The 71,897-nt window shown below is 40.0% G+C and overlaps 4 protein-coding genes, 1 long non-coding RNA gene and 5 other non-coding genes across 11 annotated transcripts; 7 read left to right on the forward strand and 3 right to left on the reverse strand.

Moving 5' to 3' along the window:
- The first annotated feature begins 8,434 nt into the window (after positions 1 to 8,434).
- Positions 8,435 to 14,100, forward strand: LOC104444804 (pentatricopeptide repeat-containing protein At1g11710, mitochondrial). 2 transcript variants are annotated; one of them, XM_010058549.3, is made up of 4 exons: positions 8,435 to 8,608; positions 9,467 to 11,721; positions 11,848 to 12,595; positions 13,729 to 14,100. In XM_010058549.3, exon 2 carries the CDS (start codon positions 9,505 to 9,507, stop codon positions 11,473 to 11,475), a length of 1,971 nt encoding a protein of 656 aa, XP_010056851.2. In that variant the 5' UTR covers positions 8,435 to 8,608; positions 9,467 to 9,504; the 3' UTR covers positions 11,476 to 11,721; positions 11,848 to 12,595; positions 13,729 to 14,100. The 2 variants fall into 2 exon arrangements, with proteins under 2 accessions (XP_010056851.2, XP_018729767.2); XM_018874222.2 differs by having other exon boundaries at positions 11,848 to 12,549.
- A 974-nt stretch (positions 14,101 to 15,074) lies between these two features.
- Positions 15,075 to 16,679, reverse strand: LOC120293211. The gene is made up of 2 exons (XR_005550944.1): positions 16,210 to 16,679; positions 15,075 to 15,258 (listed from the first exon to the last, which is right to left on the reverse strand). It is a non-coding gene; the product is annotated as an uncharacterized LOC120293211 (long non-coding RNA).
- A 1,157-nt stretch (positions 16,680 to 17,836) lies between these two features.
- LOC104444803 (CTD small phosphatase-like protein 2) lies at positions 17,837 to 25,307 on the reverse strand. Its single transcript, XM_039313153.1, is given in 9 exon segments — positions 17,837 to 18,018; positions 18,556 to 18,641; positions 18,644 to 18,892; positions 20,417 to 20,962; positions 21,539 to 21,632; positions 22,479 to 22,609; positions 23,217 to 23,249; positions 23,422 to 23,508; positions 25,152 to 25,307. Coding segments are annotated over 8 exon segments (1,308 nt in total). The 5' UTR covers positions 23,432 to 23,508; positions 25,152 to 25,307; the 3' UTR covers positions 17,837 to 17,859.
- Positions 25,308 to 44,836: 19,529 nt separating this feature from the next.
- LOC104445142 (60S ribosomal protein L32-1) lies at positions 44,837 to 47,612 on the forward strand. Its single transcript, XM_010058965.3, is given in 5 exon segments — positions 44,837 to 44,988; positions 45,214 to 45,317; positions 47,131 to 47,312; positions 47,414 to 47,517; positions 47,520 to 47,612. Coding segments are annotated over 4 exon segments (399 nt in total). The 5' UTR covers positions 44,837 to 44,988; positions 45,214 to 45,227; the 3' UTR covers positions 47,543 to 47,612.
- Positions 45,558 to 45,639, forward strand: LOC120294208. The gene has a single exon (XR_005551699.1). It is a non-coding gene; the product is annotated as a small nucleolar RNA U31b (small nucleolar RNA).
- On the forward strand, positions 45,810 to 45,890 carry LOC120294213. Its single transcript, XR_005551703.1, has one exon. It is a non-coding gene; the product is annotated as a small nucleolar RNA U31b (small nucleolar RNA).
- Positions 46,050 to 46,132, forward strand: LOC120294210. Its single transcript, XR_005551701.1, has one exon. It is a non-coding gene; the product is annotated as a small nucleolar RNA U31b (small nucleolar RNA).
- LOC120294194 lies at positions 46,424 to 46,500 on the forward strand. The gene has a single exon (XR_005551685.1). It is a non-coding gene; the product is annotated as a small nucleolar RNA Z195/SNORD33/SNORD32 family (small nucleolar RNA).
- Positions 46,626 to 46,711, forward strand: LOC120294195. The gene has a single exon (XR_005551686.1). It is a non-coding gene; the product is annotated as a small nucleolar RNA Z196/R39/R59 family (small nucleolar RNA).
- Positions 47,613 to 52,879: 5,267 nt separating the features above from the next.
- LOC104447026 (receptor kinase-like protein Xa21) lies at positions 52,880 to 55,872 on the reverse strand. Its single transcript, XM_010060813.1, has 4 exons — positions 55,551 to 55,872; positions 54,425 to 54,862; positions 53,363 to 54,337; positions 52,880 to 53,223 (listed from the first exon to the last, which is right to left on the reverse strand). The coding sequence occupies exons 1-4, from the start codon at positions 55,870 to 55,872 to the stop codon at positions 52,880 to 52,882; spliced, it is 2,079 nt and encodes a 692-aa protein (XP_010059115.1).
- Positions 55,873 to 71,897: the final 16,025 nt, after the last annotated feature.

The following is a 71,897-nucleotide window of genomic DNA, read 5'->3' on the forward strand; positions in this document are numbered from 1 at the left end:
CGACCGGTGGCTTCGCGCTGCCGTACGGGACGACCGGAGAATCGTTCCAACGAACGGCGAAGTGCTCCAGTACAGGTTGGGAGTGCTCGTCACGGTGGTGGGTGGAGCATTGGCTGATTCTCATAGGAAGACAACTTTTAACTCGATTTTTTGACGAAAAGTCAGCTGGAGCAGAAATTGGAACGGGGGGAAAACATAGGAGGAAAACGGCCAACGATGGCCTTCCGGGCGTGCGACAGTGGAGGGGCTGGTGAGCTCGGTTTTTTGTGTTTCTCTCAAGGTATCTCAAGGCCACAACAATGGAGAAAGCCTCAATTCAAGGAGGAAGAAGAGCTGCTGAACAAAGGGGACCCCAAAGGCTCCTTAGCCTTCAACACTTGTCTCTCTCTCCCGTGGCTTGCCTCCACCATCCATGGCCCTCACCCTCTACCCTTTGAAGCCACCAATCTTCCCCAACAAGCTTGCCAATGGGTCCAAAGTGTGGTGTGCCATGGGAGCTACGAATTTTGAACATTTGTACTCTTAATTCAATCAATTCTCAATCAATTCCATCCAATTGAAACTCAATTAAATTAACCCATGTGTCATCAACCTTCTTATGACTTTTTCCCATCAAATGATCCAACTTGCTTCCCAAATATTCGATCAAAAACGGCCCTCTAACAATCTCAAACAAAAACGGCGTTACTTTGCTTTTCCGCCAAAAATATCGGTTTGTAGAAAAAATCTTCTGAAGATGAGTCGACGTTCCTAAAATGAATTATGACATGCTAGAACTTTCAATTTCTGAATTCGGGTTTAAAATCACGGTTAATTTCAATCCGACGCGATTTGAGTGCATCCTAATATACCGGGTAGCTTTTAAGAATTTTCAGTGTAATTGACCATGGTTGATAATTTTCAAGCCACTACATAATCTTCGACACATTGGCGACTCTCAGTTGTCGTAAAAATCTCGAGATTTTAAATACGGACATAGGGTACCCAGAAAGACAGAATAATTGGTTTAGTGCCGATAGACGAGGATATTGAAATCAGGTGGAATCACCCACGCTCTAATCACATATCTCATTTGAATCAACCTACTACTGATCTCTATTTGATTCTGACAGTGTCGTAATGATTCTTGCAGATTAATATGGTCGAGCAGCCGATTCATGATCAGATTCTCAAGCCTATTGCATTTAAATTCCTCAATGGCTTTACCTGATAGACTAGTTATCTTATGAGTGATCAGCTCGAAAAATTGAACTATAAGCGCATTGATGAAAAGTCTGTCTCATTTAATTGAAAATAAAATCAGAAATTTGGGATGTCACAGTTTCTCACCTAGTTTCTTGCCATTTCCCATCGCGATCGCCACAAGTCACCTAGAACCCGACGACACGTTGTTCGTTTCCAATGTCAACGAACTGGAGTTGTAGCTCATCAACCGCCTTCTCATAGGACTCAAGATGTGACATCCTGAATTTTCAGTCATGTTTTCAATTAAATAAAGCAGGCCTTTCATCGACGTGCCTATAGTGTTATTCTCAGAGCCAATCACTCGTGAGATAACTAGACTATCTAGGGAAGTCATTAAGAGATTTTAATGCAATGGACATGAGAATTTGACTAGAAATCGACTATTCGACCGTGCTAGTCTGCAAGAATCATTACGGCATTGTCAAAATCGATTAGAGATCAGGGATAGGTCGATTCGACTAAGATATGTGATCAAAGTGTGGGTGATTCCACCTGATTACAAAATTTTCGTCGATCAGCACTAAACCGATTTTCTATCATTTTTGGTACCCTATGCCTATAAGTGAAATCTAGAGATTTTCACAACCACCGAGAGTTGCCGACATGTCGAGTGATACATTGTGGCTCGAAGTAAATTGACCATGAGTCATTTACACTAAAAGTTTCTGAAAACTACTTTGTAGCCCGAGTCATGCTAAAAACGCACCAGATTGAAATTAACCACGAATTTGAACCTGATTTCAGAAATTGAAGATTCTATCATGTCACAATAAATTCTAGAAACGTCGACTCACTCTCAGAAGATTTTTTTGTAACCCAAGACTTTTTGGAAAAAAGTCGGCATAGGACCGTTTTTGTCTAGAAAAAGCCGGGGATTGTTTTTTATCGTGCAATTGGGGTGCAAGATCGTTTAAGTGGTGAGAAAAAAAAAATACTAATTTGAGTATTGACTCAACAACGGAATTTATTGAAGCCAAATGAGAATGAATTGAGCAAGAAATTAAGCCAATTGAGAGAGAAACCTAGGAAGTTCGTATGCCCCCACCACCCTCAACATTTGGACCAATTCAATCTTCTAGAATGAAGCATTAGTGGCTCATTGAGGGCCCAGGAATCCTAGCTTGGTGGACAAGTTAGAAGGGGACAAACTTGTGGAAAATAAGCTTGGTAGGCCCCCTCCAACCCCATCTCTTCCCTCTCTCTCCCTCATTGTCGTCTAAGCCATCTCTCTCTCTCCCCTCCAAGCTACTATGCGAAGACCAGAGGTGCAGGAGAGAAGCCGGAGCAGCTACATCACTGTCAAACAGCAAGCCGCTCGCCACCATAGTTGTTTTCACCTCGCGCGAGCACCGCCGCTGCCCTGCTGCACCACCGCCCAACTCGACATCCCTCGCCATTCTAACAGCCTTGCCTCGCCCTGTCCGATGCCTAGCAAGCATCGGAGTCGCTGTGAGCAACCGTCGGAGGTTCATCGAGTCCCCGTTTGAACCCAAAACCACTCCTCGTGGCTCTTACCGATCCTTGCCGCCCCAACCAGCTTTATTTCCTTTGTTTTCCAACCAAGATCAGAACAAAAAGTTGTGGGTTTCAGAGGTGCTATTTGGCCCGCTTTAAGGTGGTTCCGAGCCTCGAAGGTTTGGCCCGCTTTGGGAGGAGTCCGTCCCCGTCATGTTCCCATCGAATTGAACCGAACGGTTCGATTAACAAGTGAATTTGCTCACTAAACTTTACTTAGTATGTTAATTATGCTTAAGGATTATTTAGGTTAGCTTAAGTATGGATTAGTGATAAACTAGGATGGTTATATTAGCTTTAGAATGGATTAGTGTAAGCTAATTATTACACCATTGATGGATTAGTCGAATCCAGTGAAATTCTTGCAGTTCTGGTTTCTGGACCCTCGTCGTTTGCCATTTTTATGGATCGAAATGAGTTATGAATTTAAGATTGATGTCTTCTTCATAAATGTTTTAGATATCCTCAGCTACAACATATATTTTTCTCAATATGTTTAGGGACTTAAAAAAAGGAGATATCAATTTTGTCATTTTCAAATAGAACCTCAGTTTTTACTGGAATTTGAGACCTTTTAGGATTCTAGGGGTTTTTATCAACTCTTAGAATTTGAATTTCAGAATGGTTTATTCACAAAAGTTGTTTTTTACATCTTATAATTTAACATACTCAAATTTCAAATCAAACGAACATATTTTGAATCTCGAACCAAACTGATTTCAGAAAATGGACTTTCTGGAAAACGAATACAGTTTTTGTATTGGATTGGACGATCTACTGGGCTGAATCTAGAAGGATATGGGTTAAAGTGTCTCATAAAAAATGTTCGTTTATGTGTCTTCTACAACATATTCAAATTTGGGAATTTTCTAAACTCGTTCAATTAGGTTTCTGGATTTAAACTTAGAGACGTGCGAGTGGGTCTATTCAACCAGTTAGGGCCAGTTATGACTTGGTGATGGTTCTTGGGGCTTTGATTGCTGGAAATTGCACATTTGATGATATATGGTTGGGTTGTGATATGCCTAAGAGTATTATGCTTGACGATCGTGTGATAGTTAAGAGAAACCATCCTCAGCGTGTGTTGGTGGACGTTATTAGTTAAGAGAAACCGTCCACAGCGTGTGTTGGTGGACGTTATTAGTTAAGAGGAACCATCCCTAGCATGTGTTAGTGAACGTCAATAATTAAGAGATCCTGTCCCCAGCGTGTGTTGATGAACGTTAGTAATTATTATCTTTTCCCGGCGTGTATCGGTAGTCATTAGTCGTTCTCGGCGTGTGTCGGTAGTCATTAGTCGTTCCCAACGTGTGTCAGTAATTATTTTCTTCCTTGGCGTGTGTCGGATAAAACTACTTGTATGGGTAGTAATAGTTGATTAATTAAAACGCATGTTAAGTTGAATTGATAGATCGGTGTGTGTCAATAATTCTTGCTTTGACGTGTATCAGTAGTTCTTGCTCATGCGAGTAGTGATTTAATTGTGATTCTTACTCGTGTGAGTAATGATTGGTTTGGATGTTCCAAATTGATGTGTGAATTTGCTATATACACATGGTTGTGATATGAATTGTGCTGACCTACATGGAGGAACTAAGGCCAAGGTAAGCCTCTATGATTGTATGATTGTGTGATTGACACGTCTTAGGTGTATTACCCTCCTAATCGGGGTTTAGAGGGTGGACTTGTTAAGACATCGTCTCACTAGTTATTGAATAACAATTTTCAAGTCCTTAGGTGGTAGTCATGGAAGACCGAAGCCCCGGAGTCTGTGAAGGTGGAGTTCGAAGGATCAGCGCATGGGTTCAACTAGTATGTCGTAGGACAGCTCCTTTTGAGAACTGATCTTTTGTAGACTTTTGACCAGACTCGTTTTGTACCTAAACCCCATTGTTTTATAAGAGTCTGTTGTTGTGAAATGTTGCATTACTTTCCTATCCCATGCCGTTTATTGTCAGGAGTATTTGTTTCGCTTCCGCATGTGTAATATAATGAAAGGATCGGCGACTCGTCCTGGGAAGTCGCAAATTTTTATCGACCAGTGAGGGATGGACGCGCTCGAAGATCGGAGGGTGACACAAGAGCTACTCAACTTGGGTGCGAGAGTTTCAACAAGCCCTTGTTACAAAGGATAAACACGGTTTCATCAATGAAACTATTTTGATTCCGATTGATTAGAGAATGGCACATCAATGGAAAAAATGCAACTAGTTAGTAAGAACTTGTATACGGAATTGCACAAGCCCAGAAATTGCCGTTGGTTTATCCCTCACAGAAGACTCAAAAACCATGTGGGACAACATGAAAGAGATGTATGGGAAATTGGATCGGACAAAAATTTTCTTGCTTCAAAGCTCTTAAAGAGTTGAAGTAAAGAAACATGACTATCACAACATGTTTCAACATGCTATTAGTGCTTTAGAATGAGCTAGAAGTGGCCGAAAAAAAAAACTCGAAGGGCTAGAGATGACCCTACAACAGTATAAGGTGATGAAAGATAGGGAGAAAGCTACATGCTTCTTCTTGATTTTAAGCGACTCCTACTCGACCTTCAGGTCATAGATCTTGGCTATGGAAACCGCAGCTCCGCTCGATCATATCTTTCAACTGGTGGTGCAAGAAGAGTGTGACATCCTGATTTTCGACTATGTTTCAATTAAATAAAACGGGTTTTTCATCAATGCGCCTATAGTCTTTTTCTCTAAGTTGATCACTCATGAGATAACCAATCTATCTAATGAAGCCGTTAAGGAATATAAACGCTACAGGCTTGAGAATTCGATCAGAAATCGACTACTCAACCGTGCTAATCTGCAAAAGTCAATACGGTACCGGTAAAATTGATTAGAGAGTGGAGATAGGTCGATTCGATAGAGGCATGTAATTAAATGGTGGGTGATTCCACCTAATTGCAAAATTCGCGTCGAACAGGACTAAACTGATTTTTCTGTCGATTCTGTACCCCGTGCTTGTAATTGAAACTTTGAGATTTTTACGACAACCGAGAGTCGTCTATGAGTCGAAGATGCACATTGTGGATAAAAAATAATCAACCATGGGTCAAATGCGTTAAAAATTCCTAAAAATTACCCGGTAGGTTAGGTCACACTAAAATCGAGTCCGAGTAAAATCAACCACGAAATTAACCTGATTCCAGGAATCGAAAGTTCTAGCATGTTACAATTTATTTTAGGAATGTCGACTCATCCTTTAAAGAAATTTCGGCAAACCAGGGATTTTGAAAAATTAAAATTGGGCGATTTAAAACCGGGAAATTCGAAGGGGCCTCTTTCATTGGATTTTTTTACCTTCAAGTTGGATTGTTTGGTGGTGGAAATGGTGGAAATTTGTTTTAGCTTCCTCCTTGACAATTTGACCATTGAATTGAGGTCAATTGGAGTGAAATTGAGTTGCTTTGGTGAGGGAATTGCATGAAATTCGTAGGCCATGGGGGCTACAACATTTGGGCATCAATCCTTGGCTTATTGGAGACGATTGGGAGGGGAAATGGTTGTGGATCAAGGCTGAAGACTTTGGGGGCTTCTATTTGAGTGTTTTAGATCTTTTGGCTTGATTTGGAGGCCTTTGTCCCCCCTTCTAGCAACAACAACAACTTCTTCTTCTTCTTCATTAGTCCCTCACTCTCCATTGTTGCTAAAAACAAAACCAGAGAACTAGCAAAACAGCCACTAGCCCTCATTGAAACAGCCAGCTCTCCTCCACCGCCAGTCCACCCAAGCTGCCCACACGCCTGTTGGTCGCCTACGAGGCTAGCCCCGAGCCGCTTGCCTCTACCCGCACCCCGTCCCACGCGTCCACCATCTAGCTCGTCAGCCACTTGTTGAGCCAACTCCGCCCATTGTTCCGCTGCTCCAGCTCGTCCCCGTTGTCACCTGGCCCGTCCCGCCACTCGTCTAGCCTATTCCAGCCCTTGGTTCCCTTCGGTCCAGCCCAAAACAGAACCAAACTCACGGCTTGGGCTGTGAGTCTCATGGACCGTTTTCAGGCCCTTTTGAACCTCCTTGGGTGTCGTTGTAGACCCAAGTTGTGGTCATCGTCGCGCCACCATTGCCGTGAATTAGTTTTGGTGCTAAACCGGTGAGTTAACCTCCTAAACCTTAATTATGGGGTTAATTACTCTTAGAGGGGGTTAATTATGCTTAGGGAAGAGTTAGATTAGGCTAAGTGAGATTAGTGTAATTAGTTAGCTTGTTTAGTTAAATTAGAATAATTTGTTAGGCCAATTATGTGATTAGATTAGTGTACATAGCTTAATTAGTGATGAATTTAATTATTTTACAATTTAATTAATTAATTGTAATTTATTTAATTATTTATTAATTAGCGGAAATTATACCAGGATAGTCCTTTTACACGGCCAAAAGTTGTGAGAGATGAAAGGTATTAACCATGGTTAAAGTCATAATAGGTTTGGAATTAAAATGCCTAGTGTTCCAATGAAAGAGCTTCAAGTGGCCCATGAGAACAGCTAGGGCAATGGCCCACTCAAAATTTGCTACAAGAAGATACTTTGACAGAGATGAAGATGAGCCTCTCTCATTGGCCAAGTGTATGCAAGAATCATCAAGGTATTAATGACCTATAGGCATGTAGGCATGAGTTAATAAAATATTAAAGATTATAGAAATGAGTCACCCAAAGCATTAAATGAATCATAGGGACGAGTCACCCAAAACATTAATGAACAATAGTTGAAATTTTTTTTTGTCGGGCGGTCTACTCTATTCCTACTTTACACTCACTCTCAGACTTTTGCCACTACTCTATTCCTACTTTACACTCACTCTCAGACTTTTGCCACTACTCTATTCCTACTTTACACTCACTCTCAGACTTTTGCCCTACCTCTTGCAAAGTGTGAGAGTCGAAACCCACTCCTGAAACTTACGCGTCCCCACCCCATCCCCTCCTGAAAATATGGGGATTTGAACCCCTCACCTCCCCCTTCTATGTTGGAAGGGTGGCCACTGGGGCGAATCCCAGTGGTTAACAATAGTTGAAATTGGATGATGTTAAAACTACCAAATTCATTGTCTCAAACCAAAGCATAGGTTTAAAAATTTTGGTAGAGAAAAGATAAGTGGCGTGCCAATTGAAGAGAAATAGAGATTTGGAAAATCAATATTCATTATAAACATTCGCGAGTCTAAAAATATTTTGAATCTACTAAAATCATAAATGAAAGTATAAAAAACTAGGAAAATCTCAATTCAATAAATTAGAACTTGAATTTCATAATATATGAAACTCATAATATGGCAGCCATTCTCTACAACTATTATGGCGCTAATTTAATTACTTTATTCTACTTACCAATGTAGTGGTGATATTTATCCATTTAATCACAAAGCATCGTATTCTATGCGATTACAATCACAAAAATCACGTTAAATACTATTGTCGAGTGTAGGAAATTCAAATTATTACAGTAGGGCTCGATACACATATCGTCCAATGAATGGACTCGAATTTTGACTCAATAGAATCAAAAGGGTACTTCATATTTTCTCGGGATTTGAAAAGGAGAGACAGAGTAATTGTAGGAAATTGAAGAAACAAGGAAGAGAAGGGATTTAGAAAATTCCGAAGTGGGCCCCCCCTGTACACGTGGCAAGCCACGGTGGACGCTCAATAACGACCTGCTCGGTGCCCAAGTGCTTGAGCACTCGAAGCAAAAAACGCTTCACAACACGCATCGTTTGTTGTTGTCGGCGTGTCCTCCTCGAATCCTTCTGTCTCTCCTGATCATCTGCAAGGCTGTCGCCGCAAGCTGCCCCCACCCCGCGGGTTCGGAACCTCGTCGGCGCCGGCTCTTAACTAGAGAGAGGTCCAGGAGTCCCTTTCTTTCATCTCTTCTTCTGCACGCATGGTGTTTGTCAATTTGCCACTTCATCTTGAGTTGCGCGTTATGTTCAGTATGTGTTTGTTGAAATGTCTCGTTAGAACTCAATTTGGGTTCTCCTGCTTTCCGATGTAAATGGCACGACTGGGCAGGCACTGTGGTTTGAATATATTCCTAAGCTTCAACATGGGCAAACTAGTTCACGAGTATTCTAAAAGAGAAGTGACTGCTCCAAGCAACACAAGGACTTATGTCGTGATGCATGTAATGTATTCCTTTCATATTGAAAATATTCAATTGTTGTGGCTTCTCGCGTGTACTTGGTTTGTTAAAAGAGATGCATATAAGCAAGTACAGTGAATGAGCGACAACTATTATAACTATATCAACTAAATAAACCTGTTAAGAAAATTGAGTTGTGGCAATGAGAGTGAATGCTCTATTGTGGGTGCACCCTTTGGAGCAACGGCATCAGTGCAATACCCACTTTTTTAATATAATACATATATTCAGTAGTAAAGAGTCTCCGTTTGATAGATTGATTCGACTGTAGGAACAGTGTAAAATCAATACTAAATATATAAGACCATTACTGTTTAAATTACACTTGTCAGTGCACTCCTTTGGAGATCTTGCTGTGTCAATCTACCTTTCTAGTTTCAATGAGCGTGTTTTAACTAATTAAATTGGCGCTCATACAGTGTTTATTTCTACTCTATTTAATGAGTATTTTCCATTTGGGTACGTATTCAATGCAAGTAATCTTGCATAAAGTTTACTCTTACCCCAGTATACGTAGAGGTAAAGCAATACTTATATGAAAACTGTTTGTCTATATTGCAGAATCATGACTATATTATGATTTGAGCATTGAGTTTGCTATGCGTTCGTGCTTTAATGCGTGCAAGAGAAGTTGTAACTTAATGAGAGGATTTCATGTGGGCAAGCAATTCTCCAACTTCAATTCTGAGGATGTTGTCTTAAAAACAGTTTGTGCTCAGTTGAGGCAAAGGAAGTGGAAACATGCGGAGCACATTTTGCCAAATCTAAGTAGTTCGTTGGTAAGTCGTGTTATTTGTGAACTTCAAAACTCCCCCCAATTAGCATGGGAATTTTACAAATGGGTTGCAGGCAAGGAGAACTATGCACATTCATTAGCTTCTTCTTGTTCTATGATTCATGTCTTGGTACGTGGGAAGAGGTTTGATGATGCATTATTACTAATGAATGATTTGCTCTGTGCAAAAGGCATGTTGCCGTTGGAGATTTTGCAAGCATTGATTAGTAACTGCAAAGTGTATGATTCAAATCCAGCTGTGTTTGACGCATTGGTTAGGGCATGTACCCTGACTGGGGACACAAAAGGTGCACATGAGATTATTCAGCAGTCCAAGCAGGCTGGCTTTATGGTTACTATCCATGGTTGGAATAACTTTTTGAGTCATCTTTTGAAGCTGAACAATATTGTCGATTTTTGGAAGAACTATAAGGAAATGGTCTCAAATGGGTATCTTGAGAATGTGTACTCTTTCAATTTGGTAATACATGCTCTTTGCAAGGAATATAAGTTACTGGAAGCAGTATCAGTTTTCTATCGAATGATGAAGAAAGGAGTTTGGCCTAATGTGGTCACTTTTAACATGATCATAGATGGAGCTTGTCGGATGCATGATATGGAACTTGCACTCAAGATCGTCAGGAAAATGGCAATAATGTCGAGAGAGTGTGTTCAGCCTAATTCAGTCACATTCAATTGTATCATTAATGGGTTCTGCAAAACAGGGAGGATGGCTACTGCAAAAGAAGTTTTCAGTGAAATGATTACTCTAGGTATTGAGCCAAATGTTAGAACATATGCAACTCTAATTGATGGTTCTCCACGAGTGGGGAGTTTGGATGAGGCATTCCGATTGTGCAATGAAATGGTGATAAGGAAATTGATGCCCAATTCCATTGTCTACAATTCTTTATTAAGTTGGCTTTACAAAGAAGGAGATTTGAAGGGTGCAACTTTATTGTTATCCGACATGATTGAAAAATGTATATGCCCTGACAGTTTCACCTACTCTATCCTTTTAGAGGGACTATGCAGTCATGGATATATGAATGAAGCTATCAAAATCCACAAGCTTATGCTAGAAAAAAACCTGGCAGAAGATAATGTTTGTTACAATGTTCTAATCAAATATCTTTGTAGAAGCAAGCAGGATTTGGGAGCCTGGCAACTTGTGGGCAGCATGTTTGTCCGTGGTTTAGTTCCTGACATTGTAACATATGGCACTTTGATCGATGCGTACTGCAAGGAGGGGAATATAAGACTGGCAATTGAAGTTTATGATAGAATAGCCAAGTTGGAAAAACATCCTAACCTCGTTATATACAATTCTGTTTTAGGTGGTTTCTGCAACATGGCATTAATGGATGCAGCAGAATCTTTGGTGGATTCATTGGAGAGCATGGGATTGTTTGATTCCATAACCTATAATACTTTGTTACACGGCTATTGTATGAGTCGGAATGTCGACATGGTATTTACTTTGGCTACAAAGATTGGTGGTGTAGATAGCATGGTGAATATAGTGACTTACAACATACTGATAAACTTTCTTTGCAAATTTGGCTGCATGTCAAAGGCAAAGGAACTTATGACAGTAATGTTTACTCGAGGAATGTTTCCTGACTCTGTAACTTATACTACTCTTATAAACAGTCTGAACAAAAATTGCAGTCCACAGGAAGTGATTGAACTCCATGACTACATGGTGCTCAATGGAGTAATTCCAGATTCATATACATATGAAGTAGTTGTGAGGCCATTGCTTGAAGAGCTGGATAAAAATGCTGGAAGTTAGCATGGCTGAACATGGTTTAGTAATGCAAGCTGCATGCACAAATTCCCTGTGGAAAGATAATTACCTAAATGTTTGGACTAACGCAAAAAATTCTCTCTCCTCAATATTGACCAAGCTGCTCTGGTCTTGTGTAAATTTTTCACTAAGCGGAATGGTTTGCTTATGATCCATACCAAGACCTTCTCTCTTCTTATGTTGATCTTCCTTTTGCCCATTGGATATGCTCTTCTTGTTTGGTCTGTACAGGTAATGTCAATTGATACATGTTTTGTCTCATTTATTCTTTTCATGTGTCTAGTTCTTTAACTTTAATGTTTGTCCATTGGTCTGTCTATCTGAATTCTCAACTCATGCCTTCTCTCTCCATCCCAGGATCAAGGCTGCCTTCTGTAGCTGTTCTGTCTGATTCATTTCCTTGTAGAGCCCAGAGATGGGATGGTGACACTGGGACATGGATCGAATTGCAAAATAGATCGGGTTTGTAAATTCAGGTTACAAAATTTCTTGGATGAAAGTTGCTGCATTATACACTCTGCAAAATCGTTTTACCTTGTTTGTGCTACAGGAAGTTTGATGGGATTGAACTAATTGTAGATATTTGAGATTTTAATTACTTTGTGATCTAAAAAATTATGGCTTCAGCCTTACTTTGGTCTCATCTCCAATTTATCTTACCAGTCCAATCTCTGATAATTAGACAACACCACCATTTTGCACTGGCTTTGACCTTTTTCTTTTCATTTTGCTTCTGAATATATATGCTTGCAGTGGTTGTTTTTGGATTAGATGTTCAGTTGGTAGTTGTGTAGGTCTCTTTGAAATTTCTAAAGCCGTTTTTTGTTTTCTGGTAAGTCAATCCTTAATTTAAAGCAGTCTAAGTCGAATCATTTCTCAATTTGCTTGGATTTAATCTACGGCTACTTAGGCGCATTGGAGCTGGAAATCTTGTCAATCTAGCTGCATTCTACATCAGAAAGGGACCTCTTCACCCCTCTCCCCATTACAATGCCCATGCAACTGCTAATGATGATCCTGAAGTTCTGGTGGATCATTTATTCCACATAATGATCACTGGTGAGATCATTGGTGCAACGTCTCTATTTGTTGACTTGGTTTGGAAGTAAGTTGCATATGCCATGCTGTTATTTTTTTCACTAGCAGGAAGCATCTTTTTTGGTAAAGCGAAACCCTGACAGCTCCAAAGAAAAGACTTTCTAGGTGGATTAGTGATTTATATCCTGTTATACTCTTCCTGCAACCATGCTTCAATGCCTTGTCTCTTATTTACTGCTTTTAGATGCTGTTTTTAACTTTAAAGATCTGATCATAGCATTTAGTCTTGTGTTTCTGTTTTTGCCATCTTCGAGGAATGACTGTTAAACTAAACTATCATGGAAATGATCTTAATAGAAGTTTCAGGTGGAAGAATTAAATTCTCGAGATGAGAACCTTAATCTTTAATCTGCAAGAGGATCTTCTTGGAAAATGATGGATTTGTTTGCCCGAGGGCTTCTTCATTTGCCTGCTGGTGCAAGTAAAACAACATTCTGTTTTGCCATTTGTCCTGCAAGAGATTATGATGTAATAGATGCTTGATAATACAGTCATGCAAACTTACTAGAATGGGGTCAATGGGGGATCAACTTGCTAGAGCCACGGAGATATTTCATGCTAGCTTGATTACATTGTTCTGGTCTTCAGGCTCAACTATAAAGCTTTCATTTCATGACTCTAATTCCTACTGATTGATTTTGTGAGTAACTTTGGTGTATACAGGTCTGTGCACCTTTGAGTAGGTTAAAAGCTGCCCCTTTCACATATTATCCATGCAGAAATACGGACATTTTTTCAGAAGCATGTACTTTTCCTTTAGTTCAGTTTTGTCTTCTCGTCACTTCTCAGTTTCTTCTACTTCAAACGTGGCATAAAAGCACTGATTGGTTGTGGGGAATTAGTGCAATTGTGGATATAGTTATTGTTCCAAAACTGAACTGGACCATTCTGTTGGATTGTAAATTGGACTTTTAAAATTATATCATTTTCTTTTCTTGTCAAGAAAGAAAAGAACCATCTTTTACATGACTATTTTTACCCGTCTATTCTGGTTTTGCACAAGGTTCTAAATTATTTTATAAGTGCTACTGATAATATTTTAAATTGTAAACTTGTTTTGCGATGACCCAGCAGAGCATTGTTATTTAGTCTCTTTGCTAATTTCTAGGTTGACTTATGTTCTCAACTCCTCCACTCCAGGGAAAAGATGGGGACGGTCAGCAGATAAGAGGTCAACGATATGATCGATCACATGGTGTAGGGACTTCAATGACCAAAAGTATGGTGCATTGTGCCCCAAATGCAGCGTGGCTGCCTCTTTGTACAGACCTGGGTACACTGGCTTGGTGCAGAACCGTCAACGAATTACTTTCTTGATGATGCAGTTTGATGTTGGTGGTCTTTCTTTGTGTCGACATCAAGGGGTCAATGAATCCACGACTTGTTAATAAGAAGGGAGTAATTTTGTGAGAGAAATGACGTGTCCGTTGTAACAAGTACCAAAGTTTAGATTGCTAAGACTTTCTGTATATGTCGACATAAATTATCTGAAAGCTCAGTGATTCTCCGGTACATGTTGAAGATGACAGGTCACCATAAACGCCAAAAACTCAGATTAGTGATCTCTCGATGCCATTTGTTCTTGGACTGTTGCCGAATTCTGGTCCTATGATGGCGGCGTTCGTGGACCATATTTTTTCTGCAACATTTATCAATTCTTCGTTGATTGAAACTCTTGCGGGTGAAGTCGTGGAGCTGCTTGGTTAATGGAGATAGCATCTCATTACTCTATGCTATCCTTGACTGGATAGGTTCTTTGATCAAAGAAAATAAAAAAGAGAATTCTCACTTGTGATTCTTATGTTCTCTTGGGTGAATATATCCAACCATTCCATAAAATAAGTCGAGTGAAAAATGTCACCTTCAAGCTATAGGAAATCCTTTCCATTGAAATCGAAGCGTTGCCGTGACAAAAAGTGAAAATGCATAGTGCTTTTTAGTTTTGACCACCTCAAAGCAAACTCGTGCGTATCGATGGTGAAAAAGGAGCTTACACTACAGGCAATGTGGCTAAGAAAAAGCTAATCGAATAAAGGGTGAAAATATCATGTTTCGAAGGTAAGGATAATATAAATTCCAGGCGAAGGAGAGGCATCCTTCAAGAATGACGGCAGATGACGCATCGGAACCCTTAAATTGCTTTTGTGTAGGCATATAACTAAGTTCTTTCACGAACGAGGAGAGTCTGATAAGTCCATTTAAGGCACCCGAGTACATAATGTTTTTAAATGGTTGACAAAATTCACAGATAAAATACGTATTGACAAAATTCAAGCTCGATGGGCGTTTCTTATCATTTAAATTGTAGAAAGTTCCCCCCTTCCATACAGAATCTTCGAACGATTGTACCAAGAAGACTGGATCTTGTTTCATAAAACTAGTGTTAGGAGACTCTGAACATACTTGGAGGCAAACCATCAAATGCTCGCAGAAAAAAGAATCGCAGAAAAAGGAACGGAAGTGCATAGAAAGACACTCCTAAATCGCAATTAGCAAATTCGTGTTGCATGATAAGAAAATATTAGCAATGAGAGTGAGTTACCAAATCGGAATTACACAATTTCACTCCACGTAAAAGGGTACAGTTACTCGGTCAAGTGAACACATAGATTCAGTAAAAGAAGCATGTCAGCATACACTACAGCAACTTTATTCTTGACTCTTGAGGACCTGCAAGTTATAGACATACAAACATTTGGAAGAAAAAGAAATTACCGCTATAATTATTAAACATATGTCAGACCAATGATTAGATCAGCAAAAACCGTTCATACCATCTGATTTAACACGTCTCTGCTGTAGCATAATTGACTATTGGTACTATCATCGACACATTTCGATTTTGCCCATTAAGGATTTAACAGGAATTTATCACGCTCAGACAACAGAGTTTGCTCCAATTCAAACAATTCCTAACAATTTGATGGACATTGCTAAATTCTTAATCTTAGATGCATCTCCCCAACTATCACCCATGAAGTCCCTTGTATATCCCAAATATTCAACTCGAGTATTTTAAGCCAAATTCAGCTTCTATCTTGTGATCCTGGTCCCACCCATGGTTTTTTAAACTCTCTTCCATAAAGGAAAAATAATGCTGAACATTATAAGCTTCAGAAGAGCACAGCCTTATACTTTCAGTAATCTACAGTGGCATCCAAGACGTTTTCGGTAGAAAATGAGACCCCAAAATTTGATTCTCTAAGAATAATGATATCCTATTCCTCAATCAAGACACAGGGGAGAGCTAGCCAAGAGGTCAGTGGAAAGAAACGTCTTTCTAAACAGCCAAAAGATCTACAATCATGTGTCTTAGACAGCCACTTAACTTTTCTTCCCCTAAGACCAAGTTACAAACAAAGGTTATAATTTATCATCAAATATGCCAACAAAATAAATACAAGGAAAGTATGATGACCATGGAGGATTATTTACATGTGTTCTGTAATTGCTCCAATGAAAGGTTAAAGGTAGAGGATGCCCAAAATGTTACAAATGCTCAGTAGCAATAAGAAGTACAATGCATAAGAAAATCAATTCACTTGAGCGACAAAAGCAAATGGGTGGATTTATGAAGCTAGCAGATGACAATTCTGAGAATCAAAAACAAAAGAACTTTACCTGAGCTCACCCCATTCTACTAAAGTAAGATCAAGAACACCCAAATGGAACCTGAGACAGAGGCAAAATACCAAATCCTAACAGGAGTCATCCTTAATTGAATCCTAAGAGCGATCTATTAATCCATATAACACTTGATTGATCATTTTTTTTTTTCCGACATTTCATTATTCAGCAAAGCAAATATTCTGATGAACATATTCTCACATGAATTTACTTTCAAGTTAACATCATGAAGGTTGCAACTTTTTTACCTGCTTCTGCAATATCGATCAAAGAAACAACCATGTCTAGTGCCAGTTGCCACTCATCACAGCAACCCTGTCTCAATCAATATGGAGCTGCAACTCCATCACCTTTCTAAAAATTTACAACTCTGGCATAAATGATGATTATTCTTGCCGATCCAACAGTAAACAGAAGCAGATCTGGTGCTACTGTCTCCATGATCAGTCACATTACCAAAGAAAGTGAGAAACAAGCAAAATTAATTTCTCCACAACTTATAGACCTCTCAAAATTAATTGTCCTTCAAAAGTACACTAAGACAAGATTTATGCTAGATGAATACACGACTGTTGTTTTCGACCAGATAAATCGAGTCTGAAATTCTTTCACTATATAGAGTTAGAGAGATATCTGCAGCAAATAGTACAACAGAAAATCAGACCTGAGAACAAAAAATTCACAATAATCACTGATTTATCTTCATATCAAATGAAGAATGTTATAACTCAGTAACACCCTCTCTAACCATCATGACAGGGTCCAGTATTCCATAACTACTCGTAACTAAATTTCCATTAAGTTCTTGCCCTCACACTTGTTCACATATTTGATTAATCATACAGTTAAGAACTTCATAATCCTCGTTTGAAAAGGCTAGACAGCACCATTTCAAGGAAATAAACCCTGCTTCAAGTAGCAAGTTCTCGCTTTTATTGCAATCTCAATGTCTCCTAGGAGTCGCAAATTACAAAACAACATTTTATGGAGCTATAAAATTTAACTAAGTTTAGATCTTTGTAACCCATAACAATAATGTCGAGGTTTTATGCATCCAAATCCAGTTTTAATTGAAGATGTTCTCTGATCTAGTGTCTTAGTTATTTCTGCTCATAAACCTATATATTAAGTCTCTTTTCTGCTTAATTCCCCCAAATATTATCTTCAGCCAATGTTTCTGTCAATCAGACTGTTATACTAACTGCTGAAGAGGTGTAGAAAAAGAGTATTACAACGGAAAGAATTTCAGGCATTAATTTCAATTCCTTTATACAGGGGAAATAGTCTCAAGACATTACAAAAATAGCTTCCTAGCCAGACATAAGAAGCCAGGAGCTCAATAATATAAAGTTTCCTTACACACTGCCAGGAAGAATGCTATAGCTCATTTTTTAACCATAGCAGAAATCGCCAAGCTCTTTCTGGAACTATCTTTTACAAAAATTAGCTAATACACTCCGTGGAACTGTCAATAGGAAGGGAAAAATGGAAAAACATCGAAGCAATTGAAGGAGACTAGGAATATGACAATCTATGATTTGACCTATAACAATTATCTAAACACCACGTAAAAGAAAACGACAGTAAGAGGGCAAACAATAGGAACAAGGGACTGCTATTTAAGAAATGTAGATCACGAGGGTTTTATTCCTTGTTACCGAATCTTCTAGCAATTATAGGACGTACATCATCAGCCTCAACCAGAGTCTCTAAAAAGGGAAGGAGTGATACTAATGCACAATCTGATGGATCATCAAACCAACTCTTAATAGGAATTCCATTATTCACTTGCAACCGGAATACCTGAAATAATCAAAGCGGAGCAACCCCAAAAGTGAGAATTCTATGTAAGGCAGAAGAATTTCTATGTTTCTTCACAACACTTCTTTGCAATTATAGCAATTATAGCATGTATCATTAGGATGAACTTGCACAAAACACACTGAATTTACACTCCCCCCTCCCCCACCTTTCTTTTTCTCTAGATTTAAACCTATTGTGTGCACCCTCAGCAAACAACTAATTGATTCCCAAATCAACACCTTTTTAATTGACCTGGAACATAAATCATAACTGAGTTTATTAACTTCATACAGTCCAAATATTCCTCACAGTTTCACAGAGGATTATTTATACTGCAATCAAAGTTCATTTCTCAGGGTGAAAACCAGAAGCTTTTAAACTAGACAAAGTAGAAGGTAATTAAATTAGAAGTACATGGTAAAGCACAACTGGCACCACAAAAAATATGAGGATTCACAGTAAGCACGATAAGGAAAATAAAAGTAGAAGTCAGCGAGAGGCAAAAGGTAAATAAATGGGAAGTGGACAGGAGAGTACCTGTGGAGAATTATCAATAATAGCAACTTTAGCCAAGTCAACACCTAAGATGGTCAAATCTTTCGTGTAAGTGCCATCACAAAAGTACATGATTCACGATAAACTCGACGTGATATTAGCTTTTGGTATGGATCCAGTATGTCAAGCAGTTGCTCTGCATAGATGCTTTGGCTGGCTGTAAAGATAACAACATTGAACAAGTCTGCAACTCTCTCCAAGAAGGTTTGCAGATAAGGCCGTTTTTTGACATATACAGTGTGCTCTTTCATATTGAAAAAGACAGTAAAGGTAAAATCAGCATCATCACAGGGCTCCAATGTAGAATGAACGAGTGTTTCTGCAACAACCACGACCGAGTGCAATGGCACTTCATGATTAGATGTCGTTCATGAATCTGTATCATTGCTAAGCAAATAACAGAATCTAACCAAAGCAATCAATTTCACCGGCAGATGCACTTCAAAGCATTTTCTCGATAGATTAAACATGGAATAGACAAGAAGAGAGTATGAAGGACGCAGAATTATCGGAAAACACCGGCTTTTTTATGCCTGTAATCACATGCAAGAAGCTAACCATGAATATTTCTCTGTCAATCCTACGGAGCTTTTTGGATTTTTTGGTTAATTCTATTAAACAGACACTAATTTGCTTAAAATGGGTTAAGACCTTGTCAGCAAGCTTGTGTCATTGGTGCACTTTTATCTTCTCGCTCTTCTTTTCTTTTTTGGGTACAATCACGAAATCTACCTCACTTCATTTGATCTTTCTATCACTGGCTATTACTGACATTTAAAACTGTCAAATGGCTGGCTCTGTAGAAGATTGACATTTTATGCAAATGCAGTTCCCCAGAGTCATTGAGAGGGGGGTCACCCAAGACAATGCATCACCAGCCCCAGGCAGCACCAGGCCCTGGCCAGCCACTTACCGCAGTCCTGACACACCCTCTGATTGTGTCAAGCTGTAGTGATGCCCCTCCTTCCCTCCCTCCCTCCCTCCCTCTCTTTTAACTCCTTTGTAATCAGATATTGATGTCAGCACTCGTTAGTGACAATGGATGTGCTCCATAATTGCAAGTGAAATAGTGGAAAGCATCCCTAAGTGTTCGAGAAAAAAAGGTTTACCTGTTTATTTTCCAGGAAAAATCCAAAATCTTTTAGAAAAAGAATAGTTTGACAAACAGGTGCCATTCACATTCACAGGTGCCAGTCATTAGAGTTCTGAAACTTCTCTTACCACACATTAAACAGTTATGGCGGCAACAAAAAAGAACAAGACAGCTACAAACTCATGCTTACCTATTACACTCATATGATCCTTTTTATTGTACTTAAAATTTGTGCTCAAATTGCAAGAATTCCTAAGTCTCGTACAAAATTGTACTTATTTCTGATAGGATAAACCCTGTCATGGGCTTTTAATAAGACAACAAAACTAACAAGAGATATTGATAAATGACTATGAAAGGTGATAATTAGTAGAGGATACGCAACCCCAGATGAATACTGCATTCTTTTAGTAAGTATCGTTCGACTGACTAATCAGTTCAGAAATTGACATTAAAAGTGACAGAACATTAGCAGGTGCCACAGTACCTTCATCAAGTCATTGACTTTGGATTCTGACGCCTTTCTTTATTAAGGAAAACGGAAGAACGAAATATAAAGGGATAAGAAACAAAGAGGAGAGAAGAGTGTGCAGGATCAAAAGTTTCCCCTAGGCTACAAAAATTGTTCTCGACAGATTGTCCTCTCAGTCTACCTATCCATACACACAGATAATTCTAATGTTTATTTACTTAAACCAGAGAGGAGGGAGGAAAGGAAGGGGGGTGCAAATTATAACATAAGCTTCTTACCATCGAGATCAAGCACCAGTGTCACAGATTTCCTTTTCTGCATTTCCTTGTGCGATGCTGTGGGCTGAAAACTCGACACTTCATCGGACAAGTCCGGTAATGTTCTGATGAACAAATGTGGATCAAAGCACTCAGCTTCGTCCAAATCAGAATGGCATTCTGATTCAGAGTTGTAGCATCTCATCTGATCAATTGACATATAAAAGCTGGGTCCATCTGGATCAACTGTTCCTTGTTCATGTGACTTGGTATCTTCAACTGCACTAGCAATAAGTGTACTCCCTACAAGTGGTACCATCATGTATTTGTCAGAGACATCAAACAGCATACTTGACTCATCACCCTCGTACCCAGTTAAAGGCATTAATCCAGTTGCATCATCATCATCCATTGTAACATCATCAGGTCGTAAACCCGTGATAAACATGTCAGAGATGTAGAAATCTGATATACTGCAGCTTTGGTAGTCACATGACCCCTTGTTTTGAAAGCTTTCATCTGCCTCCAACAATGCCACACCAAAATCACAAGTGCTACCTGCCAAGTCTGCCAATGAAATCAGGCATTAGAATTAAGCTCCTCAAAACTAATAATTCTATGAAGGCGTGCACACCAGAAAATAAAATAGCACCAACTCAACAAGCGGAATAAGTAGTTCATTAAACAATTAACGTTCATACACGAAAATATTGAAGTGACCGTGTGATCTGACAAGTAAAAGACAACGAAGCCTGCTTCCATTTAAGAAGTGAGAATTTTAAGGTTTGAGACATGGGATAAAATTAGTGGAGTGCAGATGCATTAATGAAAAGAAACACCCTGTGGGGGATCAAACACACTATTGGGTAAAATTAAGGCATCCTTGGCAGCAAAGGATGCTTACGCCAATGCCGTATCCAACAAGAAAAAAATGGTGCTCAAAAGAAAGGTAGGGGGAACAGGATATTAGTCGCATCAATTTAGACAACAGTTACGCAATCTCTCCTACAAGAATTAGTTCTCTCCTCGCTGCAGTTGCAGCAGATTAACAAAAGGAATATCAACAGATAACTAGACGAGATAGCACAAAAAGGTACTTCTAGAAACAGAAACATCTTTAATGGATGAAAGTCAAAACAGTACCAAAGGAGACACTTTCTATGCTAAGTAGTTCATCAGGCTCCAAAATGGGAGAAAAAATAGTCTCCAAATTAGTTGGACTGGAATGGGAAGGTTCCTGCAATTAGCAAACTCCAACTGTTACATTAGCACAGGATACACGACAGTAATAACAATTTCAGAGCATATTGAAGAAGCAAGCTGGATTCTGCAGATTGAATATACAAATAGAAATTGCTGATAAGTTTGCCCCACTGAAGACAAAATTTATGGAATTTGATTATTAAAAAGAAAAAGACTGCTTTTCCAAAAAAAAGAATCAACTTTTTTAATTGCTGAGCCAATTTCCTCGGTTGAATATCTGGATGTTTCCACTTTTATGAAAAGTTTCCAATTCTGATCCTTTTCAATTTCACTTAACAAGATTGATAATATGTCGTGTTGTTTGCACCCACTTAACTAATCATACTAGTCCTCCCTTTGTTTTCATACTTGAACATATATTTAATCAGAAATGAATATAAAAATAGATGCTTCGCACAGGTAACCAAAAGGAAAAGCTAGCCCTATAGATTCATTTCAGACAAACAATTCACGAGAGAACAACAGAAAACGAATGCCTAACTAAGTTTATATCTAGCTAAAAAAAAGAGAGCAAAATGTCAAATCCTGACCGATGCTCTCCCACACCTCTCAAGTACCGAGATTTGTCAGATTCATCCTAATTATCTGTAACATCATCCTGCCCATTTATTAGTGTTAGTTATTGCTGAAGAAACATGCAGGCTTGAGGAACAAGTAAATTCATTTGCACTTTAGGGATAACTACTTAGGAAGTCTTTGGCAAATCGATAGGCTGACTCAACCACAATATGACCCAAAATAAATTAGAAATAAAATTAAATTTTAAAAAGTTTTACACATCAGAGAAACAGACAGTGATGAAATCCAAAGAGTAAAATACCATTTTGCCTGAAGAAGATGAATCGGCAAGAAATGACACCTGCTTCTCTAGATAACTCTTTTCCTCATCAAGTTGTTCCAGTTTGGCAATGGCTCCATTGCAGTCACCATCTTGAGTGGCCACTTCTCTGTCTGAAATAGTAGGCACAGAATACAGAATGCTCAATAGAGAGAAGCTGATGATGCAACTGATTACAAAATTTGCTGCCCGTGTAAAATACATTGGTTGCGCCTCATTGTATCAAGTGTAACTAATGCAAGATGCAACACATCAATTGTGTTCATATTTAAAACATTCAGTATGAAGAAACTTCAAAAGTTCAACATATACAATAATAAGATGTGACACATCCAATTGGGTCCATATTTAAAACATTCAGTATGAGGAAATTTCTAAAGTTCAACATATACAATAATCAATGACTTGTGGGTAACTGAATTTACCATCAAGTGTTACATCATGGGAAATCTAATGCATTGAGACTGTTTTATTTTTTGTCAATGCTATGAACACAATGCAGTCTATAAAAACAAATATGAAATAATTTCCCTAGATTCCATATTAACTGGGAAAGGAAACTGAATGAACAAAATGCAGTTATGAGAAAGGTTATTAGCGATTCACCTGATATTTTAACTTGAGGACACATCAGAGGAAGCAACAGAAACAGAGATAAACTTCATGCAGTTGGTAAAATAACAGCTAAAGAATAAAAGACAGCAGATTGTGATTGCGTACCAGTGAGGAAACCCAGAGAAGAAAAGTCAGATTCTGCAGTTTGTTGAGTAGTTGAAAAATCAGAACATGATTTTTTTGAAACTTTACATGATTTAGGACATACACAAAGACCATTCGCTTCTCTTAAAGAGGCTTTGCCTGGTGTGCTTTTCATTCTTAATGCTGGCATTTGATTGACAGTTCTGGTATAAATGACAATCTTGACCTTGAAACATCAGCTTAGGAAGCAAGCCCCCTTCAATCAACCAAACCGCAGTCAAACCAGCAGAAGAAGTATGAAGACTACGAAAGCCTGCATAAATAATGAAACACACATGTTGGAAAACGATGGGAAAGAGTTGTATGAAGCATCTCTAAGTCGTGCAACACGCTACAGGATAAACATCAAATCCACAATGAACCATTCACTCAAGGCAATCCTTCTAAAAACTAGTAGAAATTTCTCATAGGAAATTTTTCTAATGATAAAGAGAATGCAATTAAGAAAATACCAGGAGTTACTGCCCTTATACAAAATGACTTCAAGAGGGAAGCCACCCATATACGAAATTATGCACAAAAGAGAGTGTCTAACAATTCGAACAAACTAGAAGTACCCAATCCAATATACCCACAATAACTCGAGTGAAGTGCGTAAAAACTAACCCATTTGGTTCGGTATTTGGAAGGGGCTTTGGGACTCTAAAGTCCCTTGGCCAAATGCAAATGTGTTTGATTTGATTTTTTGGGTGACTTTGGCAAGATGCAATTGCATCTCCAAATGGCTCTAAGGGCCTTTAGCCCAATGGCCTACAGTTGACCAGTACCCAAGGCTAAAAAGTATTCTCAATGTGAAGCAAAGATCTAAATTTATTCATGGTTTGATCATATTATATATCTCTGAGCACCAGGGTTAGAGGCTTAGACCCCATACATATATCCCCAAACATGATATATTTACACACTTAGTGAAAAAGACGAACAACCCATTTCTGTGCACCCAAATCACAAACAAAGATCCACCACTTGGAACACTGAGTAATGCAACTGCCTAGTTTAAGAAGGGTTAAATTGAAAGACAAAATTAAAAACCCACCCTTTAGTAGATTCCTTTGAATGATAAACTCAGTATAGACCAAAATCTCAGAAATGTCAAACTGAGAAATGAAACTTCCCCAGTCAATTCAACAACTACATACTCAGCATCCATTTTGACATTCTGTTTTTCACTATCCATCTAGCTGCGAAACAGGACTACAAGACATCTAAAAGAAGAACAGATACAATATCACAAAAATTCCTGAGGAAACGAGGCAGCCATACACATCGACGCAACTCCAGGGCCTCACAAACATAGAAAGAGCAAAAGGAAACGATAAAAGTTCGAATTGAGCGATGCGTGGGTCGCGATCCAACCAACTGGAATAGAAGTCGACCAGCTCACGAGAATTCAGCCCCCAGAGGACCAAGTCAACTCAGTCAAACCAGCGTACAACAGAGCAAATTTCATCCTCATCGAACGAAACTCGCCAAGCAAGAAAAGCAGCCAAAGAACTCGCCGCGCCTCCGTCACGTTCAACAATCACAACAGGGTCGAACAAAAGAGCAGGTAATCAACAGCGAACTAAGGAAGAAAAGAATAAAAAAAAAAAACAAAAGAGACAGAGACGTCGGGCCCCTCAAGAAAAACCCAGAAACGAAAAGACCGCGGGAAGCGCAAGAATCCTCAAATCCGAGAGAGCGAAAACGGCCGGACTCACGGAAGTCAAACCAAAGTCGTCGACGCTCGCAACGGACGCGGACCCAACGGAAGACGACACAAGCACGACCGCAGCGCCCAGGAGCTGAGCGAGAGGACACCGCGGGAAGCACGAATTCAGCAGCTGCTCGTGCTCACTTGTCCGAACGAGAGAGAGAAAGAGAGCGAGAGAGAGAGAGAGAGAGAGGAGTCCATACGACAGCTCTGCAGCAGTCCCGACGAGAAGCTCCAACGTCCCCCCGCGAAGAAGACGCGATCACGCACCGAAGCTCGAAGCGAGGACGGATTCGGAGGCAGAATTCGGAGGAGCAGGAGCAGCAGCAGCAGAGCCGGGCATACCTGCAGAGCTCGATCTTAGAGAGAGAGAGAGAGAGCGAACAGGAGAGAGAGAAAGGAGATGAGACTTTTGTTCTGTTTTTCCTTCTCTCTCTCTTAACTTCCACGAACGGTCAGCAGAGGAACTGGTGCTGTTCCCGCGAGGGACAGGTGGACGGCTGGGATCGGATCTTCCGGGGCAGGGGCGAGCGACTGGTAGGGTGGCGCCACGTGGGGGCGAGGGGCCAGCTCAGCGTGACGCGCTCGGCACGTGCGGCGTCGAGGGAGGTGGGGACGGTGTGCGTGTGGTCCGGAGGCCGCACTGCCCCCCGGCCTGGGTTTTGGCTTTCCTCGCTTTTTGCTCCTTTTTGTCTGCGCGGAAGTTTCGTTTATCATGCAAAAGAAATTCGAGCATGACATGATGGAGGAGGTGATCATCGGACGGGTTCAAGCCCGGCCCTAGGCCGAGCTTGGTGTGTTGCTTCGGCTCGCCGATCACATGTGACTTATGTAGAGACTTTTAAGTCGAGCTCAGCCTGGAATGAAGATGGGCGAAACGGGCTTTCTCATACATGGGCGAAACAGACTTATGTTGGAGGTTTGTTTGTAAAAACAAGCTAAGTGCATTTTTTTTATCTCACATAGAAAAAGTGAGAGAGAGTGAGCCAATTAATAAGTACATGTTTCATTTATATATTTAAATAAATGATTGGATGGGGCTAGACCTCATCATACTCACACACGGTGCTCGATTATTTGGCTCGATTAGCACTTTGCACGCCCGTCGCCCAGCTTTAATTAGCACTAACACATTTGTTATTTTATTTTATTTTTTGGTTATGTTATTAATTTTTAATCAATTCAAAGGTTACGCTACAAATAAATCCTTAAAAATGTGATATCACGCCTTAAAGTCTGACTTGACTACTCTAAAATCCGTCTTCATTGTTTTACCCAATTCGAAGCCATATTTTCCCAACATGTAACTAATATGTAACTACCGTCATATGCCAACTCCTATAATATATAGTAGTAATGACATGGTCATCTTTTTACCCAAAAGAGGCAATCTCAAACAAAAACTTAATATTAATATATATATATAAACTCAACAGAACACAACAAATATTATTAGACATATCCAAAACACAACCGCCAAATGCCTCCTGTGAATAGCACTGTCATCCGACTTGCTGCTAGTTATAGAACTTGAAAAGTATTTCAAAAAGAATGATATGTGAAATCACAGCTTTGTATGTCGATTGACTTACTATATCCTTGTTGAGCAAGAAATGAACTACCGGCATTTTGATAATTTCATTTGATAAAAACAATTGCATTTTGTTTGTAGAGATGATTAATTGAATGTTATCTTTTGATAATTTTCACTTTTTTAAAAATTAAGTGATTAAGCTATCATATGAATGTGTGTTTGTTTGAGTGAAAGTGTCTTTCAAAACTAGATTTCCGAATTTTCACTCGTTTGATTTATCAAAGCTAACTAGTCAACCGAAATTACTTTTGATTACTGAAAATATCACGCATAAAATTAGAAAAGTGAATTTCTTAGTCTCAAAAGTTGAAAACACTTTCCAAAATTGCTCCTCTTGAAATTATTGATATTTTAATTTATTTTTTCTTTTATTTGATTGTTTTTCTTCTACCTCCATCAATTGCTAGGCCTTGGCAATGGCCAATGACTAGCCACAAGCGTGGATGAATGAGGCTCAACTTTCACCAGATCCCTATGAGGTCAAGCCTCGCTTATAGCTTGTTGCCAGTCGTCATCAAGGCTCGGTGACCAGTGGAGGAAGAAAAGAAAAAAAAAATTAAAAATCAATTTTTTTTTAGTCTGAGATAAAGTCATAAAATTAAATCATTTTTAAATGAGATTCAAAATATAAAATGTTTTCAATCACATATCACCAAACAAAAGAAACCTATCCATTTTCCTTGAAAATGATTTTTCGAAAAGCTTTTTACCTTTATCATGAAGTTTTCCCCTTGGTGAGTACCTCGTGGCTTCTAATCAGTGAGATGTTGATCATTCACTTTGCAAGAAGAATTTTCCCGCACTCTTCACTCATTTGAATTTTCCTGCACTTTTCACTCATTTTGGCTTCCAACTAGGATTCCTCGGGTGCTTATTCATTCAAGCTATTGGTTTTGATGTTATGAATTAACAATGCAACTCTTTCTATTAAGATCAGGGTTTTTTATATTAGTCATATCATTTGATAATAATATTAAAGTATTTTTTTCTTTTGTTATTGCGACTTGATTTTCATATAATAAATAGACTCAAGAAAATTGAATAAATTCTTTATATTTGAGTTTATTGCAAAGTATTTTAATGACCTATTGACCAAATAAAGTTATTGTATGTCACAAATGATCTTTTGACAGGTGAATTTTGAGGCCTAAAATAATCTATTTTTGAAATTGAAAAAATAAAAGGAGTGAATAGTAGTTACTTCCGAATGTTGACCGAGCAATCATTTTGAAAGATGTTATCCACGGGGCCATTACCAAATGTCAATTCCAGAGAAAAAGCAAAAAGAAAAATCAGAAAAAAATTGACTTAATAGCACCGAACACCTCAATAGGCACATTTGTCACAAATCGTTAATCTTTCTTGTGCGTCTCTACAGCATATATCTCAACCTGATTTTTATGTCATAAAAAATCTAAACTATATATTAGTGCACTTATAACATATTTATTCCCCAAAAATCTAAGATTTACCTTAATTCAAAGTAAAGTGATATGGGTTACTAGTTTTGGTTAAATGTGACAAAAATATATCGGTTTGAGATTCTTTATAATACTAAAAATATTTTGCGATAAATGTGTTACGAGTGCACAAAATAGGTTTTTATTTTAATTTTAATTTGTGATATTAGTGTAAAAATTCCTCTAATGGGCACATGCCAAAAATGTATAATGCTAGTGAAGAGCCCTGAATTTTCGCTTGACTCAACATTGGAAATAAAGTAGTTCCCTCATGAAGCTCAATATTCTCATGAAAAATACAATGAGTCAATCGTTAGTGTAGAAATATTTCACATGATAAAAAGCTCAAAAGATACTATGAAAATTGTTAGAGATAGTTTCCTATAGAAATTTTTACTGTTATAATTAATTATAATATTTCTTTTGATTCTTTGTATATCTCAATATTTTGCATATCATTAATTGATATTAATACAAACATATATAGAAGTTCCATATTTCCCTATTCCACATATTTTCTTTTTTTTTTTGGGTGGGGGGATGAATCCACATATTTCTTATCTGATGATGAATTTTATATAGACATCTTATCAAGTTTTACCAATTTTTTGAGTCATGTCTAAAAGCGAAATTCAGGAGAAGAACAAATGATAAATTGGGTATCTAAAAAATATGTCTCGCAAATTTAGCTATGTAATTCGATTTTAAGATGTGAACTATTATATAAAAAAGTTCATTAACCGCTTTGCATTTTCCCCAATGGGCTTTCAAAGTCTTGAGCCAAACGCACCATTTATTCAACCTCCAATTACATGTCCATGTTAAAATACTTAGTAATAACATCAAATTTCACATAGGTAAAAGATCTAACTATACGGATTTTAAACTGATAATGAGGTTTAGAAACATATTGCTTCCACGCTTTCATTTTTTAATAAAAATGACAAAGTGAAATTTATAGTTGTTGGCAGAAACGGATTTTGTCTCGAGAAAGAAAAAGTATAAATATTCTTAAGTGAACGAGGACAAATTGGAAAAGAAAACGAAAAGAAAGGAAAAGTATTTTTAAACCATCCGTATAACTTGTCATGGCTCAAGAAGGCACGAGACCAAAAACCGTGGTTTAAAAAAACTTTTCCTCTATATATATATATATATATATATATATATATATATATATATGTTTAATGAGAACAGAAATTTCATTTCACAAACAAAGCATTACAAATTCCCATCATCCTTGTACACCATACAACCAGAAAAAAAGAAAAAAGAAAAAAAGAAAAACAGAGGATACTAGGAGAGCATCCATAATTCATCTATTTTGACAATAATAATCATCATGATACAAACTGTAGGTTTACATCACTAAATTTTAAAAGAATAGTATAATTATGGTTAGCCGTCAAAGTTGACTGATGTTTTGGCACATTAAGTCTATTTTAATAGTCTGATTTAGAATTTACTTTTAACCATATTTTTCCACACTCATGTTAATCATAGATGGAGGTCATTATGAAGTACATTTACATCTCCTTGGTAAGATTGTTTAAATAGTTTTTCAAATTATCTTGTTCATGTATTTTATTTTTCTTCCAATTTGTAGAAAGATAGATATAGATAAATTAAATGTGGAGATATATCATCTAATTCTTGGGTAGTTTATCTAATTGTAATGTACGAAATAATTGATAGTTATATTGCAATTAATTCAAGAAATATGAAGATGTATACTTTAATTGTGAAACTGTAATATCAAGTGGATAACTTTTTCATAAGTTATAGTGATGACTTATAGTTTCAATCATTATCTGTAATTACCATGAGTATCAAATTTACGAAATATAAGTTAAATTTATGTGATATTCCATATTTGAATTACCATTTATATAAGTTACCTAAATATTAAAATATTTATCTCTCAAGATAAGCATATAAATTGAGTAGGGACGACAGGGTTGGAGTGAGTCTATTTCTGCCGTGCCCCACTGAAATTTCGCTCGATGCCTTGCCATTTTCTTCGTCATTTGTTTCTTGTGGGAAGAATCACCTTACACAGGTCGAAACCTTGTTGGGTGATTGTCTTCTCCTTGTGCCCATCCCTAGTTTACTATTGTATATTTGTGTGTGTGTAGAAATGAAATGTATCATTACATTAACAAAAAGCTAAGTCGTTCTTGTAAATTAACTAATTATATTAAACATGAGCTGTCCCTTATATACAAGTTAAGCTCTTTACATAATGAGTAATTCTTGTTTGTATAGCTTATTTTTAGTGAATACAAATTTTTGTTTCTCAATTTTCTTAAAAGAATAGTGGAACACTCTTAATAATGACTGATTCACAAAGACTTACCATGGGGAAATAACATTCATCTTGAATTCACACACTTGAATGTTTTGAAATTATTTGGTGTCCATCCCTTAGATGTCAAAATAGTTCTATTCTCAATATTACTCCCATGATTTGCCCTTTGTAGTGAAGGTACAAACTATTTAAAGAGAATATTTGCTATGGGAGAAAAATGTCAATCATGTTTGTCTCCACTAAGTCAATTCCTATTTTTATGGCAACTTTCTCAACCACGTTCTCCTCCACTTTATGACATTCCAATTGATGAAAGAAACTACCAAAAATATAGAAATTAGCGAAAACCATTCAAGTTTACCCTCGAAATGTAGAGCTCTTTCTACCTTAATGGTAGACCTTCCCACAGAAACCTTGACCCCCACCGATGATTGCCACCATCTTCCTTCTATCGTCCTTCAGATAACCCATTTCACTTTCCCATCGTTCCATTCCAATACAGGTTATGGAACTCAGTTGTTCACCATACATCTCTTCCCTCAATTAGCTATTACCGCTTATTTCTCTCTCATTTCTCAGACCCACCTCACTTCCCCAAAGAGGGACCATCACCATTATAATCGTGTCCTTCACTTTCTCCACCCCCATCTTTTGACCATCAAATGCCTCAATTGCTGCGTCAGGTTGCATCCTTCGCCAGTCACAATTCCAACCTTGTAGCTCCTGGCAGCTTTGCATGCGGGATTGTCAATCTGGATTGCCTTTCCAGTGAACCCACCTAGTGCAGGACTTCTGATGGATTGCATTGAGCAGGAAGAAGATGCACGTCTCGTCGCACTCTGCAATAGATTAGGCCAACTATGGTCAGAACAAGAAATCGAGGTATGGGATGACGTGGCCCCAACAGAAAAACTAGAGGAATGCAAACTTATACTAGTGGGTAAGCTTCTCTCTAACCTATCCATTAATTTACAAGCATTTCAAAATACAATGAAAAGAGCATGGAGAACTAACCAAGTAGAAATATCTCAGCGTGAAGCTGGCCTATATGTTTTTAAGTTCAACACTGAAGGGGAAAAACACAGGGTATTGGAGAATGGTCCTTGGCTCCTCTCGAATCACCTAGTGATTTTAAAGCCTTGAATCGAATACTCCCCCTACATTGCTATGACTTTACAACTTGCGCTTTATGGGTTCAAGTATTTGGGCTTCCTCTAAAACGGTGTATGGAGAGTATGATCTACAAAGCTGTGAGACATGTCGGTAGAGTGTTGGATGTTAAAATTGAGAGTAAAGAAGGAACCACCCTCAAAGTTTGGGAGGGCTAGAGTCGAACTCCGACCGTAGGAACCGCTTAAAACAAGCAAGTTGATCAAACTAGAAGACAAGAACATCTGGCTGGATTTTCGATATGAAAGGTTATCACACTATTGTTACTCGTGCGGAAAACTTGGTCATTATGCTATGTACTGTAAAGATTTTACTTTTGATGAAGAAAAAATGGAAGGGAAAGATAAGATGTATTATGGCCAATGGCTGCGCGCTGAAGTCTGGGAACATAGTTTGTTTTGGCTAACCTTTTACAAGACACAAGACAAATGGGAGGAGGTAACAGAGATTATACCGGAAATCCCTAAGTCATCCACCCAATTGATACCTGTGGAGCCTCAAAGAAACAGAACAAACAAGGAACTCATGGAGCTACCAGCAAGGAGCAAACTCAATACCAACACAGAATAGATAAAAAAAAAAGTCATCAAGAAGACAAACCAATAGAAGTTGCGGCTACTATGTCAAAGTCCTCTGCACCCAAACAGCTTGAGGATAGTAGGGACTTAGTAGAGAGATCCACAAAATTCAAGAACTGAATAGCACACGTCTGAACACCATCGCTGGCCCTATCAAGAAAGCTAAAAGACATAATCCTTATGGGATGCGAACTTATATGCAAGAGGGGATAGATGAAACTCAGCTAATGAATACACCAATTTTTGAGGTGGAGGGTTCCAGAAATTGGGCTTTGGTGGCTGGCCCTAAAAAGCCACCAAGGGTGGAGGGTTCTAGAAATTGGGCTTTGGTGACTAGCCCTATTAAGCCACCAAGTGACAAATGAAGCTAATAAGCTAGGGTTAAGGTTTGGGCAATCCCTTGACAGTTCAAGCACTAAGGGCCCTTATGGCTCAAGAAAAGCCCAGCATAGTGTTTTTGATGGAAACAAAAAATTAGAAAGTGGTGATCCAACAACTTCAGAAGAGACTGAAATTCCCAAGTTGTCATGTGGTGAACACTATTGGTTTGGATGGAGGTCTGGTGGTGTTTTGGAATGATCAAGTTTCCCTGTGTGTAGATCGTCACACTACGGATTTCATTGATATGATTTTCAAGGATGTGAATTGTGGAATACTAATGCGTCTCACATGTCTTCATGCGCCAGCAGTGTATCAATAAAGACAAAACTTATTGGCAGAATTGCGACAAATCAGTTCCTCTAATACCTTACCGTGGGTTTGCATTAGAGATTTCAATGAGATCATCTATCATTTGGAGAAAGTAGGCAAGAGGCTAGCTGAATCACATCGAATGCATTCATTTCGTGAACTTTTAAATGATTGTTCAATGATGGATGTGGAAAGTAAGGGATGTGCCTTCACGTGGGTAAATAATAGAGAAGGGGAGGAATTTGTTAAAGAAAGGTTGGACAGGGTGCTTTGTACCATGGAACGACGAGTGACATTTCTGGAAGCTGAAGTTTTTGCCTTACCTGCTCTGGGTTCTGATCATAGTCCGATACTCTTAACCACTGAAGTGACCCCAGTCAAAAGAAAGAAGTCATTTACATTAGAAGCTTTTTGGATACAAGATAAGGAGTGTCGTATGGTCATTACAAACTCTTAAGCATCCTCACAGCTTGAACACCACAAAGACTACCCGCAAAGTTAAAGGCCGGTCTCATTGGCCCTTGCTAACCTGGAGTCGATCGAAATTCTCCAAGGGCCATCATCAACTTAATGCATTGAAGCAGCAAATTTAGAATCATATAAATCAACCTAGTGGCCACTATGACAAAGTGATGGTTAGCTGACTGAAAGAGGAAATAAGACAATTATCGCAACATGAGGAACAATATTGGCGATGAGGTCAATGATTAACTAGCTTCGATGGGGGGACAAGCATACAAAATTTTTCCATGCCACCACTATCCAAAGGAGGCAAAGGAACCGAATAAGTATGTTGTAGGATGAAAACCAAGAGTGGATTTGAGACTATAAGCGACTGAAGGAGATGACGATGGATTTCTTTGAAGAATTGTATAGATCAGTTGGACATTGTGAATTTGGGCCTATTTTGGCACAATGTCCATAAGTCGTAACGGAGAAAATGAATAATATCTTAACAGTTGCGGCACTCAAGAGAAAGTACAACAAGCAACTTACCAATTGGGTGCTACTAAAGCTCCTGGGCTAGACGGCTTAAATGGATTATTTTACCAGAATCACTGGGATATTCTACAGGAAGACATATTCATCACAGTAAAAGACTTCTTTATCTTAGGAGTGTTGCACCTAGATTTCAACAGAACAATCATTTCCTTGATTCCCAAGATACCACACCTAGAAAGGCTGAATCAATATCGTCCAATTAGTCTATACGATTTCGTTTATAAAATCATGTCCAAGGTGCTAGCTAACCGTTTGAAACCATGGTTGCCTGAGTTGATATCTACGGAACAAAGTACATTCGTGAGTGGCGGACAAATCCAAGACAACATACTAGTGGTCCAAGAGGCACTCCATTAGCTCAAGATTAGAAAAAGAAAGATAACATTTCAGGAAGTATTGAAGCTGGATATGCAAAAAGCCTACGATCGGGTGGAATGGGACTTTTTAGAGGAATATCTACTCAAATTGGGATTTCATGTCAAATGGGTAAAGTGGGTGATGCAATAAATTACAACGGTTTCCCTCAGTGTCAAATTTAATGGAGAACCCTTAAGCTACTTTCATCCATCAAGGGGCTCAAACAGGAGATCCTCTCTCCCGTACTGCTCATCCTGGCGAATGTATTATCCACCTTTATCAAACAAGCCATCGACATGGGAAACATTAAGGGAATCAAATTAAACAGGTGGTGTCCTACCCTATCTCATCTATATTTCGCGGATGATGCTATCTTTTTATTAGATGGAAAACTCCAAGAATGTCAGAATTTAGCAAATGTGCTTAATCAATATTGTTTAGCTACGGGATAAGCTGTGAACCTGAATTGTCACGCCCCGAATCTCGAGCAAACTAATATTCCGCCATGGTCATGCAAATGCGACATTCCCAAATAGTGTCGCCGACCTCATTAATTTATTATTGTGCTAGTGGAACGTATTATAAAACCCCTGACAAAAACTCACGGGATAGGAAAGCAGGAAACCAACTCATTCATAAACAAACACGCTTTCAAAGGTAACCACACTAGGGTTTACATATATACCAAAAATGGGCAATTTACAAAAGGGATCAGTCCTATGACCACTAGTCAGACTCGTTCTTCGATCCCACTTCTGATTGATCAGCCTTCGGGGGTTTCACCATCTATGGTCGTGAAATTTTGGCCAAAAACGGGGTGAGACATTATCTCAGCAAGTTCAACCCCCTAAACCCTTATTAGAAAGAAAATACACCTAAGGGTGACCTAGCCACACCACATAGAGAACTTACTTTGCCTCAGTTCCCTCCTGTAAATTAGCACGATTCAAATCACTCAATCATAGATAATAATAGGAACTTAAACCACTTTGAACGCCAACAAGAGTCCGGATTATAAGACTAAATCGTGATGACATGTCTTGTGACATCCTTGGATCTCATATGCATTGATTACACTCGACTTATTTGTACTTCAAGAATTGTAAAATAAATTTCAGTCAAGCAGAGTCATAAGAAACTGAGCTACTCAGCTCTATTTATCATAAACTTGATGTCTTTACACGTGGGGAAGATGATATTGAGAGAGGGGGATTTCTACAAAAAACACTATAAACCACGAATACAAAATATCCCGCCTCTCCTTGGGTAAGTACATGTTGTTAAACAAACAAAAACAAAAGTCTTCCCACACGTCCAGCACTTCTCTGCCACCTCCTACTTCGCAGGACTACCACCCTACCCCGGTCCATCTTCATATAGCGTCAAGGGTCCCACCAGCCGTCCATCTACCCGAGCGTAAAGGACAACGAAGACCATATAAGCTGGCCCCATAGACGCCCCTGTATCTATTGTCAAACATGAGGTGTATTTGACAAAGACTACTCCCGGGAAATGTCGGTCCAGGAAATCCTCTTACCGCCACACAAAGTCGGCGGAGGAGCCATAGAGGATGGTCGTTGTGGCGGGTGGGGTAGGCGGTGCGATGGGAGACATCTTCTACTCAAGAAACAATATAATAACAAGTGTGAGTTTTTATTTTAAAAACTCAACAAGTGGGCGATTAGTCCTATCTTGGATTGGCCAATAAGGGTCCGCATGAGAACATTTCTTGGCTGGGGGACAATTTTTTTCAGAAATAGTTCTTTTCTATTTCTATTCTGGGGGAACAATTTCTATGTAAAAAAACCCGTTTGATAACTACACAAAATTTTTACTCTAGAAATAGAAAAAGAATAGAAATGCGTTTGGTAAAAAACAGTTTATTTTTTATATTTATTTGTGTTTTATTTTTTCCGGTATACCGTGGCCACCGCCGGACGCCGCCGCCGCCGCACGCGCTGCCGGCGGCCGCGGGAGGTGGCGGCCGATGGGCGTCGGCGGCGATTGGCGGCGGGAGTCGGCCGGCGGCGCTTGGCCGGGCGGCGGCGTGCGGCGGCGGCGGTGTCAGCGGCGACGTCGTCGACCGGCGGCGGCGGCGTCGGTCGGCCTCGGCGACCGGGGCGGTGGCGCGGCAATGGCCGGCGGCGGCGGCGATGGCCTCCGGCCGCCCGGCGGCGACGGCCGGGTCGGCCTCCGCCGCCCGGCGGCATCCGGCGTCGTCCAGCGGTGACCGGCGGCGACCGCGCGGCCCGGCCCGGCTGTCAGCGGCATGACCGGCGGCGGCGGCGATCGCGCTCGACCGGGCGACTGCGGCGGGGGCTGTCGGTCGGCCTCCGCGACCGGCGTGGCCGGCGGTCGGGCCGGCGGCGTCCGCGTCGCCCGGACTGGCCGGCGACGGTCGGTTGGCGACCGGCGGTGGCGGTGGCGGGCGGCGACCGGGCGGTGGCGACGGTCGGTCGGCCTCCGGCGGCCGGCGGCCGGGCATCCGCGGCGTTCCGGTGGCGTCCGGCGGGGCCGCGGTGACCGGCGGCGACGGCAATCGATCGGCCTCCAGCGACCGGCGGCGGCGCGGCCGGCTGCCGGCGGTCGGTCGGCCGGCGGCGGCGGACGGGTGGTGGTCAACGGCGGTCAATGGTGGTTAGCAAGAGAAGAATAAAAAAAAAAAAAATTCACTTATTTCTTAAATTTGTTCCTGAACAAGAAGCAACTTTTTTACTTCTCATTTCTATTCCAAAACCATTCCGGGCTAACTTTTTGTTCCCTAAAAAAAACTAACTTGCCGTTATCAAACATGTTTCTATTCTTTTTTTTGTTCGGGAAGAGAAGAATAGAAATTTTTGGGCTGGGAAGGTTACTATGCAGACCCTAACAGGGCAAATAAGTAAACAAAATCATCAATTTATTTAATCCACAGAAACCTAGCTGCAACAATCATCCAGGGGGAGACGACACTCCACCCTGAACCCCCCGCACCTAACCTGGTATCACGAGGTCTCATGAGAAGCTGTTCAACCCTTCTCAGACCTCTAAAGATAACACCATTACTTCTTTTCACCCCTCTCCAGGCATCCCGACACTCGAGGTCTCACATGGCTCACTAGCCAATCATACATTCATATTTCCACCTTGTTGCAGCACCAACAATCTCAGCCAACTAAGAATCCAATACAAGAGACAACAACTAATACATATTCTCGGATCAAGCAGTTTATGGACAAAAGGAGCAGCTTTGTTCACAGACATAGAAAGTACATCAATCATTATCATAATATCACGAAATTTCAGTATGTTATAAAAGGGACCTAGATTAACATTTTTCGTGAAGGAACCTAAGCCTAAATCTCAGTGTATTAAGAGCAGTAATTTGTTGTCTTCTCCTCAAAATTCTGCAGCAACTCTCAGATTTAGTATCTACAGAAGAAAATCGTTTCACCAACCAACATTTGTCCGTTTCTTCTCAAATTTTAATATGTTACTCCTAAAGATGTCATTTACAACTTTCATCAAGGACACGAAGTCAAATTTTAGATAGATAATTACAGAGAATTCGAAGAACCATCAAAAGTCAGGCCGTTTTCTACATAACAGTTTCTCTATTTTAAAATAAATTGCTTCTATCTACACGTTCTTGTATTCATATAACTATAACTATGAGTTAAACTGAATCTAATGGGTGTTATCTTAAGTTAAATGGTTATTTTCCTCATCTTCATCTCTAGAAATTAAAGTGACACAATATAAACTAATTTCTATCCATGTTCCTTTAAGACAGAAAACATCCAATGCTTTTCTCTTCATTTCCAGCACAATCAAACCATTTGTTTTACTATAAATTCATCATGTAGCATCTCAACACACTTACACAGCATCTAGGAGTAGTTATAGTACATTTTCACTCACTTAGAATTCTTCCACGGCAAAAGCCATAAAATTTACAAACAAAGAGGGTCTAGTAAATCTAGTTCTAGGAATCTATACTGAATTGCAAACTAAATTGCAATACTCCAACCACGTGCGAATCTTAACTCAAGAACACATCAAAATCACGAGTTCTAGATTACATATTAGTTTCATTTTTAATTAAATTTGATGGAACTAAACTAGCCCTCCTTCGCGCCTAAAAGAAAAATGAAAAATCTAACACTTGGCAATTTCCCTTTCGATACTACTACCCCTCAATCACCCCCATCCTCAATAATCGTGACCAAAACTTAGCCCAAGGGAGCCACTCACAGCGCTTGGGGTTCGTGGGTTGCCGACCTGGTTAGAACCCAACACCATATCCCACTGGCAATGGCTGAACACAAAAACCATAATCTATTTTAACCAACTCTAATCAAGAATAGCATTTCATTACTTAATTTTGAGTCCATCGACCCAAAGTTCCTCAACGATAACAAAAATAATAGCCCCAGAAACATCGTAATTCTCTGGATACAGCGACCCGCTGCTCAATGAAGGTCGAACCTAGAAAATGGAGTTGAAGAAACGTGTAACAAAACAAGAATAGAGAACGCACGCACTAACGGTTCCCTCTGGTTTACCCATATCGATAGGACTCCAAGAGCGACACCTCGTCACAACCGAACAGCAACCGGCTTCACCAACTACCGATCCCAACCATGGACAGGGCTTTACTAGCCATCCCCTGCACCCCCAATCGCAGCTACCCAACCCTAAACAACATGCAGCACCAAGCGAGCAAATTCAGGGACGCGAGACTATAAGAACAGCTCCACTTGCCTGGATCCTTCGTCAATGGAAGGGAAAGGAGGTGTCGGATGGCTAGGCTTTACAGCCGGCGTTGAAGCTTTGATCGGAACCGAGCAAAGAACGATTACGCTATTGGATGAAGGCACCGGGTCGTGAGGGGCTGAGATGGGTTAGGCTCGGTGGAGACGAATAGAAGTGAGAGAAAAGGAAGGCGGTGTCTCGGTAGAGAAAACGCAGATGAGGGTGGGTTCTTCGTAAAAGAGAGAGAGAGAGAAAATGGAATACGTGTAGCCTCCCCCCTTCTTCGACAACATCTGGACGCAACGTGGGGAAGAGCAAAACAAATGTTTCTCTTAAATTTTTTTATTTTTTTATTTCTCCCCCTCTTTTTTTTTTTAATTTCTTTATTATTTCTACTATCACATGGGGGAGAAGTGGTGGGGTTTCGTATATTCTTGCTTTACGGGGAAAAGTCTTTTGACAATCTTCTTCTTCTTCTTCTTCTTCTTTTATGACTAAATTTTTCTTCTTGAGTTTTGATTTATTTTTCTGGGTTATTACTATTTTATTTTATTATTTATATATATATACATATATATTTTAAAGTCTTAAATATGCTTAATCTAACTAATGAAATTTTGGGCGTCACACGTCTCATACTATGCCATATGATTTCGTCCCATAATCCGACCCGTTAATAACACTCAACATGCTATCCAATTGTTATTCACTGTCACATAATGGCATAGCCTACTCGCAGTTCGGCTATCTACGACATTAATGCCGGTATCACTTCTCCCCTTGGAGCGCGGCTTCCACTACGTTGACGGCATTCCTAAAAGAGCATAGATCCAAAGGCCTAGCCTCTACTGCGACCCGCATCTGTTGTAAAGGGCATCCCATATAGGGGCAAGTTCGGCTCAACAGCCTTGGACAACTTCCTCTTAATTATCACACAATAAAATCATATTCAACCCCAGGACACTTTGCATTTCACTCAATACTTCCATTTAAAATAGTGATTTCGGCCATTTTTCTTCATATTAAAAACATCTGAGAAAGTAATTGTGTGTGTGAGTACATAATCAAATTCGAACTAGAAAAACTAACACCATTCTTTTTCAAACCCCACTGCTTGATATAATACTTAAAATCCATTTTTTGTGTCAAATCCGACACTTGGAATTTTCTGAAAAAAATTATATACTTTTCACAATCACCACTCAATTTCACAATTCAGCAATCAATTGCACAAATTATCACTCAATTTGCAATATCCACTCATCAAATTAATAATCTTAATACACAAAGAACGATCAAGAAATTCTGAGAAAATAAGGTCCCAAAAAAGAAATAATTTTCGAAATTTAATAAATAATTAATTGTATTACGAAATTAATTAAATAATAATATTTTAATAATTTCGAATAAATATATATTATTAAATTATTTAATAATTTCGAAATACTTAAATAAATCAAAAATAAATTCCTTTAAGTCACATCAAGGCTTATATTAATATAAACATTCACTAAGCCTTAAATTAAACACACTTTAAGTTAATTAAGCACCTTAATATAATCTACACTTAAATAAATTAAACTAACCATCTAATAACACTTAACATAAACTAAACCTTCTTAAGTATAATTAACCCTCTAATCAAGATTTAGTGAGCTAAACTTTCCCGATTAACGAACTGATCGGACCAAAACGACGGAGTCGTCGTGGGGATCGATTTTCTCCAAGGCGGGCCAAGCATTCGGGGTTGGGAAGCCAACCAAAATGGGCCAAAACCATGTTGGAATACCCATTTTTGTTTGCTTTTTGTCTCGTCGCGGTTTGAGGCCGAGAAATGGTAGATCTCGGTGTCGACTTAGGTCGAAAACGAACGGAGGAGCTGCAGCGGTGTTGTGCGGCCGACGACGGGGTCTCACAGTGGCTGGAGGTGGCTAAATGGCTCTGGGACGGGCTGATGCAGCAGCTGCGACGCAGAGGCAGGCGATAGGGAGACGGAGCCGTGCGGAGTAGTGACGGCTGTGTGTAGGGATGAACGGTGACGGGCGGTGGTGGAGGTTCCTCCGGCGGCGTATGGCTTCGACGAGCTTCTCGGTTTGCTGCTGGTTTTCGAAGCCTTCAAGGCACACCAAAGAAGGAGGAGAGACGGTCGAACCGCAAGGGGGAGAGAGTGAGGCGGAGGGCTACGATGGCAACGACTTCGGGCCGTGGCCGCAACGGCCGCTAGGTTTCCGCTTCGGGGCTTCTTCGATTCGGGTTTCAAGCCCCAAGGAGAGGTGGAGGAGAAAGGGTCGACGGATGAAGGGCGGAGCGGTGAGTTGGATGACGGCGAGTAGGCGCGTGGACCTTCATGTGCGGACGGCCAACGACCGCGACGGCTCCAGTGACAGCGGCGAGTGGTGGACGAGCTGGGCGTCGGGCTAGTTGGTCTCACATGGCTGGCTTCTCCCCTCCCAAAAATTCAAGAACAAAACTCAATGAAGAAGATGATGGAGATGGGGGAAGTGACACCCCACCTTTTTGGAATTCAATCTCCACCCTCCATGTGTCGCCATCCTAGCCACTCTTGCCCCATCTCATGACATCACTTGTGATGTCAAAATCCACTAATTCCAACCTCCCACAACCTTATTCCAATAGGTTTAATTTCATTTTCCGCCGTGGCATGAAATCCTGTACATTAAATTCTTCAATTCCAATCAATCCACTTCCAATTGAGTCTAATTAAAGTTCATAAATTAATCCAATGTCACCACACTTCAACTCACATATTTACTTGACTATAAAACCATCTTAATCTCAAAAATACCACCAAAAGCGGGCCTACCAATTTTCCGAACCAAATTAACCATACCTTGATTATTTTGCTGAAAAACTCGGCTTGCATGAAAAATCTTCCAAAGATGAGTCAATGTTCCTAAAATAATTTGTGACACACCCAAACTTTCAATTTCTGAATTCGATCTCAATTTACAATTAATTTCACTCTAGCACGCTAGTAGCGCGTCCTAATCTTTGGGTAGCTTTTAGAAATTTTCGTGCATTTGACCTGTGGTTGATCAAACCACAATGTACATTTTTGACACATTGGCGACTTACGATTGTCTGGGTAATCTCAAGGTTTCAAATACGGACACAAGGTACTCAATTGACAGAAAAGTCGGTCTAGTGCCAATCGACAAGAATTGTGCAATCTGGTGGAATCACCCACACTTGATCACATGCCTTTGTTGAGTCAATTTATCTCCGGTCTCTAATCGATTTTTAATTGTGTCGTAATAACCCTTGCAGATTAGCTCAGTCGAAAGGTCGCTTCTTGGTCAAATTCTCAAGTCTAATGCATTAGAATCTCTTAACGGCTTCACTTAATAGACTATTTTTTACATAAGTGGCCGACTCAAGGAAAAGAACTATATGCGTGCCAACAAAATACCCGTCTCAATTTATTGAAAATAGAATTGGAAAATCAGGATGTCATATGAATAAATCAAGGATTTTTTTAGTAAAGATTATCCTATTAGATTGCAAGAAAACATGGCAAGAGAATTGAGTACCTATGCTTGGAAAGATTGGTAAATACCTAGGCATACCGTCTGATTGGGGAGGCTCCAAAAAGGAGATGTTTGCCTAGATTAGGCGAGTGAATGCTAAGTTGGAAGGGTGGAAAGAGAATTTAATTTCCAAAGGCAAAAAAAATCCTAATTAAGACAGCAAGCACAAGCACTCTGCAAAGTATGCTATGTCGATATTTAAAATTCCTGTGTCTATTCATAAATCCATTGAACAGAAAATAACAAGATTCTGGTGGCAAACTAATTGTAGCAAGTCAGGAATCCACTGGAAGAAATGGGACATAATCAAATGCAGTAAGGAAACAGGAGGGCTTGGCTTTCGAGACTTAATCGCTTTCAACAAAACTTTGTTGGGTAAACAGGCGTGGCGACTCCTCCAACGCCCATCCTCCCTGTGGAGCATAATCTTCAAAGGAATTTATTTACATTCTAAGGACTTCTGGCATGCATAAAAAGGAGCTAGATCATCTTGGGGTTGGCAAAGTTTGTTGATGGGCAGAGATTCAATATCAAATCAACTACAATGGTCGGTCGGCGACGGGCAAATGATAAGAGTTAGAGAAGATAAATGGCTATCAAAAGGTATTATAGGGGGGCCTGCACCTAGAGGAGAACCTGTGAAGGTGGCATATTTCATTATTCCAGAACATAGTATATGGAATGTTCCTCTACTTCACAACAGTTTTGACGACCAAACTATTGAGGAAATTCTTACCATCCAAGTACGCACCCAATCCACATCTGACCAACTCATATGGAAAGGGACGCAAACCGGTACTTATACAGTGAATAGTGGGTATAATTATATCAGACATACATAAAACAACAACATTCACAGCATAGCCTCCTCATCCTATCAAACCCCACGGAAACTCTAGAGACAGCTATGGACCATGAAGATAGCCCCTAAAATTCACATATTCATGTGGTCCTTATGCCATAATGCGTTGTCTACAAAGGAGAACTTGTATAATAGATGAATCATCCCATATCCGGTATGTAATTTATGCTAAGATCAACTCCCAGAAACAGCATAACATATTTTTCTATTATGCCCATGGATGCAAGGCATTTGGTCACACCCACAAGTCAAAATCAAGATACCACAACAAGGAGTGAATAGAATAGATGCCTGGCTTGCGGATCGATAGGGAATAGAGACCTCTTACCTAATTTGGAGACTCTAGCATCCATCCTATAGCAGATTTGGAAGGCACGTAATCACTTTGTCTTCCGTAAGTAACGCCTAGATCCGAGCAAGTGGTGGAGGTGGCTTTGGCAAACGCACGGATCGCTGCACCGCGATTGGCTGGTGTCGAAACCAAATGAAAACCTTACAAACTCAAATCTAGTGTAGCGTCCACCAAGCTTGTGTAGTGAAAGTGAACATTGATGGGGTTTTTCCAACGGCAAGCAACAAGGGCGCGATAGCTTACGTGTGCCGTCAGAAAACTCGTCAACGACTTCACCAGCGGCATCCAAGCTTCTTCGGTGCTGCAGGTGGAGGTATTAGCGCTAACCCTTACCCTTAAACATCTGCTGCAGAAAGGGAAAGAGCACAAGAACTTACTGCTGGAGTTCGATTGTTTGATACTTGTGGTTACCGTGCATAACCCCAGTTTGACGCCGTGGGAGATTCGCGGTCTGTTTGCTGAGTGTGCGGTGTTGATCTCCCGATTCTCCAACCTTTGGATTCAGCACTGCAGGAGAGAGGCCAATTGTATCGCCGATTGGGTTGCTAAAGCCCATGGTCGCTACACCCTTCCCTCAAACTGGACTATTTCACCTCCCCCACCCCTCTTGGATCTGTTATGTTCTGGCACCCTGGGTAAGGGTTGTCCTATTTTGCTAGTTTGAATATAAAACTCTATTTTTGACCAAAAAAAAAGAAGAAAGAAATTGACAAAGGTTTCGACCCAACTTTTTTTTTGATAAATGTACTTTATTTTTTCTTGGTGCATAAATCCTTCCTATTTTCGGCTTGGATCCCTACAATGGTTAAATTGAATATTAGCTAAGTAATTTTTAATAGTGTGATTAAAAAAAGACAAATAAATTTAACTAAATAATTTTTAGTAGTGCATTTTTAATTGTCTTTTCTCTCGTGTATAATGCTTACATATCTTATAGGTTACTTAAATTGAATACATTAAGAAAATCATATATTTTTTCTAAAAATATATTATAGATAATAACGAGTCATTTCACTTCGCAAAAAATATCTTTACTTTGAAAAATGAAAGCAACAAGAAAAAGTTCGTTTTTTGCTGTTTAGAAATAAAGTCCACTTTATTTATAATGAAACTGATATATATATTATATTGGCCGGTTTGATAATGAAAATGATTTCCTATAAGTGAGTTCTAGCCCCCCAAAAAAAAAAAAAGATTTACTATAAATGAATCTATACTGTTCTAAGTAAATTATCCCACCAGCCAAACAGACCCGCAAACAAGAAGAGTTTCGCCGCAAACGAAACCCTAGCAGTGACTCCGAGCGCCTATATATAACCTCTATCTTCCACCTTCCTCGTCCACTCCTCACCTCGTCGGCCTCCTCAAACCCTAACTCTGTCGCCGTAATCTCTCTCTCTCTCTCTCTCTGTGAGGAGCACCATAGCTAGTTTCTGTGTAATGGGTTTGCTTGATGGTGCTGTTGTTTTTGGCCTATAGGAGCGCTTCCTTGCTTGATCGGGGAGTCGCTGTAGTGAATTATATGCATGTGTGATGATGGGTTTGTTGTGGGTCTGTATGTTAATGGTCATTCTGACATGAGTTTTGTTTGTCGTCGACGGATGAAGCAGGTGGGAGGGCGAAAATGGCGGTGCCTTTGCTGTCGAAGAGGATCGTCAAGAAGCGGGTCAAGCAGTTCAAGAGGCCCCAGAGCGACCGCAAGATCTCTGTCAAGGTATAGGCTTTCTCGCTTTTAGTTGGTTTTAGTACACGTTATGTTTTATTTTATCTTGTTTCCCCTGTTTTCGCTTGTTTGTTGATTCATGGTTCTTGCGATTTCCTGGGTTGTTTTCTTTTTCCGAAAATTGCAATCTTGGAGGTTTTGTTTTCTGCTTAGTCTCGATGCTTTTGCCCGCCTTTTTATGGGCTTGGGGAATACCGTATTGTCGATTTGGTCCGACGTTGTTTCGCAGAGATAGATGATGATAGTGTTTTGTCGCCCCAGTCTTACTTGCATCTGTTGATGCACGGTGGTGATTGACATTTTTATCTGATATCTAAATGTTTTTATTTATTTTTTATTTTTTTCCATTTGGGCTTTACATTTTTCACAGCCGATGCTTATTTTCTTATCTTCTAGCCTTCCCTCTCTAGGTGTTTTTGTTGCTGTTAAGATTAATTTTGCTTGAAACTGGTCTTGTTTTATAAATATAGAGTGAATGCTGGGGAACGTGATGATAGATGTTTTGACACCCAGTCTTACTTGCATCAGCAGATGCATTGGTGGTGATTAACACTGTTCTGATTCTTGATTACCCTTCATCCAAATTTTCATTAATTTTTTTGAGTCTCTTGAAAATTTCTGTCATGCTCTTCCATGCGAGTAGTATCGTTCAGATTTTTTTTTGTGTGTCCGACTTCTGATTAGATTTTATTTTGAATCGTGGCTCAATGAAGAAACGTTAAAGGATTTGATGATAGATCTTTGACACCCAGTCTTACATGCATCTCTTGATGCATGATGGTGATAAGAGATCGACTATCTGATCCCTAGCTTATAGTGGTGAGAAACTGGTTAATGGGGTGCTCACTGTAGAAATTGTTATCATATTTTTGAATGGACTATTTCCACACTACATTAACTCAGTGCACCCAATTTTATAGATCCCTTTGGGGCATATGCATTGACCGATCATGCGTCTCATTTGATTAAATGAGGACATGCAAATGCTTTGCACATTACTAGTGTAAAATTAGTCGCAATTACATTTCTTGGTTTTTGACACTAAAGTATTCGTATGCTTTATTTTTCCTGGACAAGGTTTTGTCTAAGAGTCTGTAATGGGACATGATGATTTGTACCCAATAATTCTGCTGTTAGATGATGAATATTAACATGCACTACCATCTGATCCCATTCAGTACTAGAACTTTGTCTTCAAGTGTTTGTCATTTTTTCACATAAACTCTCTACCGAGTAAGTTTTTTAATCATTTTTTTTTCTTCAGTTGTCCTGTCTAGATACTCTAGGTTCCTTTCTTTCTGCAATCTATGATGCAAAACGTCCTATTATCATGATTTTGCAGTGATTATAACTAAAATTATCACCATCTTTCGGCTGAGATTGCAAACCTTATTATTTTCTCGTTTCATTTGTTCTTTATTTTTTTTGATTTTGGTGTTGATTTTCTTGTCTTTCACAAATGAGTTTCTGCCCATGGTATCTGATGTCCAGATTTAAATTCATTATGTAGCTGGACATTTCGTTTTTCTGGGCAAAAAGAAAATACATGAACAGGTCTTGCGACACAGTTAGCTTAATATCTACTGGCTAACAGTTACATTATCCCTGATCACATTTCATATCCATCTGACATGGTCTTTTAACATGGCCATGCCTAGTTTTTCACTCTTTTTGTGTTTCGAAATGTAAGATTTTCTCGATTGTCTTGTTAACCATGTAAGATCTGTGGGGCTGGTTGTTAGCCATGTAAGATTTGCGGGGTTAGTTTTATTGGCTCTCACCATACTGTTTGTGTTATTAACAGACAAACTGGCGTCGGCCCAAAGGTATTGATTCCCGAGTAAGAAGAAAATTCAAGGGATGTACTTTGATGCCAAATATCGGTTACGGATCGGACAAGAAGACCCGCCATTATCTTCCTAATGGTTTCAAGAAATTTGTTGTGCACAATGCGAAGGAGCTTGAATTATTAATGATGCATAACAGGTACTAGATGACTCCCAGTTGCATAATTGGCTTGTGAAGCTGTTAATCTACTTTGCCATCTTAACATTAATAAAGCTGATCTGTTTGTTCCAATTGTTTAGGACGTATTGTGCGGAGATTGCTCACAATGTCTCCACAAGAAAGAGGAAGGAGATTGTCGAACGAGCTGCACAGCTTGATGTCGTGGTTACGAACAAGTTGGCTAGGTGCGCAGCCAAGAGGATGAGTAGATTTAGAGTCTCGATTGTGTTGGAATTATCCAGAAGGAGAACGATCAATTTGTTTTGCGGCTTTTGCCTTGGCTCTGCGCTAGACTGCAGAGTAATTTTTGTTCTTTTACATGTAACAATGTACCTGGATAATGGGTTCCTAATTGAGTGCCATTGCTATAAGTATGGCTTTCTTGAAGATCAAGTTGCAGGAGTTGTATAGGGATGAATGTGTAAAGCCGATGATTTATTATTTCTTCATTTGTGCGTGCGGCTCTAATGCAAAGCAGATGAATTCAACAAGTGGGAGAATGCCGTCATTTGGTCGGTTCTTGAGAGAAGTTGCCTTATTCCGGGTTATTAAGCATTTTCTGTCATGTCGTATCCTCAAGCGACAGTATAAGCCTTTTCTTACCGTGACCTTGTCATTCTGTTAAGTCTTCATTTTTTGGTGATTGCTGGTCCTCTCCCCAGAAATAGGGTGCATGATCAATTTCAGTTGGATAATGTCCATTGGTTACAAAACCAATGCTTTTGCTTGCATGATTGTCATTGATCATGGGGAAGCAGCGGTTTCAACTAATCAAGAAACGCAGAACTAGTTGTGAATGATCATCATTCATGAGCATTATTTCTTCAGGCAACTCAGCACAACCATGCAAAGGCAACTCCAGGATGGTCGATGCGTAGTCCAGTTTCGCAACAGTCAGCTCTTCTCTGCTCAATATATTCGCCTCTAGGATGTCTCCAACCGCATGAGGAAATGAATTACTCGACCCAGCGATTCAAGTGTTCTTCCACCACGTCGTCCAGGGGCTCTTTCCCCTGAAAATTTCCATGAGCAAGATTCAATAGCTGTACACATTGCCTTGCCTCTTGTGGAAACAAATTGGCCCGAACCAAACTCTCCACTTGAAACATAAGCTGTCATGGTTCGCCATCTAATAGGACATTGCTTGGTCTCAAATCACAGTGAACAACGGGAGTCGAATACCCCTCATGCAGATATTCGGGTCCAGACGCAACATCCATTAGGATATTGAGTATCTAAGGGATGTCTAAGTGGTACTTGTCTCAGTGTATCCAGTTCCAGAGGCTTCCATTTGGCATGTACTCCAGGATCAATGCTCTGAAATCGAGGTTACAACAGCTGCTCCAGATCTTCACGAGATTACGGTGGCGAATGTCCTCAGAACCTCACATTCTGCTTTGAAACTCTCCTACTTCCAAATCAAAGACCTTCACAGTGATGGTTAGGCCATCCAACAAGTTGCTTGGACTAAGACCATTTGTCGCCTGTAGAACTTCGTAGTAGCTTATCCTTCTTCTCGTTGTGAGGGTAATCGAAGCTTCCTCTGTTAAAAGCTTTCAATTTCTCCTTGCCAAAAGAAACAAGGCAGAAGAGTTCTTAGCAGACGTGATTTTGTAGTCTGTGATCTATGGATGGCAGTGACAGAGCACGGAGGAACTTGTGGATGAGGGTCGCCACAAAGAGCTTCATTTCCTACGAATGATTGAGCCGGAAAGTTTGCGAAAGGCCATGTGAAGGAATCTCCCTAGATAAATGGTTGAAAAAGAGGTTCAAGTATTTGAGGTATGACCAACGACCTGGGGCTCGGCCCGGTCAGGTTATCACTTTGAAACATGTTCTGTGATAGAGGGAAGTTCAACATTTTTTGAAGGTTGTCAATGGAGCTAGGTATTTCGCCCAAAAGTTGGTTTCCTGATAAATCTACGATGGTCACTGCCTTCAGATTTCCTACTCCGAGGGAAAGATCGCGGCTCAGAAAATTTCTGGACATATTTAAACATCATTATGTCATTTAGACTCCATAGGGAATCAGATATAGTGCTCGTGAACTGGTAAGAGCCCTAGTGGAGTTCTTTTAAAGAAGTAAGGTTACCGATGCACAAAGGTATTGATCCATTGAGCTCGTTGCTGCTCAAAGATAAGAAAGCCAAGCTCGGGATGTTACAGATGTCTTCAGGAACCGGTCCTTGCAGCTTGTTGTCCTGATGATAGAAGCCTTGAACTTTCCCTGTCCTTACGATCATCATGGGAGTAGGGCTGGCTGTCAACTCATTATCTCCGACATTGAAGAGGGAAGCCACTTAAATTGCCGACCTCACTAGGAATGCCACCAATGAGCTTGGAATTCCCCATGGAAAGCCACTCCAGATTACTAGAGAGATTCCCTATTGATGAAGGAAGGAAAGCGTCCAGCTTGTTCTCCTGTAGATTAATCCTTCTCAAACATCTGCAATTATCTAAAGCGGTGATTATGCTTAATCTATCACTTGAAGGTTCACTGGTCAAATTATTCCCGGCCAGGCTTAACCATTGAATGTACTTCATTTTGCCGAGTGAGGAAGGAATAGAGCCAGAGAATGAGTCCTGGGGCTGGTCTAGCGAGGTTAGTAGGGAACAGTTGGAGAGAGAGCTTGGGAATGGGCCTGGTAATTCGTTCCTGCAGAGAAAAAGTTGCGTAAGATTTGGAATAGAGAAGCCGATGCTCGATGGCAAAGTACCAATGAGAAGATCCAAAGTCATTGTGATCACTTGAATCATCGATATGGTGAAGATTGCCACACAGATGGGCCCCAGAGAAGCTATTGTTTGTTTGGCTCAGGACCTGCAAGTTCTGTAGGTTCCCAATATCCAGCAGTATTTTCCTGAAAGTTTAAATAAAAGAGGAAAAAATCACGGAATTCATTAACTAACATTGTTGAAGATAACTTAGTATCTGCAAGTTGGCTTGACTGGTGATGCTGATAGGACAAATGCAATGGAATTTCCAGATTATTGATGGGTTGAATTGCAACCTCAAGACTTGAAGCTAGAGCAAGCAACACTGTATTAAATCTTAAAATAGTTGTTTGTTAGGAGACACGCCAATCAAAGTGTTCGTGCCTAGATGTAACCCCTTAAGCATAGTCAAGTTTCCTAGCTCTCTAGGTATGGTTCCTGAAAAATTATTCATTGAAAGGACAGAAGCTGAAGCTACTTGCATTCGGACAAAATGGATGGTATCTCTCCACCGAACTGATTTCAGACAAGTACAGTCCTAGTTAGTTCGAAAGATTCCCACAAATGTTCCAGGGAATGTCACCAGATAAGCGGTTGTAGCCAAGATCGATGTCCAAAAGTATTCCCTGAAAATGGATGACGGCATCACACCTGAGAGCTGATTGTCACTGAGGTCGATTGCCTTTCAGCATGGGGATGTTGAAAATCGGTGGCTGGATTGTGCCTGCTAGCTGGTTTTTGCTGATATCAAGCTTCTGCAGTGTGGACACATTGCAAATGGACTCCAGAGAAGCCATTAACGTTCAAGAACAGGTACTTGAGCCGCGGCAGGCAAGCCACGGTGGGATCATTGGTGATGTAATAGGCTTAATTAATATCAATGTAATAGGCCTTGGACTTTTTTGGTATCTTTCCTGATTAAAGAGTACGTCATGCAATTAGTCTCATATTCCATGATGAAACACTCTGCATTGAAATCTTCATCTAGCAGAAATCTCTAGTGCATGGCCTCTACACTTTCAATTAAAAGGAAACTATGATGTTTATTTAGAATTTTAAAATGTGCCCTCCAATACTAAAGACCAACTCTGATGCAATAAAAGTGATAGGAATGCTCACTGTATCACATGTCATGCGAGACTACTCAAGATATCGATATGAATTAGCCTTCCGATAATCAAGGACATGGATATCTGGGTAATGCTTTTTACCAAGACAATTGTCTCCCCAAACACAAATTCAATTGTGACAGTAGATGGTGGGCCAAAGTGCTCACTCCCAAATACAAATCCAAGTTCCTCCTCCTCATTATCGTCGGTCAAGAATCTTGCATCAGCTAGGAAGTCGGTGTCTTCAAATTCCAAACTAATGACCACATTACTTATCCCAAAACCTAAATCATCCAATATAAATTCAGCACCCTCCAAGCCAACCATATCTAAAGTTTCCTCACGCTCATCAACTAATTCATTATTTACTTATGTTTAATGCAAAAAATAAAATAAAAAATGAGCACTTGCAGTGGGAATTAACTGAAAACTCAAACCCAAAACAGTCTTAAGATTAGTTGATGCCCATACTCAATGTATAGATGAGGCACAAAGACAACCATTTGAAGATTCCTTTCAATAGGCTGTTTCTACTTTAAAATTGCATGGAAGAGGCACGAGACGAGCTTCAAGAACGTGCACAAATGCTTGACTTACGCAAATTATGCTGATGTTGATTTGAGATCAAGCAAATTCTCGCTTATGTAAATTTGAACAGTAAAAAGAAAGGCTCTCTTTTTTCGTTGCCCAATCTGTACAACTCTTTGTTTACATAAGTCATCTCCATCAGTGCTGATGGATAGTTAAAAATTTGGGAAATTTAAATAATTATTTAGATCGACAATAATAAAGATGGCTTGTTTGAGGGGAAAAAAAAAGAGATTAATGTGTCCGGATAACAGTTTCCTAATCGAATGCCATTGCTATGAGTATAGCTTTATTGAAAATCAAATCACAGGAGTTGCAGTTAGGCATGCATGTGTAAAAATGATCATTTATTTTTCTTCATCTGTGTGCGTGCCTCTGATTCTAATAAAATAAGTTCAACACAAGTGGGAAAATGCGTCATTTGGTCATTCCTGAGAAGTTGCCTTATTCTTTATTGAAAGTAGCTGCCGTTGAATGACGAATCCTAATCAACAAACCTTGGTGGTCTCGGCCTAAGAATCACCTCATCAAAGTTGTCAAAGAAAAAGCGATCACTTTCAAGAATGTCCTTGAGTAATCCTAGAAACAAGAGACTTAAGAGGAACTGGGGTTTCGGCCCTTTGATCTTTCAGCAGCCGTCCTCTCCTCCTTAGGCGGTGTGTGTTTTTTGTATCGTCCTGCTTTTGCCTGTCACTACTTACTCTCTTCGTTCTTCGTCTTTCTTATTGCTAGTCGAGGTTTATTGAGTTGTTCGTAGTGTTGCTTATTCGCTGGCCTTGGGCTATGCTGCTATGTTTATTGTTTCCTTTGGTTTTTCTTCGGCTTCCTTACACTCTTCCTGTTGTTGTAGCTAGAGTGTAAGTTTTGGCGCCGATTTTGTATATTTGTCCGTAACTCAATATATTCTTACCTCTTACCGAATTTTTTTTTTTTTTTGCTTTTGTATGAGGCAGAAAGCCAGTCTTCTCGCCACAAGTACTGTACATAACCAATTTCTAGCGGATTATGTCCTGTGTTTATACAAGCAATGCTTTTGCCTGCCTGGCTCTTATTGATTATCCGGAAGCAGCAGTTTCAACTTTGGAAAAGCGGAACTTCTATTTCACACCATAGGACAGGAGGAGGAGCGAACGATCATCTCATGTGCTCAAGAACTGTTTTCATCTTATTGAGTTTCGCAAGGACATCATTCGTGCGCATTCTTTCTTCAGGCAACTCGGCATAACAATGCACAGCCAACTCCAGGATTGAAGACAGGCAGTCCAGTTTTGTAGCAGTTAGCTCTTCTCTGCTCAATAGATTTGTATCTAGGATGTCTCGAACAGCATGAGGAAGCGACTTCTCAACCCACTGCTTCAAGCTTTCTACCGCAGAAAAAATCTCGTCTGTTGGCCTCTTTCCTGTGAAAGTTTCAATCAGCAAGATTCCACAGCTGTCCACGTCGACTCTTGTGGAAACAAATCCACCCGACGCATACTCTACATGCGAAAACATAAGGTGTCATAAGGCATAATACCAGTTTTTGTATCTCTATATAGGTGTATATGTATCCGTATGTTCAGTTCATTCATAATGTTGGTGCACTACATGGCAAAAGTGGAAGCAGATAATCATCACCTGGTGCCATGTACCCAATGGTGGTGAGGGTCTTGGTTCGAGTCATCGACTTCTCTTCACCTAGAAGTTTGGTGATGCCAAAGTCACAAAGGCAAGCAACCAAATCTTCACCTAATAGGACGTAGTTCGGTTTCAAATCACAGTGAATAATGGGAATCGAATACCCTTCATGCGGATACTCGAGTCCAGACGCGACATCTATCATGATATTGAGTCTCTGTAGGGCGTCTAAATAGTACCCCTCACGGGGTAACCACCTCTCTAGGCTTCCATTTGGCACGTACTCCAGAGTCAATGCTCTGAAAGCGAGGTTACAACAACTGCTGATGATCTTCACGAGATTATGATGGCGAATGCTCATGCTCCTCGGTACCTCACATTCTGCTTTGAAACTCTTTAGAGTGCCTTCTAGTTCTAAATTGAAGACCTCAACTGCGATGCTTACGCCATCCAACAGTGTTCCTTTGTAAACCGAGCCAAAACACCCCGCTCCTAACAAGTTGCTTGGACTTAGACCATTTGTTGCCCGTAGAACTTTGTAGTAGCTTATCCTTCTTCTTGATGCGAAGGTCATTGAAGCTTCATCTGTGGAAAGCCTTCTATTTCTTCTCAAATACCGCAGCTGAACAAACAAAAGGCCTAAAGTAATTATTGCTGCCAAAATAGAAGGTGGAAGAATTCTTAGCAGACGCGATTTCTTAGTTTGTGATTGATGAATGGCAGTGACAGAGCACAGAGGAACTTGTAGATGAGGATCGCCGCAAAGAACTTCATTTCCTACAAATGACTGAGCTGTAAAGTTTGCAAAAGATCCTCCTGAAGGAATCTCCCCTGATAAGTGATTGAAAGAAGGGGTTCCAGTATTTGAGGTACGATAGCGACTCCAACAATTTGGGAATTGCCCGGTCAGGTTATTACTTGATAAATCCAGAGACTCCAAGCTCACCAGCTTTCCAAATGACTCAGGAATATCACCTCGAAACATGTTATGTCATAAAGAGAAGTTCAACATGTTTTGAAGGTTTTCAATGGAGTTAGGTATTTTGCGCAACCTTTGGTTACCTGATAAATCTATAACTGTCACTGCCTTTAGATTTCCGACTCCGGGAGCAAGATCCCCGCTCAGAAAATTTGTGGAAATATTTAACACCAATATGTTATTTAAACTCCATAATGAATCAGGTATGGTGCCCGTTAACTGGTTAGAACGGTTAGAACCCAAGTAGAGTTCTCCTAACGAAGTAAGGTTACCAATACACAAAAGTATTGATCCGTTGAGCTCGTTGCTGCTCAAGGATAAGAAAGCCAAGCTCGGGAGGTTACAGATGTCTTCAGGAACTGGTCCGTGCGGCTTGTTGTCCTGAAGATACAAACCTTGAAGCTTCCCTATAATTGCAATGGTCGTGGGTATAGGTCCGGTCAACTCGTTATGTCCGACATTGAAAAGGGTCAAGCCACTTAAATTGCCGACCTCGCTGGATGCTGCCAATGAGCTTAGAGCTACCCATGGAAAGCCACTCCAGATTACTAGAGAGATTCCCTATCTAGGAAGGAAGAAAAGCGTTCAGCTCGTTCTCCTGTAGATCAATCCTTCTGAAAATGATGCTCAATCCTTCGCTTGAAGGTTCACTGGTCAAATTGTTCCCAGCCAGGCTGAACCGTTGCAAGCATTTCAATTTGCCGAGTGAGGAAGGAATGGATCAGGAGAAATAGTTCTGGGGCAGGTCTAGAGTGGTTAGTTGGGAACAGTTGGAGGGCTCGCTTGGAGTCGGGCCTGTTAATTCGTTCCTGCCTAGGAAAAGTTGCATAAGATTTGGCATAGAGAAGCCAATGCTCGATGGCAGAATACCGGTGAGACGAGTCATGGTCATTGCGATAACTTGAATCGTCAATATGTTGAAGATCGCCAATTGAATGGGCCCGGACAAGCTATTGTTGTTAGGCTCAGGACCTGCAGGTTCTTTAAATTCCCAATTTCCGGCAGTATTTCGCCTTAAAGTTGAAATAAAGAGGAAACGATCACGAAATACATTAACTATATCTAACACTGTCGCAGATAATTTTGTATGGACTCAAATGCAATGTAATGGTGAAATTCTTGATGGGTCGAATTGCAATTTCTAGACTTGAACTTGGAGCAAGCAACACTACATTAAATTTTGAAATAGTAGTTTGGTAGGAGACATACCAATCAAATTGTTCGCGCCTAGATATAACCCAGTTAGCATAGTCAAGTTTCGGAGCTCTCTGGGTATGGTTCCTGAAAAATTATTCACCGAAAGGGAGAGAAGCTGAAGCTGCTGGCATTCAGACAAACTGGAAGGTGTCTGTCCACTGAACTGATTGAAGGACAGGAACAGTCTTTGTAAGTCCGGAAGATTCGCACAAATGTTCCGGGGAAGGTCACCAGATAAGTTGTTGGAGCCGAGATCGATGTCCAAAAGCAGAGACGCGCTGAAAATGAAGGATGGCATCGAGCCTGAGAGCTGATTATTGCTGAGGTCAATCATCTTCAGTGACTAAATGTTGAATATCAGTGGTGGGATCTACCGTAGATGAAGCCAAATATTTTTTGGGGCTTTTTTTATTTATTTATCTTTTCTATTATATTTGCTTTTAGGTTAAAAATTATATAAAGATGGCAAGATGCTAGCCCTCGAGACATTGAAAAGAAAATAGAGAAGCAATAAAAAAGAAAAGAAAAAAGTGATTTTTTTTATGAGAGTTTTCAATCTCTTTGTGCCTTGATTTTGAGAGAGATCATCATTATATTTTAATTTTTTTTTTTGAAATCTAGTGGATTCGTAAAGTACCTCTACGTGGAGATGTAGTCCAAATTTGGGTAAATTTCGTTAACAATTTTTTTGACGTGTTCTTCTTATTCTATTATTTTATTATTATATTTGGCTTGATGAATTATTTGCGAGTATTATTTTTTTGAAATTGATGAGTAATTTCATAACAGAATCAGGCCTATTAGCTGGTTTGTGCTAAGGTTGAGCTTCTGCAGTGTGGATACATTGCAAATAGACTCCGGTATTGCGCCGGAGAGGCTGTTGCCATTCAAGAACAGGTACTTGAGCCGCGGCAACCAGGGGAACCACTGCGGGATCTCCCCTTGGAAGGAGTTGTCCCTGACACTGAAGTACTGAAGCCGGCGGAGGCGTGACAGCTCCCCCGGGAGAGACCCGTGGAACGTGCTGTTGGGGATGTTGAAGTAGAGGAGGAAAAAGAGGCTGCCCGGATGAGGAGGCAGCGCGCCTGAGAGACCCATGAAGGCTTGGGGGGGGAGTGGTCTTGGTGTTGTCTCCATTAGTGAGGTTTATTGATGATAAAGAATTGAATGAAGCAGAACTCAACATATAATGTGAAGGACTTGTGATGTGCTCCCCAATTCTAGGACGATATATAATAGGAATCGTTGGAGCCTTTCTTTTTAAAGAGTGCCCTTGAGCCACTATGAAAATAATTGATTTTCAAAATATAAATTGGGCACATTACCGAACAATCAATGCATTGAAAATTATAATTTCTCCTTTATTTGATGGCTTATGGAGTGCTCCAAATGGCAATTTTTTTTTTATATGATGCTACACGCATACTTTGACGGCTTCATGTAACATAGCAAACTGATAGAGGGCCAGAGTTGGATTGCACTACAAAGTCTGTATTTCTATGACACTTTTTTCCAAAACTGAAGGCTAAGGTTGAAAAATCAATCGAAGGCTGGATTTTTAATGGAATTAAGTCTATGGACAATTAGCTCGTTACTGGGACATATGTAAACTGATTCACTCTGTAGCTTTCAAATTTAGCACTTCCATGGACGAGTAGGGCTCACAAGATCAAAAAGGCCTGTTCCATATCTTTCTAGATCTTGATATTTAGGGGGAAAAATGTGGTTAAGTACAGAGATACATAAAAAAAAAAAAAAAAAAGTATGAGCTTGCAAGTGCTGGATCTGATTAATGCGTAGAGGTTTCGCGAAGTTCAACGTTGAATAAAAGCATATCTTTCAAGGGACTTGACAGCAAGAAACGAGAGGGAGTTCCACTTCAATTTCCCACTTTTAGAAATTCGTGCCGCCAATGATTAAGAAAATTAATGTGAAGTATGCAAGGTCGATTTACCAACGGCTAATACCAACAAAAATTCAAAACGGATACACGTGTTTCACATTTATTTCGAACTAATTTTCATGTAATATATAATCTCAGACGAGTACATCCGTACCACATTTATTCCGAACTAAATTTTTTATCATAGCAAAATTAAAAATAGTGTAATAATGTCACATTTATTCAAAACTAATTTTATGTCACCAAAAATTCAAAATTGTCAAAATCATAAATTGAGACTAAAATCTGCTAATTTTCCCTACAAGCTCCTTTTGAAAATTACCAAAATCCATAAATTTTGTTACACAAAAGTTGGATTGGGATGAATGTGCATGGGTATATTAATATAGGATTTTCTGTGATAAGAAAATTAGGTTGAGGTATATGTGGTACAATGTACCGGTTTAATTTTTTTTTGTGATATGAAAATTTATTTAGAATAAATATGGATGAGCGTATGTAATAATTTGAAATTTTCGGTGGTATTGGATGAGCGTACGTAATAATTTGAAATTTTTGGTGGTATTAACTCTTAATAAATAATGCGATATTGAACATGACCTATTCAAACATATCAATCAGACAACCTGAGAATTTTGTATGTCGTTCAATCTTTTTAAATTCCGAAGAAGGAATCATATAAGATCATGATTGCGAAAATTCAAATTTCCAACTTGTTTCTCCGTCTGCCTTTGACCGCCTGCTGAATTACCCGCGTTCATTTTATATATGTCTCTTTGACGAGACATCATAACTAAGGACACATGATTGTGGCAATCAGATTGAATTAGTAATTGTGGGGAAAACCGGAAAAGAGCTTGGGAGACAATTACATAACCTGGTCTATATGTAAGAACATTTATGTTAGATATAAAGGAAGCCTGCCTTATTTAGATAAATCTCGAGCGTATTCGTTGGTCTACCTGAGCATATGCATGAAGAACTACTTATTAGTGACCCCGTACCCTGTATATTAGAAAGATGTCCATGCATTTCATGGATCAAAGCGATAAAACATTTATATTTTGAAAAATTATTCAAAACATTCATCTTTCGAATATTCATTTAAATTCACAAAAAAATCCCCCATCTTAGAAAATTATTTGTTAACCTAAATATATATCTACCTATCTCTCATTAATTGAGCACGCTTAGGTATTCAATTATGTCTTACTATCGCTATTTTTGAAATGCATGTATAATACAATGAATGGTTAATACCATGAAAAACCTCAAACTGGTACACTTGTGACAAATTTACCCAAAACCAATTTTTTTATTACAAAAAACCCAAAACTGGTACAGTTTTGACAAATTTACCCCAAACCGGTACACTTGTGACAAATTTACCCTATATTAGTTTTCGTTAGATTTTACCATCAAATTATTAAGTTAAATGACACGTGACAATTGATTAGTATATAAATTTGGAATTTTACACTCCATTTGTCATAGTTTACAATTTTTATGATTTTTTTTGTGGTATTAATCTGATTTAGAGAAGGGTATGTTTGTCATAAATTTACTAGTTTGGGGTTTTTTGCAGTTGAATAAATTAGTTTAGGGTAAATTTATCATAAATGTACAAGTTTATGGTTTTTATGGTTAGCCGGGGTAAATTTGTTACATGTGTATTAGTTTTGGGTTTTTCATGGTAAAAAAATAGTTTTGGAGTAAATTTGTCACAAGTGTACTAGTTTGGGGTTTTTCAGGGTATTAGCCCAAAAATGAATAACATCTTTTTTCTAAACAATAGTCATATGATTTTCTTGGACAATATATTAAAAGAGAAGCCCCTTAAAAATTTATTTTCTATATGGTGATCAATGGACAATTTAATCATAAGCTGATATTACTAGCCCAGCCTTTCGTGGTGGGAACACACGGGTATCAGTACGGTGTCTGATTATAATCTATTGGAGAAAATTAATAATGTCTGTTGAATTTCCTAGGAAAGTGCAATGAATAATACTTGCACAAATCGGTTGGTTAACTTCAAAATGCCATATCTTAATTTATTGTGGGTGCCAGGGTCAACTTGACTGCGATGATGCTGACTTATGCTATTGGTTCATTAAAATAGGTAAAATTATTTAATTATATCTCCGGGTAATAGAAATACATTGTGTCATTAGAAGAAAGAGAGACTCTGTGTTACAAAAGCACTTTGTGTCATAGAGAGAAAGAGAGACTCCGGGCAATAAAAGCACTCCGTGTCATAGGATGAAGGAAGACCCTAGGCTGTAGAATCATGCATTGTCATAAGAAGAAAGAGAGACTCTAAGCTGCAAAAGCACTCCGTGTCATAGGAAGAAGGAAGACCCTAGGCTACAAAAGCACGCCGTGTCAAAAGAAGAAAGAAAGACTCCAAGTTACAAAAGAACTCCGTGTCATAGGAAGAAGGAAGACCTCGGGCTACAGAATCACGCATTGTCATAAGAAGAAAGAGAGACTCTAGGCTACAAAAGCACTCCGTGTCATAGGAAGAATGAATACCCTGGGCTACAGAAGCACGCCGTATCATAAGAAGAAAGAGAGACTCCGGGCTACAAAAGCACTCTGTGTCATAGGAAGAAGGAAGACCCCAGGCTATAGAAGCACGCCGTGTCATAAGAAGAAAGAGAGACTCTAGGCTACAAAAGCACTCCGTGTCATAGGTAGAAGGAAGACCCTCGGCAATAGAAGCATGCCGTATCATAAGAGGAAAGAGAGACTCTGGGCAACAAAAGTACTCCGTGTTATATGAAGAAGGAAGACCTTGGGCTATAGAAGCATGCCGTGTCATAAGAAGAAAGAGAGACTTCGGGTTACAAAAGCACTCTGTGTAATAGGAAGAAGGAAGACCCTGGGCTATAGAAGCATGCCGTGTCATAAGAAGAAAGAGAGACTCCGGGCTACAAAAGCACTTTGTGTCATAGGAAGAAGGAAGTCCTCGGGTAATAAAAGCACGCCGTATCATAAGAAGAAAGAGAGACTCCGGGCTACAAAAATACTCCGTGTCATAGGAAGAAGGAAGACCCCGGACTACAGAAGCACGCTGTGTCATAAGAAGAAAGAGAGACTTTGGGTTACAAAAGCACTCTGTGTTATAGGAAGAAAGAGAGACTCCGGGCTACAAATTCACTCTGTGTCATAGGAAGAAGGAAGACCCTAGGCTATAGAAGCAAGCCGTGTCATAAGAAGAAAGAGAGACTCCAAGCTACCAATGCACTTCGTGTCATAGGAAGAAGGAAGACCCCTGGTTAAAGAAACATGTCGTGTCATAAGAAGAAAGAGAGACTCTGCGTTACAAAAACACTCTGTGTGATAGGGAGAAAGAGAGACTCCGGGCTACAAAAGCACTTCGTGTCATAGGAAGAAGGAAGACCTCGGACAGTAGAAGCACACCGTATCATAAGAAGAAAGAGAGACTTCGGGCTACAAAAGTACTCCATGTCACAGGAAGAAGGAAGACCCTAGGCTACGGAAGCATGCCGTGTCATAAGAAGAAAGAGAGACTTTGGGTTACAAAAGCACTCCGTATTATAGGATGAAAGAGAGACTCTGGGCTACAAAAGCACTCCTTATCATAGGAAGAAGGAAGACCCTTGGCTACAAAAGTATGTTGTGTCATAAGAAGAAATAGAGACTCTAGACTATAAAAGCACTCCATCTCATAGGGAGAAAAAAAGACTCCGAGCAACAAAAGGACTCCGTGTCATAGGAAGAAGAAAAACCCCGGACTACAGAAGCACGCCGCGTCATAAGAAGAAAGACAGACTCCGAGCTACAAAAGCACTCTGTGTCATAGGAGGAAGGAAGACCCCAGGCTACAGAAGCACGCCGTGTCATAAGAAAAAAGAGAGAGTTTGGGCTACAAAAGCAGTCCGTGTTATAGGAAGAAAGAGAGACTCCGGGTTACAAAAGCACTCCATGTTATAGGAAGAAGGAAAACCCTAGGCTATAGAAGCAAGCCATGTCATAAGATGAAAGAGAGACTCCAGGCTACAAAAGCATTCCATGTCATAGGAAGAAGGAAGACCCCGGGTTACAGAAACACATCTTGTCTTAAGAAGAAAGAGAGACTCTGTGTTACAAAAGCACTTTGTGTCATAGGGAGTGTTGACACCTAATTTTTTTGCCCAAATTATTGCATATAGATTAATTAATTTAAAAAAAAAGAAAAAAGATTTAAAAAAAAAAAAAGTTAAAAAAAAAAAGAAGAAAAAAAGTTGTGGCCAATGATCTAAATGTGACTAGCCAAGCCCAGGAGGTCAGATTGGAATTAAAATGACAAATTGGGGCAAAAATGCAATTTCCAAAAGTTGAGGGACCAATTCGCAAATTTTGCAAAATTTCACCCGAGCCCTTAAATCATCATCTTAGCCCCCAATTAAGTTGAAATTGAACTTGGGTCAGGTCTAATTAATCGAATCGGACAAAAAGGACCTAATTGCATTGAATTTGACATCTTCGGGCAAGAAAATGGCCAACTTTGAGGGACTCTCTTGCAAAATTGGGTGGAGACAATTACGAAAAATGGTCAAGATCTTAAACTACTATACATGAGGTTGCTAATTGATCAGAAACCGCGGCCAAATTGATGGATTAAATCACACAAACTAGCTACCAAAACCCAGCCCACGGTTAGGTCTTAATTCGGAGCTGATAAGTAGGCATATTGGTGGCCCCACCATATCTCACTCAGCCGCCCATATAGCTCGATATTTGCACGTGATGGAAGACCATATATAGCAGTGCAAGTGGACGGAAATTGGCCAAGGATAAGCTCCTGAAAGCACCGGAAAATCGCAGCAAAACCTGCACACTCAACAGCTGCAGAATTAAAAAATTGGCTAGTCAGGAGAGTGGGTGGACTAGCTCAGTTGGCAGGCTTGGTAGGGGGGCAAAAAGCTGACCAAAAATCCCTCAATTCATGGGATAAGATCACTGAAGCAAGGTATTTCAAGGGATGAAAAAAAAGAGACGAGAGAGAGAGGAGGGAGCTCGGAATCGTACCCAAAAAACACCCTCAGAAGCAATTCGAGAAAGGAGAGAACCCAGAAATTCCAGATGAACCTTTAGAGAGAAAAGTGAGATTTACACACATCTACGGTCAAAATTAGCCACAACCTTCAACTAGAGATTGAAACCTCACTCCAAGATCTTTCCAACCATAGGTCACATGTCCCAAATGGAGATCGGGAAGGCCTCCTAAAGCCCCCCGAAACAGTGCCCTCCTGGCAGGCCCAGAAAGTCCGAAAATTTTTTTAAGTGTTGAGCCTGATTGGTCACGAGTGAGGAAAAGCGAGTGCTTTTGAGAAACTTGAGAGACAAATGAGGAAAGCCATGACTTACAAGCCAAACTATAATACATATAGTTTGGCTTGATTTGAACTTGGCCAACAAGGAAGGTTTGGAAGTCTAATTTTAGAAGTCAACGAAAAGCTTCGTTGTCACTTTTTCTTCTGCAGATCTCACTTTCAGCTTGAAGGAACCAACTTCCACGTGCTTCCAGAGGACAATTTCGTGGTTTTCTTGGCCAAGAGTCACTTGAAAAAGAAACTAGGAAGCAAGGTAAGCATCCTAGATGTATTTTTGTTCGAGTTTGAACATGTTTTGATCATGAAAATCGAGAAGGAAACTAGTCCGAAGAACTGATTTCTGAAGCTAAAATTTTTCTAAGTGTTTAAAACTTCTTCAATGCCCCCACATGCTTGACTTGTTACTCACCTTTGCATGCTTTTGTTCGTCGTTGTGACTTTGATGAATGTTACATGGGAGTGCAAATGATGCATAGGACAACCCGGTTTAGTCTTTAAATCTCCTTGTGAACCATGAAACCATCTATAACATGAGCCAAAAACCACATTGAGACATGGTTGGCCAGCATAGATCATGCACGAATGATTCTTGGAGAGTTCATTTTGATGCGTTCGGTTGATCGTTTTCGGTGATGTTTGTTGCATTTGAAAGTAAGTGTTACCTATTTTCATCTAGATGGAGTAATATTTCATATAGATGTGGCATGTGATGGTTGTCGGAGCTTCAATCTGAGCATTTGACATGGCTGTTTAACTTGGGTTCATCACCAGATTTGCAAAACAGCTCCAACCCGCATATTGGAGGCCGTTTTCAGTTCGGTTTTTGCATGTTCTAGGCTGTGATTTCTAGTTAAAAATGTTCCTTGCATGTGGTAGTATAATCTTGATACTTTACCTCCGCATGAGATTGCTTATGGGTCGAGATTGAAGGCCACGAACATGGCCCGATGAAGACGTTTTGAGGTGATTTGATGCAAGCCAAGTATTCGATAAAATGTTGGAACCAAGTTTCAACCTTGAAACGGTCGATTTAAGCTCTATTATTGTAATATTCATGTGCTGTGTTGTTCAATGTTAGCATATATCGGTTTAGGAAATTATTATTATTATTATTTTAAAAAAAATAAAAAAATTCAAAAAAATATATAAGTGATAAATGGCATCAAATTAAGGAAAAATGACATATATGAAATTTTATTAATTTTATAAGGCCATTTTTCCTAATTTAATGCTATTTTGACATTTTATAATTATTTTCGTAAATAATCTATTATCCATAGATTAAAACTAATTGGAGTAATTTCATGCATCTAGAGTAATTTAATGCATATTTAACTTCTCATTTTGCTCACGGGGGTCCTGTCCCGGGGCGTGATAACAAGGCCATGTAATATTATTTGCCCGACTTGTATCGGGTCTTTCTTTTCCGCATTACTTTCAAGTTATTTCAATTTCTTGGATGTTTATTTACCGCACCGCTTTTCAATAATTTGAGTGTAAATTTCTTTTCTAAATTATGTTATGATTAGTTTAGACAAAAAAAACCTACAAAAACATTTGCATGGACACTTAGCGGTTTCATAAAGATTATAATTGGTAATCAAGATGGTGTGGCCATTTAAATAAACAACCTTCCAAGTTAGTGGTACTGCAAGGGCGCTAATAGAAACATTGGCGTAAACAAGTCCCCGTTCCTAGAAATCTCTGGTTGCGTAGAAATCGAGGCAACACTCCCGTGTCTCGGTTGGTTTCTAGCCGACCTCAATAGGCTAGTGGCGACTCCTAGAACTACATAGGTTGTTAAGAATTAAAATTCAAAATCCAATATTGCGCGAGGTATGGGCTTGGGAGAGCCCACGCCTAATTTAGGGCCGTTGGTCCGCTTCTTTAGGCAAATACCCCTAAACCTTTCTTTCTTTTCCCCGGATGGAAAAAAAAGAGGTCGTGACAGGGAGAAAGAGAGACTCCGGGCTACAAAAGCACTCCGTGTCATAGGAAGAAGGAAGACCATAGGCTACAAAAGCATGCCGTGCCATAAGACGAAAGAGAGACTCCATGCTACAAAAACACTCCGTGTCGTAGGTAGAAGGAAGACCCCAGGCTACATAATCACGCCTTGTCATAAGAAGAAAGAGAGACTCTAGGCTACAAAAGCACTCCATGTCATAGGAATAATGAATACCCCGGGCAACATAAGCATGCCGTGTCATAACAAGAAAGAGAGACTCCGGGCTATAAAAGCACTCTGTGTCATAGGAAGAAGAAAGACCCCGGGTTATAGAAGCACGCTGTGTCATAAGAAGAAAGAGAGACTACGGGCTACAAAAGCACTTCGTGCCATAAGAAGAAGGAACACCTCGGGCAATAGAAACACACCATATCATAAGAAGAAAGAGAGATTCTGGGCTACAAAAGTACTCCGTGTCATAGAAAGAAGAAAGACTCTGGACTACAGAAGCACGTCGTGTCATAAGAAGAAAGAGTGAGTTCGGGTTACAAAAACACTCCGTGTTATAGCAAGAAAGAGAGACTCCGGGTTACAAAAGCATCCCGTGTCATAGGAAGAAGGAACACCCTAGGCTATAGAAGCAAGCCATGTCATAATAAGAAAGAGAGACTTCAGGCTACAAAAGTACTCCGTGTCATAGGAAGAAGAAAGACCCCAGGTTACAGAAACACGTCGTGTCATAAGAAGAAAGAGTGACTCGTGTTACAAAAACACTTTGTGTCATAGAGAGAAAGAGAGACTCCCGGCTACAAAAACACTCCGTTTCAAAGGAAGAAGGAAGACCTTGGGCTTCAGAATGATGCCTTGTCATACGAAGAAAGAGAGACTTTAGGCTACAAAAGAACTCCGTGTTATAGGAGGGAGGAAGACCCTAGGCTACAAAAGCACACCGTGTCATAAAAAGAAAGAGTGACTTTAGGCTACAAAAGCACTTTGTGTCATAGGGAGAAAGAGAGACTTTGGGCTACAAAAGCACTCCGTGTCATAGGAAGAAGGAAGACCCTGGACTACAGAATCATGTCTTGTCATAAGAAGAAAGAGAGAGTCTAGGCTACAAAAGCACTCCGTGTCATAGGAAGAAGGAAGACCCCAGACTACAAAATCTTGCCGTGTCATAAGAAGAAATAGGGACTTTAGGCTACAAAAGAACTTCGTGTCATAGGAAGAAGGAAGACCCCAGGCTACAGAATCATGCTTTGTCATAAGAAGAAAGAGAGACTCTAGGCTACAAAAGCAATCCGTGTGATAGGAAGAAGGAAGACCCTGGGCAACAGAAGCACGCCGTGTTATAAGAAGAAAAAGAGACTCTGGGCTACAAAAGCACTCCGTGTCATAGGAAGAAGGAAGACCTCGGGCTATAGAAGCACGCCATGTCATAAGAAGAAAGAGAGACTCCGGGCTACAAAAGCACTCCGTGTCATAGGAAGAAGGAAGACCCTGGGCAATAGAAGCACGCCGTATCATAAGAAGAAAGAGAGACTTCAGGGTACAAAAGTACTCCGTGTCATAGGAATAAGGAAGACCCCAGGCTACAGAAGCACGCCGTATCATAAGAAGAAAGAGAGATTTCGAGTGACAAAAGCACTTCGTGTTATAGGAAGAAAGAGAGACTCTGAGCTACCAAAGCACTCTGTGTCATAGGAAGAAGGAAGATCCTAGGCTATAGAAGCAAGCCGTGTCATAAGAAGAAAGAGAGAATCCAGACTACAAAAGCACTCCGTGTCATAGGAAGAAGAAAGATCCCTGGTTACAGAAACACGTCGTGTCATAAGAAGAAAGAGAGACTCTGTGTTACAAAAGCAGTCCGTGTCACAGGGAGAAAGAGCGACTCCGGGCTACAAAAGCACTCTGTGTCATAGGAAGAAGGAAGACCCTGTGCTATAGAATCATGCCTTGTCATAAGCAGAAAGAGAGACTAGGCTACAAAAGCACTCTGTGTCATAGGAAGAAGGAAGACCCTAGGCTACAAAAGCACGTCGTGTCATAAGAAGAAAGAGAGACTTCAAACTACAAAAGCACTTCGTGTGATAGGGAGAAAGAGAGACTCCAAGCTACAAAAGCACTCCGTGTCATAGGAAGAAGGAAGACCCTGGGCTACAGAATCATGTCTTGTCATAAGAAGAAAGAGAGGCTCTAGGCTACAAAAGCACTCCATGTCATAGGAAGAAGGAAGACCCCAGGCTATAGAAGCACGCCTTGTCATATGAAGAAAGAGAGACTTCGGGCTATAAAAGCACTCCGTGTCATAGGAAGAAGGAAGACCCCGGGCTATAGAAGCACGCCGTGTCATAAGGAGAAAGAGAGACTCCGGGCTACAAAAGCACTCCGTGTCATAGGAAGAAGGAAGACCCTGAGTAATAGAAGCACGCCGTGTTATAAGAAGAAAGAGAGACTCCGGGTTACAAAAGTACTCCTTGTCATAGGAAGAAGAAAGAGCCCGAGCTACGATGCACGCCGTGTCATAAGAAGAAAGAGAGACTTTGGGTTACAAAAACACTTCGTGTTATAGGAAGAAAGAGAGACTCCGGGCTACAAAAGCACTCCGTGTCATCGGAAGAAGGAAGACCCCAGGCTATGGAAGCAAGCCATGTCATAAGAAGAAAGAGAGAATCCAGGCTACAAAAGAACTTCGTGTCATAGGAAGAAGGAAGACCCCAGGTTACAGAAACACGTCGTGTCATAAGAAGAAAGAGAGACTTTGTGTTACAAAAGCACTCCGTGTCATAGGAAAAAGGAAGACCCCAAGCAATAGAAGCACGCCGTATCATATGAAGAAAGAGAGACTCTGAGCTATAAAAGTACTCCATGTCATTGGAAGAAGGAAGACCCTGGGCTACAGAAGCATGCCGTGCCATAAGAAGAAAGAGAGGAATGAGGTCAAATTGTGTAATAACAGATTTTGACAATGCATGATTTGAGGAAAACCAATCAACCTTTGTAGATGACATGATTTATGGTTGACCATGAACCTTTGTAGATGACATGGTTTGAGGTTGACCATGAACCTTTGTAGATGACATGGTTTGAGGTTGACCATGAACCTTGAAGACGGCATGGTTTGAGGTTGAGCATGAACCTTTATAGACAGCATGGTTTGAGGCTGACCATGAACCTTTATAGACGACATGGTTTAAGGTTGACCGTGAACCTTTGGAGACGGCATGGTTTAAGGCTGACCACGAACCTTTGTAGGTGATATGGTTTGAGGTTGACCATGAACCTTTGTAGATGACATGGTTTGAGGTTGACCATGAACCTTTGGTTTTTAGAGAAGCACCCGCTAACCCCTTGAAAACTGCATGGGTTCACTGAGGAATCTTATCAAACTCAATTTGGGAAAATGTTATTAGGGATGTCATCAAGAGACGTATTGGCAATATTGCAACATTAATTGAACAAGTTAATCATGCTAAGTCCGACTGCTTTTAAAAAAACATTTGATGCCAATCAGCGTCTTGTGGCGCAGAAATGTCATCTTGCTCCGGGATGTATCATTAATCATCAAATTCTCTAGGAGTCAAGCTCTTATTAGAACGGTTATGACTCGTGAAAATGGCTCATTAAGCATGCCAAACTAGAGCATCTTAGTTAGGAAGGGTTTCTCACACACACTCGATAAATGGCCGCTTGATCTCATCCTTTTGCGTGGGAAGTAACTGATTGCTGAGGGTATCTAACATAACCCATGTCAAAGGCTTTCAGAAAAATTCGCGATGAGCACAATCTGATTAATCAAAAAGGTCTTTTGAAAGGACCGCGATATAGATTTGGTCATGGGTTTACACAAAGGGATTATTGGTTTGAGGCAAATGAAGGAACATTTGTGGCTATCTTCATCGGGTTTACAAGTTGAGAACTTGGAAGATAAGACAAGATAGAATTATTTCCACTCGTTCAAGCAGTAACTTCTTTATGGCATCCTCATTTTCACTCAAACCATCCTAATCAGAAGAGACTTCGAAAGGAGGTTGTAATGTTGGCTCGGGAGAGGCTCGAAAGGCTTAAAATTTTCAAGAGAGTTTCTAAGAGTTGATGATCATCATGGTGTCGTGACCATATCACTCGACCTTTCGAAAGCATTCGGCTTTTGAAACACTACACATCTCAAAAGTCCATTGACTAATCATTTCTGCATGTGAGCTTTGCTCTTTTATCTAATTTCCTTTGCCCTTTGCGATGATTTTTTTTTCTTTTTTCGCAAGCACTTGGATTTTGATAATTTTTCTTTCACATAAGATGCAGCCTTTTGGCTCTTTTTCTTGACAGGCATTGGCCTTACTTTTACCAGGCACACTTCTTTTTCATGCCCCTTAATTTTATCAAACTTTTTGCTCTTTGAAATTTTGGAGCTTTTATGACTTTCGAGACATTTTTTCACGTTTTCTCGTAAATGTCAATTGTATGTGGTCAATCTTTATGCCTTGCCCCAGTGAAGGGGGATGATCACCGCTCGGGATTCAAAAATGAACAATCATGCCCAAATTGGTTACAAATAGAAAAATCTTACTTGGGAAAAGAGGTGAGAGTGAGGACGGGTGTGAGAAAACACCACAAGAGGAAGAGAGCTTGAGGGCGGGAGCATGAGGGAATGCGGCTTGAGGCATGGAAGAAGGGAAGTCATGAGGCACAAGGGAGGCGAGTGAAGAGAGAGAAGCGATCTTAAGGTTTTTGGTTCATAAAAGGAAAAATGAAATTACATCTAACAACTGATGGTTGGATGGGAAGCTAACATATTTTCATTGAACCAACAAAGTAGCATTCTTTTTTTTTTTTGATTGGTCCTACTTTACTCCTATAGTCACACCTCGATCCTCGAACTTGCGCCCATCCCTCACCTGTTCGATTAATAGTGACGTCCCAGGATACATCGCTGACCCTTTATTTTAATACGCCAGTGGAAGTATATAATAAAATCCCAAGACAATAAAACAATGAAATATAAAAGTAGGGCCATATTTTTCACAACTGAAAAACCATAACCACACTTTTTATACAAGGCAAACCATATAGTATATATCACAATACTATTTACAGAAGTCTGATCTATGATACACCAGTTCGCAACTTAAGGTTCGCAAAACAGGATGGGATCTCAGTCCTCATCCGAGTCATACTTTGAATCATCCTCGGGATCCTCCTTCGACTCCTCTTCCTCAGAGTCATCTTACGGTTCCTCTTCTTCGGGCTCCTCTTCTTCAGGTTCCGCCTCGGGTTCATCTTCAGGCTTGTCCTTGAGCTCCTCCTCTATAGGCTCATCCTCCTGTCCCTCCTCCTGCTCAACATTCTCCCCTTCTTCTTCACTCCAATTAGTGTCATCGACTGAGTACACGGGAGTACGAGAATCATCCTCGAGATTAGGATCATTGGCGTCCATTACCGATCCATCCTTAGGATCTATCATCCCTTCTCCGAACGCCTCCTCCAGTACGTACTGAGGTATGTCACCTTCTGGCATGAGACCCTCTCTTCACCATCATGGTAATGACGATACCACGATTGATATTCGTGGGGCCTCAGGGCATCTCTACCTACGTTAACCTAGATAGTCGACTTAACCAATACGTACTCTAATCCCTCAGGGTGGTTATGTACATGGAAGTGGTATGCTATCTCTGTGACCTCTTCAGGGATGCCAAAATACATAGGAGGACGAGGAGGTGGAGGTGCTGCCATCTAGGGGCCTGAAATGTTGTCCTACAATGGGGTGAGACTATGTCTCAGCAAGTACTACCCTCCTAAGATCCGATTAGGAAACAATATACTATGGGCTGCCTAAGCACACACAGGTCAGAGGACTTACCTTGGCCTCATATTCCACATGCAATTTAACACAGTTCTAATAGGCACCCAATCAATCAATGCACCACACTAGATCAAATCATTGATCAATCGACCTAGTCGATTACATGTCACAATGATCTCCCTTCGGTTGGCACATTCAATACTATCTATAATGTCCTATTCAAATTAGGACTCGTTCACCCTAAGCTGATAATAGATAGTATAACTCGCATTAAGCTGATAAATAGTGTACTGCTCGTAATCTAAGCTGACATATCGCCCATAGGTTGATATAGTACACTAATAGTGCTCTTTCTAAGCTGATAAGGTATACTGCTCGCAATTTAAGATGACATATTAGAGCCCGTAGGATGATATAGTATACCGGTATATTGCTCGTAATCTAAGCTGATATATTGCCTGTAGGCGGCTGATATAGTATATCATCACAACCATCAATTCACCATTTTTATCATACCCGATAAAAATACATGTGTGTGGGTACACGATTGGCCTTAGCCAAAATATAAGGTTTTCACTTTTGAATCTCCCACTATTTTCAGAATCCTAAATAGATTTTTGGTGCTATAGATCGACACATGGTAATTTTCCACTTAATTACCAAAATTATTCAATTTTTGAAAAAAATACCCACAACCACTAATTTCACTCAATTTGCACATTCAGGCACTCAATTAAATAAACAGAGAGTACCACTGCAATTAGCACAAGATTCTGGTCACCGACCATCCTGATTGAATTTCCAGAAATAATTACAGAAAGGATTAAATAAATTTAAATAAATGCAATAAATCCAACTTAGGCTTGTTATAGCCGAATTGGACGTCGAAACGGACCCGGAAAAATTCCAAGATTCATTAGATAAATACTAGAGTCTACTTACTCGCTAACTACATTGACTAACCACCTAACATGCATTGGTAACTAATTTAATTTCACCAATTACATCTAACTAACCACCTAAACATGCTTAACCTAAACTAATTATCCACTAAGCATCATTAACCTACTAAGCAAGATTTAGTGAGTTAAACTCACTTTTTAATCGAACCGCTCGGTTCAATTTGATGGGAATGCGACGGGGATCGACTTTCTCCAAAGTGGGCCTAGGTTTCGAGGCCTGCAACGCCCTCAAATCGGGCTTAAAAGCCTGCTAGAAGCCCACTAAGAAAGCTTATGTTCTTGGCTGCAAAAGAAGGAAACAAGGGCTAAATGAGGTGGCAAGGACCGGTGGAGACTTTGGGAGCTTGAAGGGGCGGTCCACGGCGATCGAACGGGCTCGGCGGGCTTCCATAGCCACTCAC

Source organism: Eucalyptus grandis, chromosome 5 (assembly GCF_016545825.1).
Source record: "Eucalyptus grandis isolate ANBG69807.140 chromosome 5, ASM1654582v1, whole genome shotgun sequence".
In the NCBI taxonomy this organism is placed as follows: Eukaryota; Viridiplantae; Streptophyta; class Magnoliopsida; order Myrtales; family Myrtaceae; genus Eucalyptus; species Eucalyptus grandis.

Bases quoted from the DNA above. Each gene is read 5' to 3' on its own strand.
- LOC104444804 (XM_010058549.3), top strand. From the start codon at position 9,505: ATGCGTTCGTGCTTTAATGCGTGCAAGAGAAGTTGTAACTTAATGAGA.
- LOC104447026 (XM_010060813.1), bottom strand. From the start codon at position 55,872: ATGATTGACCTCAGCAATAATCAGCTCTCAGGCTCGATGCCATCCTTC. The intron at 54,338-54,424 runs GTAACCAAAGGT...ACATGTTTCGAG, and splicing joins GACAGTTATAGATTTATCAG to GTGATATTCCTGAGTCATTT. The intron at 53,224-53,362 runs GTGATGATTATC...TTTCGCATGTAG, and splicing joins CATTGGGTACATGGCACCAG to AGTATGCGTCGGGTGGATTT.